Source organism: Tinamus guttatus, unplaced genomic scaffold (assembly GCF_059628265.1).
Source record: "Tinamus guttatus ecotype Peru unplaced genomic scaffold, ASM5962826v1 Tinamus_guttatus_pri_ptg000156l, whole genome shotgun sequence".
NCBI classification, from domain to species: Eukaryota; Metazoa; Chordata; class Aves; order Tinamiformes; family Tinamidae; genus Tinamus; species Tinamus guttatus.
The window spans coordinates 783,294-855,382 of NW_028288690.1; the positions used below are offsets into that span (position 1 = coordinate 783,294).

The 72,089-nt window shown below is 43.9% G+C and overlaps 1 protein-coding gene across 1 annotated transcript; it reads right to left on the reverse strand.

Moving 5' to 3' along the window:
- Positions 1 to 1,165: 1,165 nt before the first annotated feature.
- On the reverse strand, positions 1,166 to 26,263 carry ZBTB10 (zinc finger and BTB domain containing 10). The gene is made up of 5 exons (XM_088522736.1): positions 25,340 to 26,263; positions 18,181 to 19,078; positions 6,743 to 6,916; positions 4,423 to 4,598; positions 1,166 to 1,793 (listed from the first exon to the last, which is right to left on the reverse strand). The coding sequence occupies exons 1-5, from the start codon at positions 26,261 to 26,263 to the stop codon at positions 1,488 to 1,490; spliced, it is 2,478 nt and encodes an 825-aa protein (XP_088378862.1). The 3' UTR covers positions 1,166 to 1,487.
- Positions 26,264 to 72,089: the final 45,826 nt, after the last annotated feature.

A 72,089-nucleotide genomic window follows, 5' to 3' on the forward strand; every position in this document is an offset into this window, starting at 1 on the left:
CACTGGCCTAGCTATGTGTAATGCTGAATGCTCTGCACAGTTACTCATCAGGAGAACATCAGATGGAGCCTTCCACTGGACTTGGCTTGCCTTGAGCTAGTCAGAGCAGAGGAGCTGGACATACAGATGTCACGTCCTCCCCTCCCTGTGAGGGGGCCTCGAATCATCGGTACGATGTTGTAAGTTTAACAAAAAACAACAACGAAAAAAAAGAAAAACACAACAAAAAACACCTCTGTATGGCTACAAAAATTCAAGTTTCAATGCCTGCTGAAATTTGAAATGAAGAGCATAGGGAGCATTACCATTCTGAGAAGCAGACAACTCAAAGTATTATTTTGCTTTGGGTTTTTGATCCTTTTTTTAAAAAAGTTTCAGCAAAGTTAGATGTATTTTGTTTCCATTAAACACTAGCAACAATTCATTAAATACGAAAGAATAAAAAATATCTTGGGTTCATTTTAATGACAAACGATGGGCACAAGAGCCTAGTGTCCAATGCAGATCACATAAATTAGCCAAAAAGCAGACAAGAAAGAAATTATCAACCAAAAAGTTGTTTAATATGACACTTTCTCCATTCCTTGCATTTTGTTTTATTTTCCTTTTCTTGGGGACTGAGGTATACACCCGAGGAGTCAAAAGAGAGGGGAAGCTCTAGGACAGCCTGATGCCGCTTCGCACGACTGTCTCTCCTGAGCAAGCGTTAGGAGAGCGACTCATGCTCTGGCCAGGCTACTGCTTTCATTATTGGTCATTTCTTCTGCAAAATGATTTTGGAACTGATTAAACAATAACAACCTGCTTTAAAATTCAAAGTCGTGACGAAACAGACACTAAGTTAATGCCATTATTAACTTCTCCAGTGCTTATCACCTATACCACGTGCTGGCTTAGAGCCACAATTTTAAAACCCAGATTTCAGCATGGTGTTGATATCATCCATGATGCATCTTTAAACGATTGGCTTTCGCCTGTCAGAGGAAGGGAGAGGTAAGGTTTGTATGGCCAAGACATGCTTGTGGAAACAAGAGCCGCCAGCCCAAATTAGCTTCACTGGTTCACTGACAAACTATGAGTGGGTTTGGGGAAGCTGTCTTTGTACTTCCACACCACGTTGCAGTTTTCTTCATTCATGTTAACAGATACATGAATGTGTAACATAATAAGTACAGTTACTACTATGTCTGAATAGGACCCAAATAGCTATATCCTATAAATAATAAAAAATACATTTTTCTTTTGATAACTGACTGTAGATGTGAGGATTCTGTATAATTCAACCAAATGGTTGTATGCTGTACAGTCCTGTGCAAATATCATAAAAAATTAATAATCCTTTTTTGCTATAAGGCTTTGACCCTACATTTTTCACAGCAACATAACTACCATCCAGCCTGTACCATATTTTGCAAGCCTTCAGTCCAAAAATCCAACAGTCAATCCACACAGTGTCCACGCGCGGCAGGCCGGAGCCGCGCGCGCCGTCAGTCGTCCAGAGGCAGACAGACCTCCCCGGATTCATCCCACCGGGACTGCTCGTTCTGCTCCTCCACGTCGTCACCAAGCTCTTCATCGCCTTCGCCCACTTCGTTTTCCTCGTATTCCTCATCCCGAGGGAAATCTGTGTCCTGCACCTGGTCTACTCCCTCTTGCCCTCCAGGCTGAGATTTATCTGCACAGTCTACACAAACTCCGTAGCGTCGAGATCCATGTCTTATTCCCACACTGGCTGCTAGCATGAAGATCTTCTTGCACACCATGCATTTATACTTTTTATCCTTTTTATGCACCTAGGGAAGAGAAATATGAACAGTGGGAGTTGTGTGTATCTGATCACATTTGCATATAGTGAGAAGAGCATTGTAATAATTAGCAATACAAGCCTCTTTCTGTAGAGTTGTGCATGAAGATAGCCCCAGCGCTGCTCAAAGATCCATCTAGAGACTCATCCGTATCACAGGGCTACTGCTCACCCCTAGGTACCTTCTTTACTGTGCAGAGCAGCGCAGTGCCCTTTTCCTGCTACTCACTGCACACAGGAGGCTGCTGAGCACAGCATAGCACCCAAGTACATCAATGCCCTATATACGAAGTGATCTTTTTAATTCTAAGCATTTTCAACATTAACAACAAGCAAGAACTGCAAGATTCCTCTTCTGCAAAAGAAAACAAAAAACCCAAACCAAACCACACTCTCCTCCCTGAAACCCAACTCTTAAATCAGCCAAACCAAACCCCACGGCACCTTTCTACTTCAATTTGGTGAGCTTTACTTTGTCATGTACGTACAGTAAGCTTATGCATAAGATTAGAAGACTGCTGCTCACTAATGTGATTAACCACAAATGTTGTAACAATTACATCATTAAAGATAAAGAAGTTGCCAAGAGGTGCATTTTAAGAAGAGGCATAAAAGCTCTTGCTCTGACAAGAAATGCTATTTGCATGGAATATTACCATGCACACTGCTTGAACTGAGCTGAAATGCGAGTTCCAGTTACCCATCTTGGAAAAACTCTAAGCTGAACAAATTCTTGTACCTTGTGTCCCCCACAAGAAGGTACAGCAATGTGTTTAGCTCGCTTGGAGCTGTGTTGAAAAAGATGCCATTTTAGATAAGTGGAAATTGTTACCCAGAGAAGGAAAAAACAAGGTCAAGACACAGTCACTTCAATCTGCCTCTACAGACCACAGGCAACTGCGGATTCCCCTCCCACCTCGAGGCCTGGACTCGCAGTGCTCGTGCTGCACACAGAGGAGAAGCCTTGTGTGAGGGGCTGCTCAGAGGGGTTTACGTAAGAGAAGAGAAGCAACACGTGTTCGGAAGCCATGCAGCAAGAACAGGCTCCAGGGTAAGCCCTGAACTGGGCTGGGTTTCCCTCAGGAGTTGCTTTAACCTTGCTTTCACCTCCTTCTTGATCAGCTACTGCAGAATAGAAACCCCAAGCATCTTCCCTAGCGAGCCACAGAGGAAGGAGAGGAGCAGCAGCTCCACTGCGCTAGCAATACTGTGACAGGGACCTTACAAACTCTGCCCAGCCAGAGAATCTCCCTGTCCCATCCTACCCTGCCACCTCCTACATTTCCTGGAGGACAAAACGTGCTTCTGACTCACTAATACCAGGGGTCCTGTGTCCCTTTGGCATCTAGGCCTTCACCAGGTGGCAGGAGATCAGGGACAGCAGCAGCAGTTTCAGGAAGGAAGGATATATATTAAAGCTGACAGAAGTGCAGAGGGACACGCAAGAAAAATGCTGACTTAAAAAAAAAAAAGAAGAACACTTAAGAGCTATTAAAATAGGCAGCTCTTAACTGTAGGACAGCTTAAAGACTACTAAAAATAACTAGCACAGTCTAAGCAAGTATCTTCAAGAATGACATTCTGATATGACTCAGAAATCTCTCTTATCTTTTACTTTTTAAAGCATCACAGGGGTTAGAAAAAGTTACTCAGCTCTTTTCAGGAACCACATTAAAACTGGGATGTTCACTGCTACTTTCTATCCACTGGTGAACAAAGCAGCCAACTAAGCGAGGAGACCTGATGGGACATCTTCATGAGAAAGAAGGTGCTCCAGTGGACTCAGAGCAGAGGAAAGCTTCCCAAATCTCTCAAGTGCTGTTTACTTGTACTATTTCATGTACTAACTTATTCTGAATAGCTGCAAAGTATTTTGCAAAAAGGAGTTTAAGATCACAGCTTGAAACTTACTTTTATGCCTCCCCTAAAACAAACCTTTGATTTTCCATTATAAAAATCCTAATGAAGTCTCATCAATTTCCTTATCAACTAGATGGAAATCAGCTACAAAACACCCAGGACAGGATCCAGGACTTGTCTGGATCCTCAGAGAAGCCAAACTTTAATCAAATCTTCATTTACACAACATACACGGAACAGACCTAACTGTGGATTTTCATATTGATAGAATGGTAGCCAGAATGACACTTACACTCTCCATCTTGAATATTGTTCATCCTGAATCTGAAAGCAGATTTCATACTACAGCATCATTTGCCTATTAAGTATTTCAGAACAACCTTAACATATCGTACAGTCAGTAAACAGGGTGCCCACACTGAAAATGGTGGTGTAGCATTACAAACAAATGTGCTATTCTATTGGTACAATACTAAGCCACTAAGGTGCTTTGATTAACTACAGTATATTTACATATAATGCACTAAGTGATTTTCAAACCTTCTTGAAGTTAGCTTCATCAGAATTCTGTAATACTGTATTTTCTATAAAGCATCAAGAAGCACAGATACCACACAGACATGAATATTTATCTATTCTAGATTTGTTAACACAATGACAAATCAGAGAACAGCATTTGCCAACTACAAAAATACCTGAAAACACTAAAACAAAACTCCTATTTATGCACTCGCACACACATATTTGCTGTTACTTACCAAGGAATGTCTCTTCACATGCTCTCTTCGAGTAAACAGCTTCCCACAGATGTCACAACTGAAAGATCTCACGCCCGTGTGAATAAGCAAGTGTCTCTTTAGTGTTCTTCTGTATTTGGCTACGTAATTACAGTGTGGACACTTCAGCTTGTTCATGATTAAAGCAGAGGAATCACCTATGAAAAAAGACTTTAGTTTAAAAATGATGATAAAGAAATGAAGAGCTATTTGGATATGTCTTACCCGACACCCAGCAACACGCACGGGCCAGAACAAAGCACCACCCACATTACTTTTCATCCAGTTAATCAGAAAACACAAAAACTGGAGATCCAGCACTCACAATTTTACTAAAACATACTCATTAGTAAACATTTTAGTACAAAACACAGTAGTTATTGATCTATGAAATCAGACATCTCTTCAAATAAGTTAATTAAAACAGAAAGTGTTCTCTGATGCTCTGATTGATCTCATTCATAAACACTATTCCATTTTCTAGAGGCAACCTATATCGGCAAACACTTTAATCTGACACTTTTAGGAACCCTCCACATCTAGCACGTTTATCAGGTTATGATCTTCTCTCACAATGTTAGTATGAGTTACATGCAGGAGCTGCCTGCCAACATCTGAATCTGCATCAGTGGCGGGGGAAGTGTAATCAAGTAAGAAATGAGCTTGACAAAAGCAATAGGATGGTTAAGAGGTAGCATAATTCTGAAACTGCTATAAAAAGGAAGTTATTGGCTCAGATCTTAGCTATGTCCTTCTCAAAATCTAATTTGGTCTAACAGAATAAGAAATAATGAGGGCAGAAATAACTTGTGGAAGTAGCAATACACCAGTTCTTTCTTATGAGGAAAGAGAGCTATTTATATCTGCGGACCCAGGATGACACAGCTTGCTCAGAGGATATGTTTAAGATTGATACCACCACAGTGTATTACTGAATATAGAAAAAGGCACAGGTTACTGTGACAGTTATACAGAAGGCCACACAGGAATATGTGGATTATTCTGGATTATTCTGAGAATAAGGTATTGATCAATTTACTACAGTTACTTATGAACATAGCTGTAGCTGCCTACAAAAGAAAGCATCCAAAAAGCACTGGATAAGGCTACGTCAGTGTATGCACACGGGTTGCTGGAGTTCATGTTGGCAAGAGAAAGGCAAAAATAACTGTATGCACATGCAGGCCTGCATACCGCAGCCAAGATAGAACACCACTTTCCAGTCAAAAAGCTTCAAAAATCATTTTAACACAGAAATTAAATTCTGCTAGTATCCAGAACTTGCTTTGCCATTTCTGAGAACTCATGGAAACCAAGTGCCAAGACTCCTATGCAATAACATAATCACTTAAACAAAGGAAAAGCTAAGAAATTCAAAACAGATTTTGAATTGTAATCATGTATGCATCAGCACAAGTATGACCCAGCCATCAGGGCTATAGCAGTTACAGGAACCTAATGGTTCAAAAACAGAAGAACTGCAAAAGACTTGAGCTCTAATCCCTGGCCCACCAATGATTTTCACCTTCCTATGACTCAACTTCTCCCCTTGTAGAAACAAAAATATTAAAAATAAACATAAAGCATACCACAATCATATCTAAGCACTATAAAGAGGAGGTAGACATTGTTTTTACCCAATCCCATATGTTCTTATGGAATATAAAGCCTTCATAAAGGGTTTCTCTATGTTAAGAACCCAGCAATAACCATTTTAGATGTGATAGGGTTTTTTCCTCTGGTATGTTCAAGTGTTTTCAAACAGAAAAGAGATGCAATAATCCAAGTGAGCAGTTATCTAAGCAAGACACATAAACTGTAAGAAGCTAGACCATACCACACAAGTCTGAACACAACTTTAGATATGGCTGCACTGAATTCAAAACCCTTAATGCAGCAAATGCTTTTATTTGTGCATTGTTAAGTGTGCATGGAGATCCACTACACAAGTTTAAATATAATTTTTCAAGTATCAAACAAGTGCTCAATGTTAAAGCCCATTGTAATTACCTTACTGAAGGGAGGAAAAAAGCTATTAGATCATTAGATACTGAAGTACCTTCATATTCAGTCACAATACAAGGGCTGATTAAAAATTATGTTCCAGCTCTTCTAAAGATTTGAACTCCCTTTTCTCTCTCCCAGGAATTAGTATTTACATTACCCAGAAAGGCAAGCAGCATGAGAGGTTATTCTATAAACACCTAATCTTATAAATTTATGCATAAACTAATCAACTATTACCAGCAGTGACACAATGGTAAAGAGGCAGATAACCACCTCTTCTCTCAAATGTACTTGCCATTTTCCCAAGCATCCTTTGGCCACGATTCTGGCAGCAGTCCATACTTGAAGTCATTTGAAGTACCCGGCAGCAGTCCGTACTTGAAATCACTTGAAGTACCCGGGAGCAGGCCGTACTTGAAGTCACTTGAAGTACCCGGCATCAGTCCATACTTGAAGTCACTTGAAGTACCTATTACAGACAGAGTTACTTTGGTTTTCCTGCTTTTTAAACAGTCGAGCTGTATTTCAAAGATTTTTTTTTTTTGAGAAAACGAAGTTTAAAACCTTAACATAGTATCCATCATTAAAAAAAAAAAAAAAAAAAAAAAACACACCCACACACACACACTCTTCCACATTGAAATGAGGAGGAACAAAATATTCCTAATTTCAACAAAATTAAATCTCTGAAATATTTCTCATGTCACCTTTGCTCTTCCCCATTCTGGGGCGTCAAAGCTATTCCCATTCCACAGGACATTTCCATAAGTATTTTTACTACCTGGCTATCATTATGACAGGACTAAAAAAAATTTTCCACTGGTTTCTTTTGCTTTACATAGTGACATCATCTGCTCTACCACAGGCAGTGTAGCTGCTACCAAAGCACACATTTCTACAAGGTATGATTTTCTTTATTGCTTTAAACATCTCAGCTGTATATAAAGTGCTCTACATACCGTTTATATAAATAAAGTATCCTACAGCTATGTCTATATCCTTTTTTGAATGATCATCTCCATTACTGTATAACCACATCAATTTAAGAGACCATAATTACTTAAAATATACCAGCTTGTAACAGTAATTTGTGTTTTTACATATAGTCTTTAGATGAGCTCTTCATTTACTTTGCATGGTCCTTGTAGATTTTTTAAAGAAATACTCAAAATTGTGCAGTGCTTTAAAGAGAGCCACCTGCTTTAGTTCTACACTTCTGTTGCAAGCAGTAATTTGAACCAATGAATCCAGAATCGCTAATATATAGCACAAGGCAGGATGTATAGCACACCTCAGAGCTACACCAGCCATTTGACAGGATCATATTTGGGGGTCAAAGACTCTCTCACAAAAGGGCAAATTCCTCCTCCCTCCCCTGCAATCCTCAATACAGGAATTTGTTGAAAAAACAAGAGCCTGCAAATCTTCTACTCCCTACTCACACCCAGGGCTGTTAAATAAGCTGCATGGGAGCTAGGAGGTTTCCTTCCACGTGTCTGGGTGGTGGTTAGGTCCTCCACACACTGGATTCCCAATATTGCTGCTGTCAAAAATCTTGAGGATAGACTTAAATGGACACAATTTTACTTTCAAGCTCAAGCCTGTATTTATTAGTAACCCTAGTAAGTTTGGGCTTTCCCTTAAGATGCTCCTTCTAAGGATTTTCTGTGGAAGCAACTCTTACATATAAACTCCAGCTTCACAAAGCTGTAACAAATAGTTATAGCCATATCTTCATAGTTCTGTGAAGAGAGAAGTAGAGATTGTAAATCCTTCCAGCATGACGCACATGCATCAGATTCATCCTCCTGCTCAGCTCTTCTTAGGGTTGGCAGTACAAGCCACATCTACAGTGTGAGGCAACAGTTTCAAAGGAAAAATGAAGTAAATTAACTAAGCCCAAGAATTCTACCAAGACAAGCCCATTTGTAATGGCACTAGTCACTGTGACAGTTGTCTGGAGCTAAAAAAGCACAACTTAAATTCCACAAGGAACATTTATGCTCACAGGTAGTACTGAAGTCTGCAGCAAATCAGAAATTTGAATCCCTGGGAAGATCTAGATCTCAGCATAAGACTTGCAACACAGTGAGAGAGATTTAGGAGCTTTAGTAGAGTTAGTTTAGCAGAGAACAGCTACTAAACCTTTCTACCTTCAATTTGAAAAGACAGTCTGCTAGAACATGAAAGAACACCATCACAGACACCCGAGATATGAGCTTTCTATGGGCACTTGAGTCACTGCAGAACACAGGGCTTAGGTACATGGTCAACTTAATAGTTACTCTTTCTCAAAATGAATAACTGATCTAGAAAACCTACCTTCCCAGTTGTGCCCGTGTACAATGCATTCCCAACACCAAAGAGCACTCTCAATGCCCGACGGCTGCTCCACGCGTGGCCTGCAGAGGCGAGCCCCAGGCGCAGCCCTGGTAGATGCGCAGGGGGCCACGCGGCTGCAGCGGGCCAGGCAGGGAGCACAGGAACCCCAGCAGCGCCTCCTCCCCCAGGCAGGTCCTGCCCGCCACAAACCTGCTGCTAGGCTGCACTGCCTCTCCCGGGGCTGCGCGGGTATCACGAACCCCGGGATTTCCGCAGGACACGGGAAGCAAGGGCACAGGACGCGGCTCCGCGAGCGGATCTGAGAGAACACGGACGGTGGCGAGAGCTCCCAGGAGGGGCACTTAGAAGCAGCAATCTCTTAGGCCAGGCAGCACGCGGGCAGTTCACGTGATCTCAGCTTTCCTCTGATCAAAGGATACCCTTTTAGACTCAGTACTTCATTCCCAAAACAGGTGGAAGTTAATGATTCACAGGTCAGTTGGCTTGCAACATCTGCCCCATGCTTCTACCCTATGGAAGGGCTTTACGGGTAATTCAACCTTAAAAACACACCACACACACCACAAACCTGTCTCTTCACTCCCGAAATAAATCAAGAGACAAACTGATTAACTGCTGGAATTAAAACAGGATGTTAGCCTAAGAAAAGACACATTCAGTTCCAAATATCCTGAAGGAGTTACCTATGCTTTTACATAACCAACAAAGCTTCTATGGAAGGCTTTTATATTCTAATATGTTCCTTCTGAGGAAGGATAACCACAAATTAAATATTTGCAGGCTTGAAGGTTGTGGTGGTGATGCTGAGAGTAGCCAAGAAGAGACAGCAAGCAAAAGCGTGCTGGCAGCAACATCCTGACTTTGAGGGGTTTTGCTCTTTCTCTGTAACTAGGAACCTGTGGAACTTCCAGTAAGAAAAAGAAACATTACTGAAGAGGGAAAGGACAAGCAGTCTGAAAAAACAATAATAAAAGCAATTGAATAGGTAATTACCGAAAGGAATATAGAAGCAGGGCTGCACTGAAGAGGATACAAAACACAGTAGTAACAGGTGGCTGTCATGGACTTCAAACTCTTCGTACTAATTACCACTAAAAGCAGTGCCAAAGAAAGGAGGAATAGGAACACTGCTATTTTTCCCACCAACTTTTCTGACATTCGCTGCTCAGGTCAATTCAAAAGCAGATAAGTGATTAGGCCATGGTTATTAAGCACTGCAAAGAGAACAGTGCTAATCTACTGATACAGTCCACTGAAAGTAATCCAGAGAGCGGGATTTGTTGCTTATGTTAAGCAGCACGTGACAGAAAAACAGCGTTGCCACAGCTGACCTATAGGGAAGGTGAAGGAAAGAAAACAAAGAGTTTGCAGCAGGAGCACCACTCAGGAGCTTCACTGCATGAGCACACCTCATCTGAGCTGCCTCTTGCAACACAAGTTTCAGCCCAGCTAAGAGAGGCATTTTGGCAGCACAATCTTTCTGGTGCTCTGCAGGCCACTTCTGGGTGGCTCTCAAATTTTGCTGTTTCCCAAACATGAAGGAATGGTTTACTATCTTAATGATAAACACAGCAGCCCTGCCCAATGCCATCAGCTGTTGCCAAATACATAATCTACTGGCTTTTTCAAGTTGCTTATCACACAAAGAAGAAAAAGCTTCCTGAGAAAGGGATACATTCTGTCTTTTTTTAGAAAGCTATTTTACTGATCTCTTATTAAAGTCCACACCAGTGAAAGCTGAGACAGTAAGAACGTTTCTCATGCACATCGTGTGTGTGGGGGTAATTGCTCCCAGGGATCATCACAGACTCAGAGACGACCTTAGGTTTGAAAGGACCTCTGAGGGTCACCTAGTTCAACCTCCTACTCAAAGCAGGAGTAACTTCAAAGCCTGATTATATGTTGCTTTGGGCCTTGTCCAGTTTCAAATATCTTCAGGGAAAGAGATTCCTTACATCCTCTAAGAAAGATGTTCCAACATAACCACTCTCATGGTCAAGAGCAGTTTTCCTTATATCCAGCTGGAATTTCCCTTGCTGCAACCCATGACTACCAACTCTCATCCTTTCACGAACATCTCCAACAGGCATTTCATCTGCCCTGTGATCCTCGGCAGGAGATCACAGACGGCAGAAGACTGCATGCAGATCCCCCCTGGCCTTCTCCAGCTTGCTGAAGGAGAGGGTGATGATCGAGTTTCCACAGCGCATTCTCCAGCCTCCTCACCACCTTGGTGGCTCTCCTCTGGGCTCCCTCCAGCATACTGGCATCTTTCTTCCACAGGGCTACCTTAAACTCAGCGCACTTATTCCGAAGTGCTCTTGCCATTGCCAAGTAGAGGAGAAAATACCACTTCCCAGTCTGGCAGCACTGGTCCCACTAATGCAGCCTGGCACCCCGTTGGGGCTGGGATGCACCCTGACCCACGGACACCCGGCTCACTCCTGTGGAGCTGCTGCTCACCAGCCAGTGCCTCCCTCCCCATGCCAACACAGGTGCTGTTACTCCCAGGTGCAGGACTTGCCCCTTTCTTTCCCAAGCCTCATGAGGTTCCCTAGTGGCCAACTGACACCTTGTGGAGCTTCTTTTGACTCTCAGCCCAGCTCCTGCAGCCTATCAACCACCTCCCCACAGTTTCACGCTATCTGCAAACTTGTTGAGTGTTTTGTGTCCTTCTGCTCTGGTCACTGATGATGATAAGAGTCATGAAGCTTTTTTTTCCTGAAACAGCCCCTCTCGACTTCATCACGAAGATTCTTTCATTCATAAATTTTTGGACTATGTTGTGAGCTGAAGGGCTGTATCACAAATGCTGCAAGGAGGTTAAGGATTTGAAATTGAAGAACTTCACTTGAAAAAGTATTCAAGTTTCATTTTTCTAGATACTTTAAAGGCTTTCCACATCCCCTTTTCATCAAGTCTTTTTAAAACTTCATTTGAACTACAAATTTTGAGATGCACCTGAAAGGCTGCCTGAAACTCTCTATAAACCAGCTGGTATTTAGGCTTAAGATCCTTTAATGGGATAACAAACACCAGCCATCCCACAGACACAAGTAGCCAAGTTAAATGGCTACCAAATTAGCTTGGCATCATTACAATCTGCTATTTTCTTGCTACTTCTTTGGTTGGGAAAAAAAGCTGCTGTGGAACAAATCCAAGGAAACTGAAGTTGGCTTGTCCCCAGAGTTGCCATTTTCTTTCTAATAAGGCTTATTTAAAAAAAAAAAAAAAAAAAAAAAAAAAAAAAAGTGAGGGGATTTAAGGCTAAAATGGACAGAGGCCTAATACAAATGTTCTCTGCTCAGTAAAGCCTCAAGTCCCTTTCTGCAGATGCAGAATTGCTGATGACACTGTTTTTACCAGTTACCTCCAACGCTTGGCAGTGCCAGCACCATCCTGTAACACTGTCTTAAGCTAAATATGTTTCCTTAAGGAAAGGCAACTAAACAGCAGCTCTGACAGGAAAAGTAAGTATCACCATGCATGTCATGATCAGAGGCCATCAATGTCATTGCCCTGAAGTGCAACACACCAAAAACTAGCACGGGTCTTCGTTTGTGCTTATTCTTTAGTAACAACATAGCACAGATACCATCGTTATGGTCCATCCAGACTGTTTCAGTGAAAACAGCTTTTTATGCTGCACAGTTCAGTGGAAGCGTTCAGTGGAGCCTCATTCCATATTAACTTTCCTACACGCAGGCAACCTGAGCAGCCATGGTGTAAGCAACCAAAGCCCTCAGCATTAAACTAACACCCCAGTGTTATTCATTTCCACCAGACTCTGTCAAAGCCTGACTTTGCTCTGGGGTAGTGAGGGATTTCGTCTTTGTAGGAGACTTCATAAAAGGAGGATGACACAGGACAGGAAAGCAATTCTGTTAAAGTCCTTGCAACTAAAGACCTCTGGATACCTCTTCAGAAACTTGGAAAGAGATCTGGGGTTGGGGGGACAACACACGCTAAGTTTGCCACTCTTCTTAGAGAGCAACATGTAACAAAACACCCTAAAGAAAGGGCATCAGTTTAAGTCACAAGCAAGCAAACACAGAAACACTGCAACTTTCATGCAGCTCATACTTTTCATGCATACTGCCTGACTGTCAAAGTCAATTGCTGCTTGATACTTGCTTTTCTTCAGCTTTACAGAGTCATCTCTTCTCAGAAATCTACCCTGTAAACATGAAAAAAATGGCTAAAGTACCCCAACCAAGGCTAAAATATTGCTGTGAAAAGGCAAAACTGAACTTCTGCTTTATACAGTGAGCAATACATGACAAGGTAAAGCTTGTATGTGACAAAGCTACACTAGTGAAGGCTAGGGCTTAACATAAAGGGTCTGCTAAAGCTGTGGGGTTTTTTTGTTGTTTGTTTTCCCCCAACTCACCCCCAGAGGGACAGATACCACAAAAAAGTTTAAGGTAAAAGCATCATATAAACCTTCCACATTGTAGCACTCTACACAATGTAAACTCTCTAGGCCACAAACACATTTCTGGTGTGGATGCATTTACTGGCTGCTACTGGAGGCTAGCTCAAGAAAATGCCTGCCTCTCTCTCTCTCACTCAACAAATTGTTACACGCTTTGTACGTAACAAATCTATAATCAGCAAGTAAGCAGTAAGCTAGTAAGACAACAGCTCTGTAAGGAGAGACATGAAAACATGAAAAATGAACATGAAAATATAGTTGAGAGAATCATCTTTGAGGCAGACTACACGCAACTTTGAAGTTTTAAACTGCTGATAGTCCAGCTACCAACACTCCGAAACTAAGATTATATAGTTTGATACAGCATAGAAATGCCCACACAGGGAGGGAGGGAGGTGCAACTGTGATCAATAAGGCTACTGATGCAGCAAACCTACAGGTTAAATAAGAAGCTTTAATTTTTTATCTGTACCCTAGCCAGTGAAGGCAAATCATTACAAGGCTTTGACCTGCCTCCTCCAGCTTCATGAACACCCTCTCTGAGCAGTGAGGCACATGCAGACAAGCACACGTGAAATAAGGGGGCTCTAGGCAGAGAAGGAAACAGGACTTTCTAGAGTAATGATTATCTCCAGCAGGAAAAAAAGAATAGTAGTTGTATTTTAATCCTCATGATAGTGTATTAGTGTTTTTTCCTTCTTTTAATCTATCAAAAAACACCCCAAACCCCCTATTCTGAAAACCACCTACACTTCAAAAGGACCAGAAACCTCTCCCAGAGGGAGAACACTTTCCCTGATTAATGTGTGATAGAAATAATTACATTTGACTTGAGTCAGATTTGAGGTGCAAGAGTGAAGCTAACTGAAGAAATAACCCCAGCCACAGAAATTAGCTATGCTACATCCCCCTAATCAACTAAGGAAATATGCAGACCCTGATTTTACTTATAGTTGTTGCCATCAAAACCATTATTTCATGAATAGCTGAGTCAAAGGTGCATTTCAAATAAAGCACACACAAAACCCACCCACAACCTCAAGTAGAAGGTAAAAAGCAAAAAATCCAAATCAAACAGTCTGTGGTAATCAGAGGACATGGTAAAAGTGAGAATCTTCACCTGGGTCCAACCCTCTGTGGACACCCCAAACTTTTATATATAAAGAGACAGAAAACCTTTTAGTTGTGAGATTAGTGGTTATACATTCCACAGAAATGTGAGAATCTACTCATCTTTTGGACCATCTCCAAGAGAGATAAGTTTAATGGATGGGAAAGCGACTGACTCCTGGATAGCATGCTCTCTGGATGACTGGAAATCCTTGGAGCCCGCAATACCAGATTAAACAGGATACAGGGCAATTAAAGGGTAAAGATTCATTTAGCTTTTCAAGTCTTTCAATCACAACATCAATTAGAGGAGGATTTGATGAAAGTCACAATACCAAGAAAACAGCTAAATGAGTTTGTCCTTACCAAATATATACACACACACATCCAGACAAATTCTTCACTCTTCAAAGTCACCCACCTTTACTGCAAGGTCCTGACCAAGCTATGATATTGCCCTGCGCAACTTGTTGCTTTCACAGCAAACTGAATTCTAGGAGTCCTTAAAGAAGGATTTGAAGGTTATCCAGGAATCCTCTTGTTCCACAAAAGACTGCTTTAATCCTGCCCTTACTATCTGCTCCCTCTATGTCACATACTGCACTGGAAAGCAGCCTTATCTAGACTGAAAATCATAGTAACAAATCATCTCGTGTTAGCTTCATAAAGCTACGAGGACATTACATATAAGTCTCCATAAGAATCAATATGGTCAGGCCCAGAAGGTATAAATAACCCTTAACTGCTGTGTTCTGAAGCCAGAGTATAACATGTTTGTACTCCAAAAACAAGTTCGATTTTAAGAAGCTTTAAATTTTTATATATATATATATATATATATATATATATATATATAAAGAAACCATGAGTAGACAAAAAAGAATTAGAACCACTGGGTTTTAATAAACCAGAAAATGGCTCAAAGAAGCTAATGCATTAGGACTAAACTGCTGTAAGGACATTGTTTAAGAGCTTATTAACTAGAAAGAAAAACAGTGAGACAGATCGTAACATTCAATGGAAAAGAAAGTAACTATTTAACCAACATAGCTAAAACTGGAGAAGGCTTGAGAGCTTCAATAGGAAAAAAGTAAAAGAAGAAGCAAAAGCTAGCACATCCATGCAGATACTTGCAGGAAAGCTTATGTTCAACAAGAAGCAGTTTAACATGCTTGCTAAGACAAGGGACACAGAAGCAGATAATCAGTAATAAAAGTTTGCTGAAATATCTAATATTTTACCCAGAAGTGGAAAGCCCATTTTGCATAGAATTCAAGCCAGCAGCTTTGGGGTTTTTCTGGTTTTAGATTTTTGGAAGGAGGGGATTGTTTTAAATAGGCTTCCCTTCCACCACCTGTGATGCTTCTTCCACCTCACAAAAACCCCGGACAACCTAAAACCCTAATCAGGGGTACGACTCACTTTGCATGTAAGGGGACACTCAGCAACTCAGCTGGTGTCACAGTTCAGTCCCATCATTGCGGTGCCCCATCTAGTACTAGATGCTCATTCCTTCCTTTTAAGCCACAGCAACAAGGGAAAGTTGACTGCTTAGCAAAAATAATGTGTGTGATGAAAGCTTTTTCTTCTCAGAAGTCTTAAGCTTATTCCAGAAGATATATTCTCATTGACTTTAACCTCACTGCCTATTATTTTTGGCAGTTCGTCTCAGCTAAACATATAATTCACCACTAAAAAGTTATCATGTAACCTGCAGGTTACTCTATACCCATTTTTGTCATTCTTCCAGTTCTCCATTTCTTCTATCTCTTCCTTCTCCCTCTTGCATCTTTTCTCACGGGGTAGGATAAGAAAGAAAACCGAAAACAATTCAATTGAGAGAAACTGAAAACTGATTATGCGCTTTACAGAATAAATACATAATCTGCAGCATCTACTTGCAGAACTGAGATAGAGAAGAACAGCAGCTGAAGAGCACTGACTGCTGAAGCTCTGGTTACAGCTGAGTGCAAGCTATGCCAAGTTCTGCTTTCAAGACCTCACAGTGTTTCAAACAATATGAACATACATGAAAACTTGCTAGAAGTAAGAAATAATAGGTATGGTTTTAAAAAGCAGTCCCTGAACTGATCAAAAATATAATTACTTAGAATCACAATCACAATCAGATTGTTAGTTGAAACTATACTTTATTAATAACAAACTTCCTTTACAATCTCAGAGCTTTCAACATTTTTGGACAGACACCATAGCTAAAATTTAGTATGCCTCTGGTTCAGTCCCTTTTCCTCAAGATGCTGCTTGGATATATTTCTGTAATTCATTAGCATAATTAACAACTGAAAGCCTTGGTGTCTGTCTAAAACTCAGCAAACATTTAACTAATTTAATCATAACTAGATTGCACATGCTCTCTATTTTTGGAAGAAAACTCTCCAGGATACATTCAAATTCTGCATAAGGCAAACATACTTATTTCTGTTACTGCACACATCGTTCAATAGGCACTTGCTATGCTTGCTCTGCGGCATTTCCAACAGTAAAAGGGTTAACTGTTTACCCCAAGCAAACCAGAAGTAGGAAAGAACAGCCAAAAGGAGTCAGAAGCTTGATGTCTGTGCAACTCGCACCAACCTGGGCCCCCCACTCCTGCTCCAGACTCTGCTGCTCTTTTTCACATTGCTGTGGCTAAGTGCTTGCTAGCAGGTAGCACAGCCCATCCCAGGCAGATGGGTAGAGGCGGTGCTGAGAACTCAACATCCCCACTACCCACGAAACTACCCATATTTAAAGATTTTAGTTAAGACTAGATCTGACCTAGGCCTGTTACACGAGGCTCATACCAGGCACGACACAAACACAGCTTCCAGTTTTGGAAGCAACCCTGGGCAGCCCAAGGCTGCCTCACAACATAGACAGCCACCAAGTTCAGAGACAAAGCCTGAAGCTGCAGCAAAGTCCCTGACGCACTTGCTGAATGAACACTAGCTCCTCAGCGCAGCTCCCTCCTGCGCAGGGCTGCTTCTATTGCACCACACCAATGCTAGCAACACGCTTGGACCTCCCCCCACTGCCACCCACTCACATTTATAGCTCAAGCACACACAGCTCTGCAGTCACACGGAGCTGCGGCACACAGGGCATGGACCCTGGCACAGCAGGGCAGCCACGTGCCCTCTCCCGGGCTACGAGGCACCTATTCCATTCCAGCTGGAGCAGGGTGTCTAAGACTGCAGCTGGGAGGAGCTCAGGGCCCTGGCAGAACTGGTCTGCCCAGGCCAATGCTCCAAGGATACATTCTGGCTTCAATTTTCAGCAAGAATGAGCACACAAGAAAAACTATCTGTCCTTACTCCACAAGGAAGAAAGGTCCCTAGGCTCCCCCAAGAATTCGGTTGGGAAATTTACATTAACACATAATCTTTATGAGAAGAAAAAAAAAAAAAACACATCGACTATGATTTAAATCATCTCTTAATTGATTTGTTTAAAAAACAGTTAAACAAAAAGATTTTCCCTCCATTATATGCCACTGCAGCATTGTTTCTCAACCTGTTCAATTAGCCGAGTACTCAATTTGCTAGCTTCCCAAATATCCCTATCCAATAAGCTGTAGAATAAACTTTCTTGTTGACATCCAGGCCAGGGAGAGGGCCACAAAAATCTGGCATAGGGAAAGTAATTAAAGAGGCCTTTCCTGTCTGGGCAGTCAGCTACCATCATTTACTACTCCTTCATTGTGTATCTAATTGTGGTCACGCAGTAAAAATAGCTGTAAGGATTCTAGCTTATACCTTTTTTTTTTTTTTTTTTTAAATAAAATTGCGTTGTTGTGTACTTAATAGTTTAGTTCTCAAATGATATGATTAACATAAAATATTTACCTGCTTCTTCCTTAATAAATTGCAAATCTTCTTCTGGATATGAGACTGATGGTTGTAATGCTGAGCAGTCTTCTGAGTTTTCTTCGTTATTAGGTGGTATATTATAAACAAATCTCTTTGTTGTTTGGTTTTTCCTTCTTGCTTTTCCGGGTTCTTGAACTGATTGTCCCTGTGAGCCCATGTCATTCCAGACAAAAACTTTTCCCTCACCTTGGGACTCATTTTCAGCCATTTCAGGTGAGCTGTCCTGGACCCAACTGCAGTCATTCATTTGGTAGTTTTCCATTTGGCCCTCATCGACAGAGTAACCATCGTTTTCAGTCTGTATGCTGCTTGCCAAATTGGTAAGGTTTCGTGTTGCCCAGAAGCTGGCAACTTTCTGATCCCGTGGAGACATTCCATCCCTGCTAACAGATCTTCTGTTATAATCCACTACAACAGCCTCCGGAGCTTCCGATTTTATACTTATGTTTAAGGCATCTTTAATGAAGTTGCGGCAGGACTGGACCACCTCGGTCATCTGAAGGTAGCTGGCCACTGACATCACCTCAATGGCATTTTGGCTCGTAAGCACAAGGTTACCAGAGTATAAGAAGTCCAAGATGACAGAAAAACCTTGAACAGCAACAACGTCTAAGTAGGTAACAGTGGTTTGGTTCCGGCTTTCTTTATTTGTAAAGCAATACAGAGTCTTAAAGAAGCGGCTGCCTGCAACCAGGATGTTCTTGTGAGCTCTGAAGACCCTCCCACTCACCACAATATTGACATCACACAGAATGCCCTTCTTCCTCTGCTCATTCAGCTCCTGCAGCAGCTGATAGCAGTAAGAGTTCTCATTTGGCCGGCTGTTATAATCACAGTATCCTTCATTATTCAGTTCTGATGGTAATTCTGACTCCTGTGATTAGGAAAAAAAAAAAAAGAAGAAAAAAAAAACACACACATAATTAGCTCTTCACTTCTCTCCAATACTTTTAGCAGTATATGAAAATAAGCTTAAGAACAACACATTATACAAACTAATTTCTTTTCTTATATTCTTAAAGGAATATGTAATAGAATAAAATATTTTTGAAAATTAAGAATTGGGAACTCCTCTCCCCCTCCGCCCAAGTTTGGAACAAAAACAGAACTAGCAGGATTCCCATAAGGATAAAGAAAATGATGTTTGGGCCAAAAATAAAGATTTAAGATGAGTGTGAAGTATGTGTTTCTGTTAACCCACATTCATTAAAGATTCAGCAGTCTCTCTTCCTTAAGCTTTAACTAGGTGGTTCTCACACATCCCTTCTCTATTCTTCCACAGAAATCTCCAGGTAAACAGAACTGCAACAACTGATTCAATATTTTCTCATGCTGAGAGATGAATGTGGAAAAAACTATCTCCCAATTCATGTCTATATGCAGATCATATCTGATAACTTTATATGTTCTAAAGAAAACAAAGCAGTGAGAGACAGGCATATTTTTATATAGCTTTACAACTTAGGCATTTAAGTTTATTTTCTGTTTGCGTTCAGCATGGCATTAAATATCAGTATCAGAAGATAAGTGGACAGAATACTGAAAGCAATAGCATCAAGTAGCAAAACACAGAAATTAAGTTTTGGTTATATTATTTAACAAAGAGTATCCTGAATTAAAAAAATCTCGAACTTCACAGCAGCAGCTTTAACTGGCACATCCTGATTACACAGGCAATAAGTACTTATGTGCCTTTAAAAAGCCTTCTCAGAGTGATCTCAAAGGTGGCTTGAAAATTTTACTAACAAAGAATAACACGGGGCAATCCAAAACAAGACAACAAGTTATTAAATGTAATTACTTAGAATATATTAATATATTGCTATTAAATTAACAATTTGTAATTCAAGATTAGCTCAGACAGTAGGATACTGGTAAGTAAAACAGACCTGAGGGAGACATTAGAGGTCAGATACACGTAGATTAATCCTACCACAGGCCTACAATGTACCCTGGGGCTAAAATACATCTTGCAGAAACGCACTGTCCTTATTCTGCGGACAAAAGGAGGTGGCTATGGCAGAAACCAATTACATGAAATGGTCATTTTCCACCAAGAAGGAATGAGTGCACTAAATCACTATTAACCCAAGTTATAATCCCAATGCAGATCACTGGGATGACAACCGAGGTTGTAACTACATCTTGTAAAATGAGGCATTACATCTATAAGCAGTGACTAATGCTCCAATTAACTCAAAGAAAAACTGTACCATACTGAATTCTACTGCAGAGAAATTTCAGTTTGATGTCACATTCAAGTTGCTTCTGAATCTCTACCCTCGTCATAAGGGAACTCTCTTCTCAACACATCCACCCACCACAATGCTGCACGTTCATGCAAAAACAAGCGTCAATCTCTACACACCCTTGCCTTATTTCTGTGTGCTCTCCGACATATCCAAGTACTCCCAGCTTAGAGCTCTGAAACAGCTCCTGTTTCAGACAACCACATTTATGACTAAAAAAGTCTGATATTTTGTAAGTTCTCAGAAGACTTCAGACTTTTACAATTTCTCTGGCACTCCAGCAACACTGTACAGTTTCAAAACATTGATTACTGACACTGTATCAGATTAAAACAAAAATTTCTGAACCCTGGTGTTGTAATCAGTCAACTCACAAAGTTAATCATCCAGAACTTAAACAAGAAATGTTTAGTTACTATATGTGATAGAAGCTCCGTTATATGACAATGTGTTTAATAACATATTTACTATAAACTGCAATAGGTTTTTTCTCTATATATGGATGCCCGATTGCACCAGGATGACAATAGAGTAAACTGAGGATTCTTACATATCCAGTCAAATTGGTAGAGAGGAAAATAAGACTTACAATATGCCTTTTCCTAAGGGAAACTACAAACCAACAGGGTAAAAATGATTGGCAGTTATAAGTTACAGAAACAAGACAAACTGAACACACATTCAGTATGAAAAGAGCAGAAGGCTGAATGAAAACAAGGAGCAGCAAGCAACAAACATCCAAATACTTTGGCGATGGGTGTTGGAGAAAGACCATGAGTTGTTAGAGACATTGCACCATTTCCATGCTGGTTCTTTACGCTAAGCATCACATTGCACACACCACGTAACTGCTGCCTGCTGGGATCAGCTCACCTTTGTGCTGCACCTCAAGCAAAAGAAACCTGCCATGTCTGAAGAGTTAACCTAAGGCCTACCCAAATAAAATGACAAGCAGAACTAATATTTACAGCAGAAAAAAAAAATAAACAAAACAAAAATAGGAGCCCCTTTGAAGAGTTTTTAGTATCTCCTGTTGTGCAGAAAAAGGACAGCAGAATTCACTAGGAAGTGAAAGTCAGAAAATATTTACAGAAAATCCAGCAGAGTATTTTCAAGCTTGTATTACTCATGTCATGCTCATGACAATCACCAAAATATTTGCTTAGATTTTTTGCTATTGTATTTTAAGAACACAGGCCAAATATTCCCCTAGTTTAAGTTATTTCAATACCAAACAAGCTTTTTCTTTGAGGAAAAAAAGAGACTCTTGGATAAAATCAGGAACTCTTCCAGTCTTGTTTATGCAATCTATAGAACATGTTTAAAAAGCATCTCATGCTATCTTTGTAGTTGAGGTTAAAAGGTGAACTACCAAAACATGGACTGCTTAGGGAAGCAAATTAGGCTTATTTTCAATCAACTAGACTCATCTGAACACAGCTGAAGGTAAATGACTACTTAGTATGTAAAATTCACTGAATAAACATGCCTAATATAATACCAGTAGACTATAGAGAAGATATAGATAATCTAGAAGAGTTACTAGAAAGCTGCTTTTCTTTCCCTCCTGTGTCATGAGATATTGACTCCTCAAAACAAGAACACAAGAAGTCCAAGAGTAGATTCTATCCTAGACATAGATATATTGAAAAATAGTTATCACATATTTGCAATCCCTTTCCTGTTACCACACTTTTTAAAACATGCCTTATAACATACATGTAACACACATCACCCAAAATTCAGCCAATATAAAATTGGCTGTCCAACTGGATGTCCAACTTCCAAGGAAGTGTTTCTAGGTCTTGTATGAATACTACGTAAATTACAGTAAATAACAGTTCTTGCTTTGAAAATCTGACTTCCTCTTCATTTTTCCCCTCTGTTAAGGGTAATCGAAGAAGTTAACTTAGAAAATTAACACAGTTTCTATATCTGAAGCACAACTCCTATTCATCACTGCTCACACAAAGCAAACAATTACCATTCACATGGAAAAAATAATATCACATCAAAGGCCTTCCTACTTTTGGAGAGCTGCTGCTTTAAACCAACATGTCTGTTAGGCTGGTGAAAGCTTTTCTGGCTGTATTTCCAAAACATAGTTTCAAACTATGAGAGAGAGAATGTTTTAAGAAACAGCTTTAAGGGGATAAATCTGAATCTCATGGATCGAACTTCATCACAGAACTAAAAATCTATTGCAGTGATTTCCTAGCATGTGGTCTAAGATTTTTTTCCCCTGTCTCTCAAAGAAATGGACTTTTATATTAACACACAGAAGGCAGTTTCATGATAAAGTACATCTTTCCTTATACTTTAACAGAGGCAGATTTTAAAATCTGCAACAGAAAGAAATGATTCAAGATTTGTGCCTCAGAAAGGAGCACCAACCGGCAGTTCTGTACCTTTGAATTACAGCAGCTGCAACCACTTGTAATGTATTTTGGCATCACAAATTAAACATATCCCACAATTATACTGAAATCATCACTCATATCCTCATGAGCATGGTATCCAACAGACCTATACAGATTTCCACACCTCCAGTTTCCTTTCCACACTTGAACAGTGGCATGGTGCCATATGTTTATTAGCAGCTGCTAAACATGTCCTGCAGTTGCAGCTTCTCAAGACAGGAATACACCCATGCTGTCTTTAAGACAAAAGGCTGAAAGCCTCCCCCGTAAGTTTCATTAAATCTAAAAGGCTTTGACACCTCATTATGTATGTTGAAAACAGGCTGCAAATCACCTCTTTTTGTTCATAGTATCTGATACGATGGCATTAAAAAATAAATAAATAAGGGCTATTGTCTTCCGTACTAGATTAAGTGTAAGGATCAGTGAAAACAGACATACTACCAAAAACATGAAAGCATGTATAAAAGTAGAAAAAAAGGCAATTCTTAATCTTATTTGCTTTATGGCATGTGTAACCCAAAACTGCACTACAAAGTAAAACTACACTGACTCTTGAAAAGACTGCCATTCCTTCCTTTGCAAGGAATTTTTACCCAAAATGTAACAGCATGGCAATGCAGACAGCACTGTTTTCTACTTGAAACCATGCTCTCTAAGGCTCCTTTACAGAAGCTGCTTTGTTCAAGCCTTATCACTGATACAGTACAAAAGAGCCACTGATATTGCTTATTGTTTAACTTATTACAATTATTTAAAGATTCCACATTTTTTTTCCCTAAGCTATCAGCTATAAGAACCCTGGTACATTTTTATAAAGTTTCCCTCAGCAACAAATGTCTGATCTTTAAGTACTAACAATTCCCTTATGAGCTTTTAGGCTGCTGCGACATGCAAGCCAAAACGCTCCTGACTATCTAATAGCCTTTTATTAGGAAAAAGCAGTAGTTTTAGTTGAAAATAATTGTTCAAAACAAGTTGGTTTTTGCAGGGTTCACAGTGAGAGAAACTTTCAACTGCCATGAAGTAGCAGTATCTGGTGACACTGAGACTAAACAGTGACAGGACATACATTTATATGGTAACTATTCACAACTCAAAGTTATAAACTAAGCAAGAAGGTTGTTTAATGTTATAGCAGTATATTTTCCAAATTGGAACACTTTTTTTCAGAACATAAAGAGATAAAAGAATTAAAAATGAGAGTTTCAAAATAGAAGCTGAAGTCACTTTAAGACAAGCCAGGCCAGAATGCTCGGTGTGAATAGCAAACCTCAGATTGCAGGAAATTGATAAAGTGACCTACTGCCACAAAATGTCTGAAACAATAGCTGCCTTGGAACTCCACTGCTCAGATACACTTACTAAAAAGGTATCATTGTTTGTCTTAAAGACAAACACCATAATTCCTGAGTCTGAAATATTGTTTTGGATAACTGAGACTGCTCCATGCATCATGGCAGGCTTGCCATGCAATCCTGCATAAATTTGGCATAAAACTCATATTCTTCTTACAGCCGGCTGTGAGAAAACCTGCGTTAGCTCGACATTTTATCCGTCATCCTGCCCAAATGTTGGAATAGCAGCTCTTGTCCAAGGTACCCTTAGCTCCTGAAAGCGCTAGCAGTGATAAGCTCAAATTAAGCCCTGCGCTCCAGCTCTGACTCCCAGTGCATCTAAATAACGGAGAGCGGCTCTAATCAAAACGCTGACGAAAGCAGCGGAAACAGAGTGATCGGGATTTCTAATTCAAGTCAGCAGCTCGAGTTCGACCTAGTAAACTCCTCTGAAGCGCTTCAGCTAGTGCGTGCTGGCACGTTAACTCTGAGCTTAACTTTTGCAGTGCAGACACTTTCAGGAGGGAAGGCTACAGAAACACTAGCGACTCAACAAGAGTAAGTTAAATCTTAAGTATTAAGAGATTTTTGTAGACATATGGCCTAAAGATAACCCTGCCTCGCACGAGGCGCAGGAAAACGATAACTTGGCGCTCGGCAGGGAAGGGAGGGCAGCTTCAGGAGCTCTGGCGCAGTGGAGCTGACACACTGACTTTCAGGAAACCGCATGTTTATCTCCAACACGCACCACGCGATTTCGGAGCTTTCGCGAAGTCACGGAGTCTAAAACAATGTATCCAGGAGGAAGAAAAAGGAAAAGAAAAACAAAACAAAAACCGCAAGGGATCAAGGGCTCGGCGCGGGGACGCCGGGGGCAGCGCTGCCCGCGGCCGCCCGCCCCCCGCCGCGGGCCCCTTTGCAAATCAGCGCGGCGGGGCCGCCGCTCGGGCGCCGCTCCTCGCTCCGCTCCGCGCACGGCGCGGGGAAGCAGCCGCTCCGCGCTGCCCCCGGGTGTCCGCTGGGCCCGGGCGAGCGCAGGAAGGGGCCGTGTAACGCGGCACGTGGGCGCACGAGGAGAGGAGAGGAGAGGGGGGACGCGGCAGGGACGGGGGCTGCTCCGCGGCCCTACCTGCTCGGCGCTCACGGGCTCGTTGAGGCGGTGCTCGGCGGAGAGGTGGTGCCGCAGCAGCAGGGCGCGCTTGTAGTTGCGGGTGCCCTTGCAGAGCTCGTCGTGACCCGCGGGGGCGGCCGCTGGCTCGGCGGGGGCGGCGTTGGAGGCGCCGGCGGCGGGGCCGCACCAGGCGCACGACATGAGGCCGCTCTCCTGGCAGTAGCGCAGCCACGGGAACTCCTTGAGCCAGGCGCCCTGGAAGGCGACGTGCAGCTTCTGCAGCAGCGACTTGGGCCTGGCGAGCGGGAAGTGCTTCACGCTCTCGCCCTCGCCCGCGCCCACGCTGCTGCCCTCCGCCTCGTCGCCCGCGTCGCCGCCCGAGCGCCGGCTGCTGCTGCAGCTGCCGCCCTCGGCGCCGCTGCCCTCGCCCAGGCTGCCGCCCTCGCCGTCCTCCTCGTCGTCGCTGCTGTCGCTCAGCGAGCCGCCGTCCTGCTCCTTGCCCTCCAGCAGCGCCTCGGGCTCCAGGCCCTCGGCGCCCTCCAGCTCCATCTCGTCGTCGGCGCCGCGCCCGTTGAGGGGCTTGCGCGGCCAGGCGGGCGCCTCGCAGCCGCTGCCGGCGGCCGGGAGCCCCGCTCCGCCGCCGCGGAACGCCAGCGTGCGGCGGTTCCTCTCGGCGAACATGGGCCCGCTGGCGGGCGGGGGCGACGCGGCGTCCCGCGGCGGCAGCAGCTCCTTCTCCTCGGCCGCCTCCAGCTCCTCGGCCTCGAGCCCCTCCAGCTCCGCTTCCTCGTCCGCGCCGCGCCCGTTCAGCTGCTCCGCGTCCGGCCGCTCCCAGGCCTCGCCCGCGGCGCCCGCGGGGCCGCCCGCCTGCGCGGCCGCCGCCGCCGTGACGAGGCCGCCGCCGCGGAACGCCAGCGTCCGGCGGTTCATCTCGGCGAACATGGCGCCCCCCGCCCGCCTCGCGCCCCGCGCCCGCCCGGCGGCGGCGCAAACAGCGGCGGCGGCTCTGCCCGCGGGGAGGGAGGCGGAGGGCGAGGGCGGGCGGATGGCGGAGCGCGGCCGCTCCCGGCTCCGGGCCTAGCTGCGCGCCGCGGGCTCCCACAATGGACCCGCCTCGGCGGCGCTTCCGTCCCGACAGGCCCCGGATCGGGTCGAATGGCAAATGAACAACGGACGGGTCCCACAATGCACCGGGCGCCCGCCGCAGGGGAGGGGGAGCGCGCGAGGGGGGCGGCGGGGCGACAGCTGCGCCGCGTCACGCCCCGCCCCGCCCCGCGCGCGACCCCCGCCTCCCCCGCCCGCCGGGCCGCGCACGCGCAGGGGCCGCCGCGGCTGGGGGCGGGGGGCTGCGGCCGTTAACGGTCGCCGCGGCGGTTTAACGGGCGGGCCGTGCACGTGCCGTCCGCCGCAGGCGCTGCCCCCCAGCGCCGCCCACAGGGCGCTGGGCAGCGGCGGGGCCTTGGCGGGCGGACCCATCGAGCTCGCTCCGTCCTCTCCGCTCGGCGCGGACCTTAGAAGGGCTCTAGGCCCGGCCGTGTGGAGCGTCTGGACGGCCCTCGAGGGGGGCTTCGCCAAATGAATGGAGAAAGGAGAAAACAGAGTAGCGACCCTCCGTTAAATGTGCCTGATAACTCCCACGTGTGAAGCTGTGCTCAGAAGTAGGAGTGTAAGGGAATAATTGTCAGTTGTGTAAGTGCGTTATCACTGGATGGAGCCCTCTGTTTGCTGGCTGAGAGCTGGAGGTGTTGTGTCTTTTTAGCACCACAAGTTCTTCGATCGTAGTGCAGAAAAGGAACCATGCAACGTGGTGTTGCGTGTTCAGGGAATAGCTGAGACCATCTGAGACCAGGCAGACATGGAGAGGAGCAACAAGAGATCAACAGGGAGCAGAAGGTGTCAGGGAGGACCATGGAGTCTTCCAAGTGAAGAAATGCCTTATTACACCTGTGATTTAGTGCAGATATGCGTATTCTGTAATGAAAACGTATATAAAGTGTTCTTTGTATGTTGCCCTGGAAATATGCAGGGAGGCTTAGACAGCCGGCCTTTTCCAGCATCCTGAAAGACATTTAGGAGAGAACTTCCATAAAAAAAAACTTTTTGGAAGGAGTTACAGGGTTATCATATTCCTTGTTTCAAAGAGTTGCTTAGGGAAAGAGAGGCAGAAACAGTAACTTCCACTGACTTAGATGAAAAGCATCTTTTTAACATTTTAGGGGGAGACTGGGAGGAGGTTTGGTCCTGGAGAAACTTTGAAACTAAAGAAGACAGTACCGAATTTGCAGAAGAAGCACAAACATGATGTGAACGTGGGTAAGGAGGTAAGAGTGGGGGAAAATATAGAATTGAAATTTGTTGTGCCTCGGTGGGGCACAGGGTGGAGATAGTGGTCCAAACTTGGGTCCATCAAAGCAGAGCATTCCCAGAATACAGACCCTACAAAGCGCAGACCAGTATTTCAGAAAGTTTTGGGCTTTGTGATTAATCAGTGTTTGCGTGTTCATGTGAAACTTGACCCTTGCCTGTCAGCTGTCAGCGTTCCTTAATTGACTCAGCATTTATCCGCATTAGTATTTCTCCGCTGTTTAGAAATGATACTGTTTTTAAAGTGTTTAGTGTTGTAAAATCCTTCTTGCAAAGTGTTTGATCTGATACAGATTGCAGCAAGTATATGCAGAAAGATCACATTAAGAATCCCCGCTGTGGTTCATGTTTATGAACGAGATCTGTTGTGGTGTGGGAACATAACCTACATCCAAGACGCTTAATACCGACTTGGCTGAGGTCTAAATAAGGAGTTAGGTTAGGATATACAGGGACTACGAGATAATGAGCTACCTTCTCTCTCTCTTTTGAGATGGAAAGAAATGTAACTGGAGTACAGCAGGTAATACAGAATACTCACAAATTAATAAGTATATCACATATCATAAAATAATTTAGATTAGAAGAAACTTCTGGAGCTGATTCTGTTTAAAGCAGGGCCACTTTTGGCGTTGCATTATCTTGCTCAGGGCCAGCACCTCAGACTCCTGGACTGCTTTTTCCAAAGACCTTTGGTAATAGCTCCCCCAAGACAAATCTCTTCCCATTCTGGCTTTGCTGCTTGCTACAATGGGTTCCTCCTTTATTCAGTTCACTCAGTGCAGGGAACCTGATTGAATCTTTTGTGGATAATTTAATTGGCATGTAATAGCTCTGTGACACCAGAATTGAGCTCGTATTGGTGTGATGGATAATTCTCTTTTACTGAATATCTTCATGGGCACAAACATCACCAAGTGATGCAAGTAATTTGAAAAACTTTTCAGATGATATATTTCCATTGATTTTTTTTTTCTTTAAGAATGTTTTGTTGCAAATGAAGTTTTATATTGTATTCCCGATGGAACTAAATATTTCAACAAGCAAACTTACACACATGCTCGATGCAGCTCTTATTTTGTAGTGACATGACTTTGCTGTTTCTTTATCAACTCTTCTTTAGTTCCGCTATAAAGCTGTGTGCTGCTAAGGTTCATAGTTGAAAGTGAGCCCTGATATATAGCTTGCTAGCTCATGGTAATCTTAAAAAATGCCTTTTATCCCCCATATTCTCTTGAGAGATGAGGTTGTGCTTACTCCCAAAGTTCAGAATAACAACTAAAATTTCTTTTCCCTTCCTTTCCTTGAAGGTATAGTATAAGAATTTTTTTTTTTAGCAGTGAACTGTCCTAGTTTTATAGGTAACAAATGCTATTTTGTTCGATGTCGAATCTCTTTCTCCAGACACAATGTACAGCTTCCATACTTCTCTGATATAATCTCTCAGTTCTTTCCAACTTTTTTTTTTTTCCCCATCTTTTCTCTCTCCTGTCTTTCAGAAACATATGAAAATCCCCCCTGGTTAACTGGGCAAAAAAATCACCTTAACTTACTTAGCTTTCTGTAGATGCAAAGCTAATGCCTCACAGGTGAGAGTGCCATTATATAAAATGCAGAGTAGTGTTTTTACACCAAGCAGCCCAAGTCTAAACTAATGCCATCGTCCATCACTGGTATTACTTTGTGTGGCTTCCCTATGGAAGCGTCAGTCATTTTACTCTTGGAAACTTCTGTTTTATAAAGTCCAGTCTTTAACTACAGTGGTTGTGATGCTGTGAAGGAGTGAGCATCACATACAAGTCTTTTAATCACTCTAGCTGTACATACAGTGGTCGAATATCATCAATCCCAATCTATTCCATATTTAATAGTGATTAAAGTATTTAATAGTATTTAAAGTCCATTTCACCAAAACACTTAAACATGTGTTTTTGTTTTCTGATGAATTAGGCTTTCTGCAAACAAATTGCAAGCTCTTGCATATCGAATAGGCTCTTTGCTTTTAGCTGATAAACCCCATTGTGCATGCTGAGGATTAAATTCTTGTGTGGTCCCTGATGCAGAATATCCTCTTAATTAGGGACAATATGTTAATTCTTAGAAGCAGTGAGCTTTTTGCCCACATCCAGTATTCCCTTTTGTCACAGTTGAGGAGTGTATTTCAGGTCTTTTGTAGAAATCAGTGGGAAACTGATATGCCATCAGAGCTATGATACAATTTGGCAATAGACTGATCATATTTTTCTGTAAATGGTGCTGATACTAGTAGCATGTTATATATGGAAAATGTACTGTGTGTCCCTGAATTCTTGCTATGATCTAACCAATGTTTGCATGATGGATTTGACTCTTCCAAGGTAGCTTGTAAAACTGATGTGATGTCCTATTTCTGGAGTGTATCTCAGCAGTTCATACCATAAAGCAGGTGAATCATAAAAGAGGAATTGGGAATTGGGTTTTTTTTTTTTAAGGTGAAGTTCCAGTAACATTCTTTGTATAATCTTGAAAATATACATTTTTAGAGCTGTGGAAGTTGCAGTTCAGATGTGCCTCCACATAGAGGGATTTTTGAAGCTAGAAATTCACTAGTGGGAGAGGGGCTTTTTGCCTCCCTAGGAAAAGTTTACCCTACAGAGGAGGGTTCTTCGCTGTGGGCAGCCATTAAAGTCAGTGTGTGGGAACTGGAGCCTCGCTGCTGTGCCAGAAGCAAATGCGCATTTGTCATGATATACTCAGAATGGAAAAATAGGCTATGACAGGGAATAAATAGTATAAACAGCCACTTTATAGTATAAGCAGAGCTACTCCACAAAGAACTACAAGGAAGGGAAAACAGTGGCTGACGCTCCCAAAGACTGGGAAACTTCAGTCCTGATGCTAGCCCGAGGTTATGTCTATGCTGTCTTCCCAGGTGTAGCTGAAGAAGACCTGCCCAAGCTGGTGGTTTGGACTCAGTTGCCTGGAGAGCACCGAGTGTTCTGGGAAGGACTGTGCGCTGAGCTTTCATTGCTGTCCAAGCTAACACAGACGCATCTGTTCATGTTACAATCCTTGCTTCCAAATTACAGCTAGGGAAAACTTCTGGAAGTGTAATTCCCAATAATAGGAACTCACAGGTGTGTTACTGTCAGGAGAAATCAGTAATAATTGGTAGCAGTTATTGTAGTATATTGAATCAGTTTGAGTTTGTACAGATATTTCTTTTAAAATGACTTATAGCTGATATTTGGAAAGATTAATCATAACCTTTATGAGGATGTGCAGTGAGTCACTTAATTACACAATCCCACCTTTTGACCTTAGACATGATACAAAGGTGTCATGAATTAAAACTTAGCATCGTTATCTGATAACTGTTCCCTGGCACATTCTTAGCACGCAGCAAGTATGAGATAATGTCACTTAACCCAGTACAGTGAAAGAATCTGAGCCTAACTGCATTGCTCTGCATTTGCTGCAGAATAAAATATACACATGGACAGGTACTGTGGTATATAAGATGCTATAGGTTGTGCCGACCTGTAAAGCTATGGAGGGACATTGTGTTCCTGAGGCAAGTGTGACATTTGAAGGTTTTGCTATTTTGCAGTAACATGCCAGCTCTGATGCTGCGGTTACTACTGCCACAGCTTTGCTTTGTTTGGGAGCTTGTTAGTTTGCCTCAGGCAAAATGAGCAAGGTTAGTTTAAACCCCCTTGGTTGACTAATCCATCTGACTTGTAGGGATGGCTCACATAATTCCTTTTGCCAACAGAGCTGTGGGGGTGGAAACTCTCAGCAGAGGAGTGGTAAGAAGCAACTGGAAGAACGATAATGTCACCAATTGGCACACCTGTCTGCAGAGTGAATGCCAGTGCGTGATGTAGCCCTACACGTGCTGTGGAGATGGTTCTTTTCCAAACATGTCCGTACTTTCAGTGTTGTATATTCCTGGCTTAATTGTCTTTACACTAAGCACTTTTACAGAGCTCTGGCAATATAAAACAACTTGAAAGTATTAAAAGTTTTAGACTGCAACCCTTCTACGGTCTTCTTATTCTTCAGAATGACGTAGAAAGGGACTAACAAGTGAGTACCAACAACTATAGTCCTTTGGAATCAATTTTCTCATCGCTAGGCCAGCATCTCAGCTGTTCTATTAAAGGATTCCAGATGCACTATAAGCCCTGACTTCAGTGCGATGCTGTGGCCCCTCGGATGAGTGCAAATTCATTCCAGAGCTTTGTGTCACACTGATTTCTATTACTGGAGACATCTTTGCATTGCAGAGTATGGGCTCATGTTTATTTGCATATATTCTCATGGTTGCTATGTACATGACTTCTATTACTCTTAAAGCTAGAGAGACCCAGTTGCACAAAGGTCTCTAGAAAGAGTTTATCTGCCTGGCTGTGAACAGCTGTCCTCCTCACTATCATTCCAGGTTTGTCCTTCCCATCATAGAGCCTTCTCCTCTGGCTGCAGCATTGCCATGTCTGAAGGAGCCACAGGACCTGTAGCAGCTTCAGTCAGCTCTTGGACCCTCCATGCTATCTTTGGTGAACAGTTGCTGTTTGACAGATCCATCATTTAATCCATTTTCTACTCTTTTTTTCCTTCCCAATTTAGGCTCTTATTCATCTCTCCAAACAGTGCTATAGAAACAGGGCTTCTAGATCTCCTTACCAGCAGATTGTACTTGGTTAAAGCTGCTTTGTTCTTGTTGCTGTTCTTACTGATTAGCTGTATTGAGCTTTTGAAGAAGTCGTTCTTTTTTTCTGGTTATTCAGATCTTTTCCCCCTTTTATTCTACACATGGACACCATTGTTAGTTGTTTGGGCAATCACCTGAAGCCTAAATGAGGAAGCACTTTTTTTTTCCTCCAGCAAAGTACTTGAGCACCTGCTTACCTTTAGTAGTGTGTGTTGCTGTTTGTTTATTTATTTTTCTAAAGTAGGACTGTAAAAGCTGTTCTAAAGCATGCTGTAGGAAGTGGAAATCTTCTCATTCTTTGGGCTAGGTGTTTTTTTTTTTTAGGGGGCTATTTGTTTTTGTTATTGTTTTATTTTTTTTCCCTATATTCCTATGGTTGTGGTTATAGCCAAATGAGCCTTAGCAGATGCAAAGCATTTCCTGTTTGTTCTAATCATCTTCTGAAGTGAAATATCTTGGTTTTACTGAACGTTTGTGAGCAGTTCTCATTAGTGGTGTTTTTTTTTTTTTTTTTTTTTTTTTTTTTCCTCCCCTCCTGTTCCTTTTTGACCATCTTTGCCCCTGCTCTGAACGTAGATCAACTCCTAAAGTCATCAGATCTCAACTTTTGCCTAACTGAAAAAAATATTGTCGTTTTGGTATTCTATGTTTTTTGTTTCTTTGGTTGTTCCCCTTAGCATTCCTGTGTTTATCAGCCTACAGCTAGGACAGATGTGCTTTATCAGGGAGTGAATGAGCTGTGAAAGATGTCCTGTAATCAAGAAGAGAATGAGGCTCCTTTTCTGGGTACTGTAAAGACTGCAGTTTCTCAGGGACTTTGATCAGTGCTTGCTCTGTTGGATACTGCCTCCTACATGTTTGCTGCCTTCCCGTGGGTAATCAAATTTAGTCATTTCTGCTATAACAGCTACTTCCCATCTCTTGTTTTTCTTAATAACATCATCATTTATTGATTATTTTTAAGTCTGCTAGCTGGTTGCATTGTACCCTTCCTCTTTTGTCTTGAATTACCAAAATTCATTTTAAAATGCCTATCCCCATTAGCTTTCCTGATGCTAATTAGTGAGCTGTTACTGGAGTTACTGTGGACTGCAGAATCTCAACTGGATGCAGCAGTGAGTAGGACCGAAACTTGGAAACTCTGCGTATTGAAACGTCCTGCTTGTAGGGCAATGTTTGTGAATCTCTGCCACTAGAGGAGCTAATAAAACAATACCATCACTGTTTTAAAACAACAACATTGTTTTAAAATCAAATTTAATCAAGTTTCTTACAGTTGAGTGGAATCCCTATGAAAAATGCTAATGCCAAATGAGTAAGGAGCAGGTTATTACAAGTTACTAGAGATGTACTCCTTATGGGATATTGTAGTCTACAGCATTACCAGCATGTTGGTGGCCAGTCACAGTCATTACAGACCTCTCAACCTTTTGCAGGCAGTGCACAGATGTGGCTCCTTTGCATGTGCGTTATAGCTCAGGCAGAGACCAACAGCAAGAGTGTCAGCCTAGCAGCAGCTCCCAAGGGACAGAGCAGCAGCCCTGGCCAAGGCCTCCGGCAGAGCTTCCAGAGGAGCTTCCCGAGGTCACCAGCTGCACTATCTCCAAGCTGGCGCCAAGCTCAGCAGCCATCCCTCAGGAGGGTGTGATGGGCTCAGGGCTCTAACACTCTTTCCTTCTTATTTAATTCCCCTGCCCGCTTTCCCAGCCAGTCGCTGACCTTGCACTCTTTTTTTCTCCTTCTCTCCTCAAAGCAGGCTAGTGTAAGCAAGAGAGGAGTCGACAGCAAAACTGGCTCTCTTCTCTGCCCTCTCCGCACACCACCCTTCTACCTAATGTACCTTTTCCCAAATTACCAAATTATTCAGCACTACCAAGATATTCCTCTCTGCATGGTGTACTGTGTGAGTCCCCAAAACTCGGTATTGAGGAGCCTATGCCTACTGTGTTGCTTTTGTTCATGTTACAAAACTTGGGGTCTTCTTGGAATAATTCCTTAGTAGCTGGGGAAGTGCTGCCTAAATATTGGTGACTGACCCTTCACTGTAGCACGGGCTTGGAGTTGTCCCAGAAGCATTGGTGTGTCCACCTCAGATAATAATTGTATGTTGCTGTGGGGCATGTCACTGCTTTCAGATGGACGTTGCAGTAACTCACGTCTACTCTCTTGAAGGACAAAAAAAATAAGATTACTAAAATTTAATGCTTTGTAAAATCCTGATTAAATCAAGAAGCTTTAGGTTTATCTTAGTGTAATTGTTCAAAGTTTTCTAGAAGGTATAAACAGGAAAAACATAACTTGTTTTCTGCATGTGAGAATGAATAGAATTATAGTACTATTGACATTCAATCGAAGTATCTACTTGACTTTCTGTAAGTGTAAGCTGTTAGCATTCCTGATGATTAGGGATGTACCATATTAATTATGTTAAGAGTAAACAAAAAATCCCTAGAGACACATATACGTATGAATTTTAAGATTGCAGGCGGCATCTTAGTAACCTTTTGATTTAATCTATGGAGGCTACATTTTCAAAACTGGGTGCTAATGCTAGAGTCATCCACTCAACGATATTGCCATACTCATTTATGCAGTCCTCAGTTCTTGGATCAAAAACCTTAGCAATACAGTGTTTACACTGTGTTTACTCTTGTAGAAGATTTACACTAATAAGTTTTTGCTTCTTTGTTTTTAAGATTTTTTCATGTTATTGCAGTTACCTTTGCGTGAATGCCCAAACCCATGGTTGGTGCATGCAAGCCCCAACCTGGCAGAAATTCTGCATTTCCTGTTGTTTGCAGAAGAGGAGTTCCTAAAGCCAGCAAAGCTTTGGTCTTCTCTGTTTGATTAAGAGGCTCCTGTGTTGGCAGATCTGTCTTGCCATATTCTCATATGGCTTGCCACTTCTTGCTTAGATTACAGACACACAATGTATCTGCATGAAATTGTTAGCACCAGAGAAATCTGTGTAGTTAGGGAAAGTTGTAGCAACTCTTATCAGTGGTGGTTATTTTAAATACCTTTGACAACTACTTTCTTTTCTGCCTTGATTCACAGAATACTGATCCAAGCTCAAGGTCTTAGTCTTTGTTGTTTGGATACACAATCGTCTGGGAACTGTGATCTGGGAGATGGGTTAAAGCCTGAGACAAAAAAAGAAAGTCAAAAATCAAGGGAAAAAAATACTTACTCTTTGGCTCCAGGACATTAAAGACTGTCAAGGTCTGGTTCAGACTTATGGAATTAATTCCCTGAGGAGCTGAAGACTATCACAGACATCATCACCAAATGCAAATGAGATTTCTTTAACCTGCCTCTGTGACATAAATACATTACAACATATACATTAAAGAAAAGCACTCAAATTATCAAAGCAAATCATTCTCAAACCTTTCCCCTGGGGCAGAGGAAGAGAGAACAAACAACATGTTGCTTAATGCACCACTGGAAAGTGATTGCACATTGCTGCAATGAGTGCACTGTAGAAACACGAATAGGCTAAGAGGTAATAGAAGACTGCATTTGTTAATGTTTCTGCTCAAAAGGAAATATTTACTCCAATGTGAATTAAAGATTTATTTCAGATTGACAGGTAGTACACGTTCATTTTCTATTCAGGTAGTCCTTGCTTAGGATTTGCCTGTTGTTTTCTTGTTTCTACCATGGGATCCTGGCCATGGAAAGTACAAATTACCGCAAATCATTGACTCTAAGTGTGTCTGGCTATAAAATAGGGTAATTTATTGAAAATTTATTGAGTTCACTTAAAGGGCTTTTTTTTTTTTTGGGGGGGGGGGGTCATATTTCATTAAAGCTGGATTGCTTCATTGACACAGCTCTAAATATAGCCCAACATGAAAAATACTTCCTACCAAAATTGGTTCAAAGACATATTCCGAGTCAAAAATGCTGTTTTTGGCTGCAAGATGCAGGATGGGACCTGCTGTCCTTGTGGGAGCAAGGCTGCTGTTTTACTTGAAGGGTGAAGCTTATTTCCTCATTGATACCTGGTGAGCTCCCTTAGTCCTTGTGTGAGTTGGGCTGAACATGAAGTCAAGACTTTATCTGGCACTATCTCCTTTTTCCCAAGGAAAGAGACCTCTTTCTTTGGGGGCATTGACGCTGCGCATTCCTTCTTAAGTTATAGGGATTCACTACAAGGGGAAAATCAAGTTTAATATTGAGATAACAGAAACAAAGTTTTCTTAGTATTACTTCTGCATGGTTCTCTACCATGAGGTTTTCTCAAGCAGGACCTTTGGGGAAAGACATAGCAGTGCTCGCCTATGAGAACGAATTGGTCACTTGAAGGGTTTATTATGCTAGTGCTTGGAATAGGAGGTGTTTGGGGCAACATATGAGCAAAATGGGGAATTCTTATGTACTCGAGGCTTTTCAGAGTAATCTGTTCCAAGGGGTGCAAAGGTCTGTTCTTACTAACACTGAGCAACTTCTAGGGCTTGACTGAATGATGTAAGGGCTGTTGCTTGCTTTGAATGTAGGAGCTGTAAGCACTGGTGAAAAATATGAACAACTTATTTGGACAGTGTTACAATAAATAAAACTGCAGTGGAATTTACTTCTATTGCTAAAGTCTGATTTTTTTTTTGGTAATGGCTAGTTCTGGTTTTACGTAGGAAATGTTGAAATGTCAGGTTTCTTTGGGATGATAAAACAGGATGAAAACTGATACTGACATTTCCTAATTTCCTCTGGGATGTGGATTCTGAATTCCGCTCGTTACAAAACAAGATCTTCCATGATAAATTTTCCATGTGAACCTAATGCTTAACTTTTTTGCAGGTGCTAAATGCTCTCATGCTAAAGCTGATGAGAGAATGAAGGGAGCGTTTTTGTCACATTTTCACAATATTTTGAGTAATTGCTCAATAAGTAAATCAGCAACCTGCCTCTTGTCCAGTCTTTCATAAGTAATGGATGTTTTGCATCAAAGCCAAAACGTTAGATCTACAACAGGCACAGAAAGAAGTCACAACGAAATGCGATTGTGAGGGGAAAACATTAATTCTGTTAGTGTGATCTACTTAAATCTTGAATGCATTAATCTTTGTTTCTGAATAACTGTTAACTTTGAAAGTAAATGGATATTAAACTGATGGAGAATAGACTGAAATATTTATGAATAAAATGAGTATGACAATCAACTTCTAGATATGTGTCTAGAAATTAGTTCAATATAATTGAAAGTTTCCGTATTGCTCAAGGGTTTGTTTTGGAAACAACTTTTCTTTAAAAAAAAAAAAAAAAAAAGAAGAAGAAAGAAGATCTTGGCCATGACATCACTTTTAGCCCTCTTTAGGTCTTAATTAACAAATGCAGTTCATGAATTTTTCGATTAGTTTGATTGAATTAATTAAGTCATCCTAGTGCAGTGCTTTTGGAGGCAGAACTACATAATACCAGCTGCGGTAAATCGTGATTGTTCCTGAAAATCTAATCAAAGCTACATTTGGCATAGTTAATCTGTAAATGACAATCACTAGTAGTGGCAATTTCACTACAGACCTCCGAAAAAAAGAATTGTTGCTGAATGTGCCTGCAAATTTAATATAATTTTGTTTCTACATGATCTTTAAAACACCATATTGTCAAGCTACATAGGAAATTAAAATCATATGTTTCCTTACTCTTTTTCCCTTACCTACCAGCAAAGGTGGTGTCCCTCATGTTACCAGAAGGCTTTTGCCCAGTGATGGAACCCAAAAAGTTCAGCTGCAGCCTCAGTCCTTGGAGGTGAGGCTGAACGCAGCTGCTGTGTGCACTGGAGTCACAGAAATGTTCTGCTCTCATATCTTAGATCACATGGAGCTAATGGGAGAGAAGGTGTCTACAGACCCCATAGTGGGTCCCTGCTTCCTTTCTCCTCCAGATTTCTCTCTCCCAGGAGAGATAATGATAATTGTTATTATTGGTTTCTTTCTTTCTTTTTTTTTTTTTTTTTAAAGATCTCATTTTTATAGATCTACTGTCGGGTCAAGAGAAATAAAATTGTAGATTAGAGCGTCCTGTTCCAGTTGTACAATTAGTGGCTTGAAGTAGAGGCAGTTGTTGGAGTTACTGCAAACAAGAAAGTGGCAATTGCTCAGCTGCACATGGCTCGCTGTGTGCATCTTCTTGCTCTGCAGTGAGTGAGGTATTTAGTCATTTAGTGTGTGGAATTGCGTATTTACTCCACGCTATGCACCAAAATACCCCAGCTGGCTTGCGCACACGGAGCCCGTTAGCCGCAGAGCCGTGTCTCTCTGGGCTAGCAAGCTTCCAGGCAGCAGCAGCAAACAGGGCTCAGTTGTGACGGAGTCCTCACAGCCTCTTCTCCGACTGGCTGATTGCGTTACACGCTTCACCTCTAAGTTTTAGAATCGCAACTAGCTCTCTGCAAGCTTGCAGGGCAGGGAGCTCGGGTTTTTTGAGGATTATGACCCTGCATCTATATCGGGAATTAGCATGGACAAAGATCTCACAACCTGCATCAGCTGTCTTCAGTCCGTCACCTCCCCAGCCAGCCTCCATGACTGCAGCAGCAAAGCCTGCCTTCAGTGGTCGTGTGGCATTGCTGGGATGTACTCCTCAGGGCCCTGCATGTCTAATTTAAAGCCTTGTGAACTAATGTGATGTCCAAATGCAGCATGCCATGGATCTGCAGCGCATGTCAAGCAGTTGTGGCGGACAGAGAGCCTTTCTGGCCTGGGTGAGCAAAGGCAGACAAGCTCTCTCACAGCACACAACGTAAAGGAGTTCAATCTTGGTGAGCATGAATATTGCCTCCAGAAAGCCCGGGAGATACTGTCACTGAAGGCAGGCACTGGCTGTTCTGTGGTTTAGTGAGATTAAATGCTTGCAAAACTGACCAGATAAACCCTACACAGAGGAGGCTCCCATGGTCACATCTTTGTTAGAGTGTGGAAAAGAATAAATAAATATGTGTAGGAAACAGGCAGGAGCTAAGGAGCAGGAAAGAAATCTCTCCCTTATCTCTTCCTTTTTTTAGTATGGCCTTTTGCCAAATCCCTTATGAGAAATGGTAAAATGTTTTAACTCAGCACTCAGCTCACGGTCTGCAGTAGGGGTACGTGACTGTCAGGGCCACAGGCAAAGCGCCACATTTCTTCAGGATGTTAAAAGATTTGACCACTGAATTAAATACATTTGGTTTAGCTCTTTTTTAAGTGACACCACGCCACACGCTGGAAAAACTTCCACGTGAAATATTCAATCAGCCTGGTTGTCGGATCATTTCCTGTAAACAACGTGGTGATCTGAGGTAGGGAGTGTTTCTGCTGAGTTGACTGCAGACTTTTCTGTGTGTTACTTCTGTAAATCTTAAGTCTTTGCTCTTCTAGCTTCACGTTCTGGCATCTGTGACACTCCCCTGCATTGATTGGTTTCTGCTTTTCATCTTGCTCACACCTTTGGCTGTTGAGCTGGAGAAAGTCCAGGCTTCTCTGTAGCGCCTAATTCTTCAAATCAAATCCATCTTTGCAGGTTTGGTTTGGGCTTTTATTTTTGGCCGAAGGGTATAGCAACACCAGCCTTGTTGATGGTGCTACCACTTATCTTTGTGCAAACTTTTCTTTCTGCCTTCCTTTCACTATTCCCCAAGGTCATGCTTTGTTTTACTCTCCTGTCGTACAGATGCCTTTTGCTGTATTTTTAGCTGTTACTCATCCTTCACTGTCTTCACTGTCCCTGTCTTCTTCTTTTTTTTTTTTAATTGATTGTCTACCTCAGCCCCATATTCATTCTTATACTGTGAATAATCATAAAACGCTACTATTGCCTAAGAAATTCTTCAAATACACTTGTTCAGCAGGCAGTGAATGTAACAGTGCCTGTAAGAGTCTGTCCCTTGCAAGGGGTGCTGGCACAAGGACTGCTGTGCGGAAGCGGTTCCTATGGCTCAGTTGCTAGGACAGCTGACAGGCTCCCTGGTATCTTCTGTTTTTTGTGGTGAGCTCAAGTCAGATACAAAGATGAACTTGGCCTTGTGTTCTTTTTTCTGGTTTTTCTGGTTTTTCTTCTCCATAGACAACAAATGTCCTTATACCTTTCTCCCTTTTTTTTTTTTCCTCCATTTTTTAAATCTTTTAAGCTTTTAAAAATTATTTTATACTTTTTTATGTGTGCATCTGAATGTTTGCTGCCCTGTCTTTATCTTCCTCATGCAATCAAATCACAAGCTCTTCCATTCTCCAAAGATCTTTCCTATACTGAGCAACCACTGCCTAATCTTCCTTCCCCAATCTTCCATCCTTCCGTCCTTTTCAGATTTGGGGCTTAGTCACTTAGTCTTTCCTCATATGATAGATGCTCCAGTCCCTTAATCATCTTCGTGGCCCTACGCTGGACCTTCTAGAAGCTCCACGTCCCTCTTGTACTGTGGGGCCCAGAACTGCACCCAATACTCCAGGTGCGGCCGCACCAGAGCTGAGTAGAGGGGCAGGATCCCCTCCCTCAACCTGCTGGCAACGCTCCTCCTGATGCAGGTCAGGATCTCATTGGCCTTCTTGGTCACGAGGGCACATTGCTGACTCATGGTTAACTTGTCAACCAGGACTCCCAAATCCCTATCCACGGAGCTGCTTTCCATCAGGTCAACCCCTAGTCTGTACTGGTGCCTGGGGTTATTCCTCCCCAGGTGCAGGACCCTGCACTTGTCCTTGTTGAACCTCATGAGGTTCCTCTCTGCCCAACTCTCCATCCTGTCTAGGTCCCTCTGAATGGCAGCACAGCCCTCTGGTCTATCAGCCTGTCCTCCCAGTTCTGTATTGTCACTGTTGCCGCTGAAATGCTGGAATATACTTTGCAGCTTTAGCTTATACCATGTGGCAGGGGTGGCTATTGCCTACCTTGTCCTCAGCTGGACAGTCTTCCCTTTTGCCAAAGGTCCCATCTTACATTTATAACTAGTCTTCTAAATAGCCTGCACAAGCAAAATTTTGTCTGTGTGGTCATGTTCTCTCTCTTTTCCTCCCTTCACGCACATTCCTTTGGTCTAACTCACTCCAGATTTCTCTTGGGCTATTTTATAGGCTGCTTGCACTTGAATATTCCAGTATTTCCCATCATCTTTTTTTTTTTTAAATCTTTTTGGCCATTTTTCATTAAACGTCTGGCTTCCCTAATAATCTGCATACTCTAGACAATTAATTGTTTTAACACCACTACCTACAAGACATTTGTACTCTGAATATCCTGTGCTTGAAGGAAAATGATAGGTTTGCAAAGGCCTTGATTTTTGAACTCAAGGCAACCAAGCTGTGGTCCAACCACTGCCAATATCAAGGTACTGTTTCTGGCAAATGCCTTGAGTACAACATGGATTATGTTTATCCTCTAATATTATTTCTGGGCAGAAAATCCAGAAGATTGGAGACTGCATGTAGCTTCCTTTTCCTCATCAATGAACAAATCTGCATTGACCCTAATCATGGATCCAAATGGATCCAAAAACTTTTTTTTTTTTTTTAGTACATTAGTGTACTCTACGCACCATTGGATTCTGGCATTTGAATTAGTCTTTTCAAGTCACACTTAGCAGTATCAAATTCTATCAGTTTGGTATTTGTCTGCTTGTATTTTTTCCTTATTCTGTTATTTTATTTTATTTTATTTTATTTTATTTTATTTTATTTTATTTTATTTTATTTTTTATTTCATTTTACTTTGTTTTCCCTTCACAGACTCGTGTCCTGAGTGCTCTGCTACTGAGACCCAGAGCTCCGAATGAGTTTTGTGGACACAAGTGGCTGGCATTTGCGATATCTGCACACCCTCCTGGTGTGCAGGGCCTGCGGCCCGTGCTGTTCTGCAACAGCTGAGGGGACAAACAGGCCTCTCTAGGAGAGCTCAAGGGCACTAAGTGCCTTTCTTCAGGCAACTGAAATGACTCCCTATTACAAAGATGACATTTTTCAACCCCTTGTTTGAAATGACTGCAAACAATTTTTTTTTCTCCAGAATAACTTTTCCCCCCTCATTCTAAGAGGTGAATGTTATGTGCCTGTATTCAGCAGGCTTACATTTTCTTTGCAAAGCCTGGGCTGCAACTGTAGATCCCACATCAGCCTGTCTGAAGGTTTTAGCAGAAAATAATCTGGTCTTGCAAATATAGCAGCTGGTTGGAATTGGGTGCTCCTGAGCTCACTTTTCCAGGTTGCAGGCAAGATTTTAGTCTACTTCTAGCAAAATACTTCTGGCAAAAATATAAATAAATAAATAAATATATTTTTTTGTCTTTCGAAGCCTCTTCCTTATAGCTTACACTTTTGCTATATATGTCTATGTACACTTCAATCTGCATTTTGCTATTTTAAACCACTGTTTGTTTTTTCTTCTTTTTTTCCCTTCAGAACTTGCTATCTGGTCTTTGGATAGTCTACAGAACAGACATGGCTATTTTAAGGGGAAAGAAAAACAACTACAAAATAAATGTAAATCAGGAACCTTATCTTGATTCTCTCATCCCTATAGATCATCTGAGATTGCTTACCTCAAAGATATTAAGTGTGTTATAAATGCCAAAAAGGGATAACTTTCCCTTTTTTATTTTCTTTTATATTTATTTTTCATATATTTAAATATAATGTTTTCTTCCCAAGCTGCTTCTTTTAGGAGTGAAGTACATTTAAGGGTGTGTTGTGTAAAGATTCCCCTCCCTTCCTCCTTTCAACTCTGCTCCTGTGGCCTGGTCTCCTTGTTCCTCAATACCTGACAGGAGTTGGATCCCTCTGGTCTAAATTTTTGCTTTTCCCACCTCATTCTATGAAATGAATGTAATATGAAGGCAAACTTCTTACTCAACCTAGGAAATGCAAACCAGCCAAGGCACAGCAAGAAGTGAGCTGTTATTTCTATGTATTTCAAGTTTCAGTCATGGAGAAGAGCCCTGTTTCAAGAGCGACAAGGTGGAGTATATGGGAAGTTGCAGTAGGAGTTTGCTGGGAAGACAGTTCAGCATGGAAACATTCTGCAGCACTGAGTAGAAGTGCTTCAGTAGGAATCAGTTAGCACGAGGCTGGGGCTAAAGCACGGCTTTTGGCATAAATCAGCTCATCCAGACACGTACTTGTGTCAGAAGGGCTCGTGCAGCCAAAAAGAAAAAAAAAAAAAACCCTGCATGACCAGTTCCTCTTCTGGAAATAGGAGAGGTCATTACTTTTATAATTAGAACCGAATACAGGACATACGTTGGCATAGGCAAAGCGGTATGTCTGAGGGGAATCATATATATTTAGATTAAATCCCTTTTATGAGGGAGCAGTTTAGGTCACAGACCTTACAGCATTTTTTTTTGAATGAACGATAACAGATTGATAGAGCAGAAGTATTTCTTTGCCACCAGCCGTTGAATGCTTTTGTGTCCAAAACAGGTGTTTCCTAGTGTTTCTCTCAGTAAGGGAGGAAGGAGTTTCCCCATCTCATTCACTGAAAAGGCACAGTGGTAAAGCCCTCAAGCTTGATTTTTCCTTCAAGTCACCGTCATTCCACAAAATGGGAGGAAAGGAGAAGAGATCCAATCGGCTTCGCAGGCCGCGCTGTGACACCGCTGGAATAGAAATCGCATGTGATCAGCTTCCAGTGGTGCCTGCAGCCCTTCTGCTGCTTTGTGGCTTCAGTGAGTTAGAGGTCCGTGTGTCACTCCTGTGGTTACGCTGCCTCTCTCCTACTACGAAATACGTAATGAGTTGATGCTGAGGATCAAATGCTGGTCCTTTATATTACTGCAGATTTGAATGGAGAAAGATGTGACCTGCACTGGCTGAAATTACAGGGTAATATTCAATTATAATCGCTCAAGCAAACTGTACAGCTTTACTACCTTCATTGCCCACCACAGATGATTGCTACAAGGACGATACGAATGGTCGGTATATTGTAAAATTAATGCAGGCTGTCAGTATTACTGGAAATTTGAGAGTGTTCCTTATTTACAAAGACCCTTGACCAACAATTGCCTCAGAAGAAATGGCCATGACAAGTGTCTCAAAGGGTGAGAAAGCCTCCCTACCCTGCCCTCCTTTGCAGCTTGCTCATCAGGATATTGTCGTTTGTGCCTTTGCCAGGCTTAGTGCAGCCTCATTCCTCGTGAAGCTAAGAGCTGGGAGAGAAGCAAAAGTGAGGATTAGGATTTGATGAAGAGAAGATGCAGAGCTGTGTATTATGGCTTTGCTCCTAAGGTGACAGCAGAGCCTGGAACGTTTCAGTTTCCGCTTGTGTATACAGTGCATGGGTGCCCAGCGAGGAGATAAAATGGACTTTATAAGGCAAGAGTAGCCGTGCACCCCAGCAGAGAGCACGGCACTAACTGCAGTAAGCAGTGCCCTTCTGCGGCGCGGCCGCGCTCACTCGCGCGGCGGCTCCAAGTGAAACGGGGTGGTGGAGGCCGGGGCAGCAGGGCTGAGAGGGGCTGCAGCGGGAGGCCTCACGTGCGCGCTGCAGCGGGGGAGCCGAGGGCGAGCTCACACACTCACAGAATGGCTGAGGCTGGAAGGGACCTCTAGAGATCGTTTAGTCCAGCCCCTCTAGAGCACGTGGCACGGGGCGGCATCCAGGTGGGTTTTGAAGATTTCCAGAGAGGAGACTCCACAAATTCTCTGGGCAGCCTGTTCAGAGCTCCTGCATGACAGCACCCTGCAGGGCAGAAGGGGCAAAGGCTGGAATGTAGCTGGGAGGAAAGGGGGAACCTAAATTATTTGCAATAGTAGAGGCTGAATAAAATACCAGTGGTGGTCTCTGCATTGCGGGGAAGCCAGAAACCCCACTGCATGGGGAGTGATGCTTCGCTGCAGTACTGGCTTGCTGTCCCTTGCCGTAAGCCCTAGCTATGTTTACTCATGTAACAGGGAGCCAGTTTTGTCACTGGCGGACTTGAACTGGTCTCAGTGACAGCTCCCTCCTGAGTTTTGGACAATCCAGAGCAATGAACTACCTGGATTCTTCCTAGAAAATAATGGTAGGCACTTCTGAACACTCTTAAAAAGGACACCCACCTTCTCCCAAAGCAAAGACGTTTTAATTGAATTTCAGGTTGGGTGGGAAACTTGTAAAAGAAGCATAGAAATATATAGAAATCCAATTAGAATATTTCCTATATTTTGTGAGATGACAGGCACACATAAAAACTATTGAGCACCCATATGCTGAAAAGAAAAGCCATGTATAGGAAGAGATTTACTTATTTTACGTTACCTGCATTTCAGTTCCCTGAAGCAATATAATTCAGCTGCAGCTAAATCTGCACTTTCAAGTTTTCTTCTCATTGAGCGAGAGGTTGAAGGCCTAAGAATGGATTCTGTCAGGCTACTTTGTACTTCCTAAAGGGAGCTTTGAAGATACAACGTGCAACAGAACTGCTAGACTTAAGACAGTGAGGTTATGTGAGTAGGAAAGATAGCAGCGATGGCATTCTTCGTCTTTCGGGTAGTCTCTGTTTGATGTACTCACCATTACCTTGCAGCAGTTGAGTAAAATAGATACTCTACAGATTAATGGCAGAACTTAATCGTGTGGGATATTCCTGCTTGGTGGAGGTTTTGGAAGCTTCCTGACACAAAGTATGTACACGAGTACGTAAAGATCAGTGCCTTAATTGCTCTCTGAGATGAGAAAATCAAACTGTTGACTTGTGAAACAGATCAGATTTAGATATGTCAGATCTGTGGGGATTCTGAAGGAGTAAAAACTTCAAACAGAGGTGCATTTTTTTGTCCCAGGTTATGATGATAGAAAATGGCTCAGGAATGCTCAGCTCCTTGTGAGTGGGTCTGGGGTGTTTCATTGTTGGGCAGTTCTCATTCTGGTTTTGTTATAAACTTCAAGAGAGTCCTATTCTCACGGACACAGACACATGGGAATCATTTTTGCAACTCCAGAAACTAATGAGGTACTTCTGAACAAATGTATTTATGTGAGTTTACTCTGAGGAGCTAAGACTCATTTGGACAAGCCCAATATTTCCTAATTGTCATCTGTACCTCATTACACCCAAAGGCAATTAGTGTTGCCATTTTGCACTTAAGGAGAGGGAGATTAAGAGATTCAATGACCTGACAAAGGTAACTGTTGAGTTGTCCAGTTGTTGGAAGTCCTCTGGAAATAAGAGCTTGGTTCTCTTGACTTCTGAGTCATTTGCACATACAAACACTATATTGTATATGAGGAGCATGACTCCGCTCTCACTAGCACCGTGGGTTCCTACCCACCACAAGCCTAATAGGGATCAGATGTGAATTTGCAATTCTATTTGTCCTGCATTTTCCAGAACAGCAACGTTTATGCTGTCTGGAGGAGAGCACATTAGGCCTGATCAGCAAAAAGTCTTTTCAAATAAACAAGCAAACAAAAAAAAATGCCGCTTCAGGCTTATTTTGAACAAGTTTGAGTGGGCAGAAAGATTCTGCACCACTTCCACAGCTATAACCAGGTGGTTGTGATGGGTTAGAGGCCTGGCTGCAGGAGTCCTGCCAGTGGAATAGCCATTGATGTGTGTGGTGCGCCTGAAAGCAAGGTGCAATCACAAGCTAAGCCTTTCTAATGGTGTTTTCCATCCTTTTCTCTCAGATACAGCTTGCTATGGTTTGTGTGGACACTTGCATGCACTTGCATGCACTCAGCCTGATGGCTGAGTTCAGCAGATAGCACATGCCTGAAAAAACGCTCTTCAGGAAAGGTACACCGTGAACTGTGTTAAGATTTTATCTAAACAAGTCAGCCAAACAAGATAGAAAAGTCCTCAGGAACTTCACTAATTGCATTACAAATTGAATCACTTGGAGAAGTGGGATGAGCACTGCAATGAACAGTAAGTGCTTGAAAAACATTTGTTTGTTGTAAAAATCTTTCTGACTTTCCACTTTTTTAATCTGTAACGTCCCACAAAATCATGAGGTAGGAAGGTGTTTAAAATAGCCAGTTTTACTTAATTGTAAGCCAAACCTGTTAGCCTATTTACTGAGGAAAATAAGTACTCCGGAGTCTCTGTACTGAGAAAAGTTACTTGTTGTCAACTGAATATGTTTGATTTATTTATGTAGGGAAGAAAAAAAAAAGTGAAACAAAAATGTATTTTGAAGCAAAAAGAAAATGAAGATTGAGAGATATTTTGGGTTACTTCCTTCACATGCCCCACATGCTCCTATCTAAGAGTTTTTGCAGGGATAATATGATGCTGGAGACACCGCTGTCCCATATCCCTAGTGCCTAGTCTGCCAGTAGCTCGGCGGCAGCAGCACAGGCAGCTGAAGTTGTCACCTCTGTCACCTCTCTGTAGCTTTGAGAATACAGCTTTCCTTCTTGCTAGTTGGTGTTAATCCTAAAAGCAATTACTGTTCTTGTGCTGCAGTATTCAAGGTTCAGAGCTCCATATTCTGCTGGTCTGTCAACGGGGAGCGTTCCTCTGGCAGAGGAGGGCGGGATAGAGAGAAGGAAGAAGGAAGGGAGAAGGGAAGGTTGGTTTACTGTTATTTAGGTTGCAAACAGAAGTGCTTTGAAGAAGAAATACTTTACTGCTTGTTTCTCCATAAATCTTTCTGCTTCATGCGTGCTTATGACAGTGCTGATATTAATGTCAGACCGTAATTAAAGTAAGCATTTCACGTGCTGGGCTGAACAGGCTGGGCTGCATGGGATGAATGAAAAAGAGAACAAATTGAGGTTGCGCAGCCCTCGTGCTTCCTGCCTTCTGAATGCCCAGACTCACAATTCAAAGAACACCTTGGATCTTACTGAGTCACTGTAGCTTATAAAGCCCTTCGATCAGAAAAAGGCAGATGTATAATGCTAGGAAGCTTCATAGCCCCAAAGTGACAGCTAGAGGTAGGAGTCTGAGGCTGCTTTGAGTGTTTAGAAAATCGGGTTATAAGAACAGGACATTGTGTTGGTGGAAGAAGAGAAACAAGTTGTGGTCTATTTATTTATTTAATTCCTGTAGAAGTCTAATGTAGAAAGCAGGGTCTGAACATCAGTTCTGCCCTACTATAAACAAAAGTGACTTATCCACCAGGTTATGGTGAGTATCCCTCCTACCTGGCTCCTCAGTTTTACATTGCTGGCTGGCTTCCAAAGGTGAGCAAAGAGCGTGCTCACCCTTGTGAGTATCCTTACAAGTCCTAGCTAAAGCACTCTTCTGACGGGGGATTTAGAGTCTGACATACAGGGATACTTCAGAGTGCAGCCTCTGATGCCTCCGTGGGGCCTCAAGGGGTGACTCTGAACATGGTGTGAGATCCAGTGATGCCCTTTCAGACACCCATCCTCCAAAGAGTCTCTGTGGACCTGATGCCAAGAGACGAGAAGGAACTAACTTTTCTCATAACTTTTCCATATGTTGCTAGTAAAAGAAGTAAACAAGAAGCTCAAGCAGAGTGACTTGCTGGTGGAGATCCGCACAGTGCCTGTGGTGTGTTGCCAGAGGAGAGGGGGAAGTGTCTGAACATGGTTTCTCGCCAGTGATTGCACGGAGCATGTGAGCAATATGATATATGGATTGCATTTCTTGCCAGGGCCAAGTGCTTAAAGCATGATAAAGTGGCATCTATAATCCGCCCCTTGTTTTCCCTTCCCACAGAACCCCTCGTAGAGGATTTGCCAAAAGGAAGGCAGTTTCCTCTCCTGAAGAAGCTTTGTTAAAACAGTATATTCTTATTCACGATATCTCTCTTGAGATTTGATCCTGCAAGGTGCTTTGCAAGGATAGTGCTGCTGTCCCATCAAGTGCTAAAATGCATGCTGGAGTTAGGGGCAGCACTTAGAAAATCACCACATTCTCAAAAGGAAACAAATCTTGAGAATAGAAGACTCAAGGAGTATCTTAGTAATGTGCATAAACGCTTGATGGGAGGGTATAACAAACAAAAAGTCAGATTTTTCTCAGTAGTATCCAGTGAAAAGATCAGAGGAAATGGGCACAAAAAAATCCATTTAAACATCAGAAACTTTTTTTACCATAAGGGTGATTGAACAGGTTTCCCAGAGAGGTTGTGGAGTCTCTGTTCTTGTAGGTATTCAAAACTTCAAAGGCCCTGGCCATGAGCAACTCTAGCTGATCGTACTTTGAGCAGAGGTGTTGGACCAGATGATCCCCAAAGCTCCCTTCCTATCCTGACTGTGCTGTGAATCTGTGATTTAAGTAATGCAATTCAGACTTCAATTGTGTTTTCAGCATGATTTCAACTGCATCAGACATATGAGTAGTCTTCTAGTCTGAAAAAGATATGTTTCCTCTAGAATCTAAAATATGGACTGCAATGTAAAGGGGGCAAGGAAGAAAGAAGCTGAGACTCAAACACCTACGACCAGATGATCACCAGAGGTCCTTGCCAGCCTCAGCAATTCTGTGATTCTATGAAATCTGTTGCCAAAGTGGATTAAATGGGGCAGCAGAATAACAGTAGATTTTTTTTAAGATATTGCTGAGGAATATTGTGCTTAAATATTATTTGTATATTATCCAAATGTCTTCTTGGCTACAGCTCGATAAAAAGTCTGCAGTGCCTCAATATCTGCAGCTTATGCAAAAACATCATTATTTAAGGCAATTTTGAGGTCATTTAAGTACTTTACTGAATATCATTTTAATGGAGCACAAATGTATGCATAAATGTGTTGCACACTGCTTGTTTTTCACACCGTATATTCCCAGGCCAAAGATGTCCTTTCTGTTATTACTCGTGCGGGTTCACATTCCTTTCTGTGTGGTGTCTCACCGCTGTGTCATTCCATAGGTACCAGATCATCCTATGGAATCTGGCTCTGTTGGGGAATCCTTTGACCAGGTGTGTGTGTCCTGAAGGGACAGGCAGGGCAGCTGCAAAGGCTGGGAGGGCCAAGGATGAAGTGTGGGGGGACAGGAAGAGACAGAGCACTTCAGGATTTTGCTCTGCTTCCACCCACTTTTTGAATGAGAAGCACCAATAATTCTTACATTTAAAGCCTTAACTTTTGCATGATTTTGTAGCTTAACCTTTGAAATTGCCAAAAGCCCACTTCTTATCCCTAGATAGCAATTTGTGAACATTAATAACAACATGCTTGTTTATAATAGAAAGCCTCTGTCTGACAGCACACTGCTTTATGTTAAACTTCTTAAGGACTCCCTTCTGAATACATTTACCTCAGTCTTTCCATTACTCCTGGATGATAATCTAGCCTAATTGTCAGAGATTAATCATAATATTAAAATAGATTACTAAGACAAAGCTTATTACAAATAACGAGTGTGTGATCTTAAGGAAGATAAACTCCCGCTGGAGGCATTTGGGGGTGGGAGGCTCTCCTCACGGAGCAGTGGCCCTTCCGCTGTGGCGCGAATGGTTACAGGCCGTTCGGGGTTACTTTGTGCTAGGGGAGCCTATTTCTGTTCTCCTATCAGGGCTAATTTGGAAGCCCTTCAGAGCTATAAACAGCAACGGCCCTGGGACGCCCGCGTGAGCTCAGAGCTGTCGTCAGCGCCGCTGTTAAGGCACTGGCCGGGGATTTGGAAAGTCAGAGATCAGTTTCCTGCTCCAACACAGATTTCCTGTCTGAATTCAGGGATGTCCATGGACAGTGAGATCCAAAGAAACAATTAGATGTAACCAACATGGAAATTTGGTTGCTTAAATCCCAGTGACGACAAACTGGCTTTGTCCTGCAGCATCTACCTGTGCTTGGGCACCTGTGTTTTTACCTGTAAGGCTGTGGAGATGCCAGTGACTTAGTTCCCCAGCCACATGCCTAGGGCTCCTTTTGGTGCTGTTTTAAATCCAACTTTGAGTCCATGAACTGGGCATCGCTGCCCTTTGAAAGGACTAGTCTGAGGAGTGAGTATGTCTACGGCAGACTGATAGCTTGAGTTCAGCAGAAAATGCAGGCATTTATGTTAAAACGTGCCCTTACATAGAGTTGTCGGTGCCAATAGTGCCTCCTTTTTATAAAACACCTTTGTGTGCAACTAATCCTCTCCCAGTCAGGTAGAGGACTGTAAGCATAGAATCATAGAATCATAGAATCATAGAATGCTTAGGGTTGGAAGGGACCTCTAGAGATCATCTAGTCCAACCCCCCTGCATACGCAGGGACACCTAGAGCACGTGGCACAGGACTGCATCCAAGCGGGTTTTGAAGATCTCCAGAGAAGGAGACTCTACAACCTCTCTGGGCAGCCTGTTCCAGTGCTCTGTCATCCTCACTGTTAAGAAATTTTTCCTTAAGTTCCTATGGAATTTTTGATGTTTCAGTTTCCGGCCATTTCCTCTAGTCCTCTCAGTGGCCACCACTGAAAAGAGACCATCCCCGTCCTCTGCACTCCCTCCCTTGAGGTATTTATATACACTGATTAGATCCCCTCTCAGCCTTCTCTTCTCCAGGCTGAACAGGCCCAGCTCCCTCAGCCTCTCCTCATAGGGCAGATGTTCCAGGCCCCTGATCATCCTCATAGCCCTGCGCTGGACTCTCTCCAGCAGCTCCACATCCCTCTTGTACTGTGGAGCCCAGAACTGGACACAGTACTCCAGATGCGGCCTCACCAGGGCTGAGTAGAGGGGCAGGATCACCTCCCAAGCAGGGAGCTGTGGCCGTGGCTCCTCCTGATGCGATGTGGTGGAAACAAGCGTCCCACTTGCGCAAAGCCTCGAGCCCCGGGAGGCCTGGCCGGCTTCGCCTCACGGCTCCTGCGCGTCGCTCAGGCTACCAGGGCCTGCGCTGGGCAGACAGGCGACGGAGACACTGCTTGTCTGGACGCAGCTCTGCAGGGCCGTGGGGGCACCGTGCACCGGGGAGACCTGCCTGCGCACGGCAGTTCCCTGTGGGGGCAGCTGCCCCTTGCCAATAAGAAAGAAGAAAAATAACCCCCTCAAGGCGCCCCAGTGACAGCCCTGATGGCTGCTGAAAGCGCTTGGCTGCGGACGCCTGTGCTGGGGCTCTGAGGAACATCGCTGTCAGGCGGCTTCAGCGCTTGCAGAAAGAGAAAGCCTGGAGGAGGATGTGCCACTTCAAGTGCATACACTTACATTTGTTTTCTAATTTGCTAAGGTTTCAGATTATGCAGATAGTGGAGCAGTTTAGCCTGGAGTTAAGAAGGCTATGGAGGGTGTGTATCCATAAAAGGGTGTGTTGTTTTGGCTTCTTTGTTTAGGTTTTTATAATGCTGAAAGACGAGCGGCAGGAAGGACGGGCGCTACCACAGCTTCCGAGCCCTGCCACAAACACATCAGGAAGGACACACTTTGGAAATAGGACTAATAAACTTCAACTTCTTTCAACAACAACAACACAAAAATTATTTATTAACTGCAAATGCTCATGAACGTTTAAACATTTGAAGTAGTTTTTTGGACATTTCCTGAAGTTTTCCTGAAGATCAGGTAAGCCAAGAGCAGACTGGGGATTGTGGAACGTATTATAGAGATACTCTATAATAACCAGTTAAATTCCCACCCTAAAAAGCCTATATTTCATGACCAATCTTACAGCCTTCCTCAGTGACAGATTTTCAGCCTTTGCAGGAGAAGTTACTCCTGCATCCCAAGCTCAGCAGAGCCGGGAGGTTGTGAACTCCACCCACTGGTGACCTACATTCTGGCTCTTCAGTCAACCTCCTCCTCGCAAGAACTACTCACCACAAGATGCCACTAGCAAAGTCCTGAGCGAGCATCCAGCACTCCTAACCACACACGGAACAGCGCAGCTCAGGAGAGTCTTGCCAAAATAAGCACGTCCTCACCCACATTGGACTGTCTGCCTGAAAGAGGCTGAGGCAGTTAAATATTTCTCTGCAAGATGGTTTTTGTTGCTGGAAAGTAAAAGTTCCTTGTTTCCCTGTTGATGTACTTCCAAACTCAGTCAGTCTCCTTTATGGAGAAATTCTTGCTCTGCAATACACATTGAAAAGCCTGGCCTTTGGATCGGTTTTCTTTCTTTTTCTTTCCTTATTCAGAACTAGGTGGAGTGAAGGCCTCTTAGAAAGGACACGACTTGTGGAAAACTAAGTTCAGCAAGTCTAAATTGAGACAAAACAAAGCCCAAGGCACTCCCTGCTTGGCCTTTGGTGTCCCATACCTGCCCCTACCATCTTCGGCCTTTACTCTCACCTTATGGCTTCATCTTCCCTAAGGAAGTGTCAGTTTTTAGAGTTAAGGTGACCAGAGCAGCTCAGTTTGACACACTGTTTCAGCTATCTGCCGAGGCAGCTTGGCATCAGGTATCTGGCTGCCAAGTTCCCCATGTGGCAATTCATGTTCATTTGCAAATGAACCAGCAGGCCTATTTGCAAATAATTTTTATGAACATATGCTTCAGCTTGTACATCTTGTCAGAGCCATGGTAGACAACTGGATGCCCAAAGCTGCAGCATTTGGGCCAGCAGAAGGTGAAAGGATTTCTGCTGGGAGTTCTCATTGAAGGATGGGTTCATGGTTCATGGGGGTGTGTGAGCTGGTGCAAATCTGGATTTTCAGTGCTTGCTGTCTGAGGCCTGGGTGAGGATTTGTAGGTGCTGGCAGGAGAAGTGGGTGGATGAAAGCCCTGGTGCTGCTAGTGCCTGGATGATTGGACAGGTGGAGGGCAGAATCCTTACTGCAAGAAAGCTCATCCTACTGATGAGTTGGGTGGGAGGGAAGGACTATAGCCAGATTGCTCTGGCACAAAGATACAGAGTCAATGTGGAATTATTTTAGGAGAACATGAGGTCTGAAGTAGCAAGATTCTGAAGGAGTCACACTGACGAGAGGGGGAGAAGATCTCCAGTTCAGGCTAGGCTCCTTTCTTTGGGAACACCACCTTTCCCTCAAGTTGACTCCTCAAGATGTGGTAGGGAGGAGGCTGGAGGATCCTGCTTCCTTGCGTGCTCAGTGTTGTGCAGCCTTCAAGATTTCCTCAAGATAAGGCTGGTATAGTAGGGGAGAAGCCCGTTCCAACTTACACGGGTCATGTTTTCATGCTTCTGTCCACAAGACAAGTGAAAGAGGAACAAGGAAACTGTTGAGGAAAACAATTATAAAGAAAGAAAGGGGGAGGATCACAACAATACCAATAAGAATCATTTCAGCCTTGAAAGACCCCAAAGTGCTTAATTAACCTCATACAAGAAACGGAATTTCTGTTCCATGTGAAAACTTGACATGCTCATTTTTTCCAGACTGAACTAGGCTTGCAACAGAGACAGTAGTGCAAGTGACAGTATTTTATTCCTCAAGGACTTCTTTTTTTGAAGGGAGGATTGCTGGTTCTTTTCAACAGTATTGAAACCTTTATTTGCAAAGCAACAAAACAATTTGTTTCAAATTTTCTATCACAGCAGAAAAGTTAATTAAAATATAATGTAAGGGTTCAGTGAAGTTAATCAAAATGATACCAATGATGTTTCAGATTTTTCCACTGAAAAAAAAAGTCACAGAAATAGCTGTGTTCTGCACCATTCATCCATGTGGTGGATCACATTTCTTTTCAAAGGAAAAAGTTCTGACCAAATATTTCTGAGCAGCTCAACGTTTGAAGAACTGAAAGAAGCAGGTTGTAGTTTCACACTACATTTTTTGGTCAGCAGTGCAGCCCTGCACATGTTTTGGATTGGTTTCTGCAGGAGGTTTTTTAGCCAAGGTCAGTTCACTGCTGTAACACGGCAGCCTTGCAAATGGTCAAACTCACACAACTGAGAGCAGCATGATACAGTGTGGAGGTGGGAATAGACGCTTCTGCACAGGCCCGCGTGCCCTGGGTTTTTTATATGTAAGTCTTATAATGTAGAATTAAATATAATGTCTAATTGACAGCAATCAATAACGTTGTCCAAAAGCCAGCTGACAACATTCAGTAGCAAAGAGCAAAAGCAAAGGAGGAGAGGATGAATCACACTAATCCTGAAGGAAGAGTCTCAAGTCCGTTATCTAAGTACGTTACGGTTCAGTTGTTGGTGCTGGGTCTGCACGTGCAAATACTCCCACCAGACCACAGTTTGCTCTCCAGGGTAACCAGCACCCTCAGCTCAGGATAGCAGTGACTAACAGACCTCAGTATTCCATGACATTATGGGCGCTCACTTTTGAACTGCCTTAAATCTGTAATCACACTCATATGAGAGATGTTGATCAGAAACAATGTTCCTCTATTTGCAGTAGCTTCTATCCAAATGCGTCAAGTCAAGTGGCTGCAATGATTTGTTCTGGTGACTGTCGATATAGTAGACAACTGTGGATTAATGTTGAGCAGCCACATTTTGACTAGCTAGGAGAACAGGTTTTTTGCACGCATCGGTTAATAAAGGATAAGTCATAAAGGTAACTGAGCATGAATTATTTTAAGCCAAAGTTCCTGCAGCCTGAATCACCCTTACAAGCAGGAATGAAAAAAGCCCTTGTGCATTGCAGAACCCACAGTGAGACAAGGACTGGAGCACCGTCTGACAGGAGATAGGGCAGCTGGCGCTGGCCAAGGCATGAGGACACCCCAGTTGTGTCTCTGCATGCTGATGTGGATGCAGAGGCTGCACTTAAGCTGCAGGATGCAGGTGTGCTTGCCCTCTCCCACAACATATACACGCCCTGGCCACGTCCCTTGGGCAGGACAGAGACGCACAGGCTACGTGTGAGTTGCAGTGTGTGTTTCCGTGGCTGCTACGGCTGTGTCCCTGAGGAACCACGACCCGTGGATGTGCTGTAACATGGCCACAGTTCAGCCGAACCACCACCAGATTAGGCACAGCCTGCAGCCTCCAGAAACCACCCGTGTCCTCTGCTAGCTGGCGTTTCTTCTGAACATCTGCGTTCCTTACAGGTTCACTTATTGTGCTCGTAAATCCTCAGGTAGCAGAAATGACCTCTAGAGAAGAAAAGGATCTGGTTAAAGCAGTCACATGCAGATGTTTTAAAAGCCACCTGAGTCCCTAGGATTCCAGAGAAGTCTTATCAAAAGAAACATCAAGATCAAGGGCACAAGGGAGAGCAAGTCAGTGGTGATCGGCTGCGTGGGTGATGCTAAGAACTATTTGTAAGGAGGTTTAGAGAAACGAACATAAAAAAGATTGCCATGATCATGGTTGGAACTTACCCCCCAGAATTAGAAGAATTTACAAAAATATTCTGCATACATGCATTTAAGCTGTGATATAAATTTACTTAGAGATTGATCCTCTTTTATTTTTGATAAAAATTATTATTACATAAAAATGGCCAATATTTGCAAAGAGGCCTGAAAACAGCGAAGAAGTAGCTCCATCCTTAAAAGAGTATTACCAGAAAGTGTAACTGCACAAATCTGCAGTAGAAACCCGATTCTGAGAAGAAGCTGAAGATCACTGGATGGCATGTGACCTGAATTCAAGCATTTCGTCACAAATTTGTAACAACAGAACATTTCTCATCAATCGATGACTTGAAGAAGTAGCTAATGAATGAATTCAGGAGAATTCAGAGCATAATAAATACGCAAAACCTTATTATGTTAATTTTTGCTCTAAAAGGTTGATTCTAACAAACAGCTTTATTTTTTATAGAAGATAAACGGCGTGCAACTAGTTTTGAACAGGCAAATAAAAGGAAAACAACAAATTCAAGATGTGAAACAGTTCAAATATTCAGAGTGATTTTATTTCTTGAAAAGCTTAAAGGAATAGAGGTGGACCTATGCAGATCTCTTATTGTACATTCAGAGTTTATTGATATTGAATCAGAAACTGCAAAGAGAAGGAGCTTGAAAATCTAATGTAAGAAAATAAAAGCTGCCATGCCAACAGTAATTAAGTAACCCCCCCCCCCAGCATTACAGTAAGATGGACAATATGTATGCAAATATTAAAAAATCTATCATTTGCAGTTTAGTGAATACTATGGGGATTTTTTTTGTGCATATACATATTTTATATATATATATATATTTACTTACGTGTGTGTATTTGCATGTGTATGTTAGCATGTGAATAAATACCTGAACACACGTGTTTGCAAGAAGGAGAGAGTAGGTGTGATGGAAGCCGTTTAAAAGGGAGAGGCTGTCCCGGTGCTGAGGGTTTGCCGTGACAGCGCGGCCCGAGGACTGAGCTGCCCTCGCGCCTGGCTCCGAGCCTGGCCGCGGGGAAGGCCCTGCTCCTGGCTGGCGGCAAACTGCACGTGGAGCTCCGAGCGCAGGAAAGAGGGAAAATTAAAGCTCAGAGGAGATGCAACAATTCGTTTTTCTGTCAAGATTTACTTAAAAACAAAACAAGCAAAGTGCCTTTTCTCCTGGAGGGACAGGGAGTGCTTCCTCTCCAGACAAGGCTGTTCATGGTCCGGGCTTCCCTCCTGCTGGGCTCGGCAAGGAGGAGAAGGAGCCTCCCTCCCTCCTCCCACGCAGCAGTGGCTATCTCCGCTCCTTCCCTGCCCCAAGCTGCATTCCAGGGCTCCTGCCCACGCGCTGCCGCAGCGAGCAAGCTGGACGGCTTCTTTAAAAGAAAAAAGAAAAGGAAAAAAGGCCACGCAGCGAAGAAGCGAAACAGAGTAAACCCAGTGCGATTTACCCACCCAGCTTCCACCCTGAGAGTGCTCTCCTGCTTGAGGAGCATGCGGGATGCGAACATTTCTGAGGACAGTCTAGCTAAGAGAGGCTTCACTCCCTTCTGCATCAGAAGGTTTCGCTTTTTGCAGTTTCTTGGCGTTTTGCTTAGGTAAGTTGTATGTTAGTTGGACTAGAGATCTGTGTTGTTAAGGGATGACCCCTGAGAAAAACAAGATTTCTCTTGTTCCCCAGCGTTTTCTGTTGTTAAAAACAAAAAGAATAGTTTTGAAAAACACTAAGAGAATTAAAATACGAATGTGAGAAAGCAATACAGAGGATTACTGGTCATGTCACAAAGGCAAAGTAACTTCATCTCTACCTTAATTCCCTCAGTTTAATGGCAAGCTCCGAATCACAAAGTTGTCATATTTGTATCCTGCTTTTACACTTTGTTGCTTATTTTAAGGCCGTTGTACATGGGCATAGCTTGGAGGACACTCCGAACCAACCTACATGCCCGCTTCAACTGGGTCATGTCACTGGAGAGCAAGACCTGGCGTCTCCTGGCTGTCAGGATGGTTTCTGAGCAGTTGAAATGGGAAAAGGCAACCTAGAAATTCAGCGAGATGTAGGGAGAGGCCCAGGGGCTCCTATCGACTCCTGACAGTCTTCCAGACAGAAGGATATACAGACTTCAAGAGATTGCTTGGTATTTTCCTGAGACACCAGCTCATCTGATGGCCATCATGGGCCTATTTTGGAGTGAATCAGGTTCATTCAGTGAAGGAAACAGTTGGAGCCCGGCCTAGTTTGCTGAAGCGGTGCGAAGGGGCATGGCTGAGGCAGGAAACCCTGGGCCCTGCAGTGCAGAGCCGCGCTCTGTCCTTGGCTCCATTGCACGAATCTTGTTCAAGGCATAAAGTCAGACTTTCCAAAAGCTGCTACTGCTAGACAGTATTTCTCGCTTTCACACTATCTGCTTCAGAGCCGGTTGCTTGATTTATGGAAACGCTGTGGACATTGCTGGCCGTGTCTCAGCTGTGAAATGAGATATTCACAGCAATTCTCTTCTTCCCAGAGAGCCACTGAGAGAAATAAATTAATTTGTGTTTGTGGTGTGATTAGATAATGCGATAGCACTTCTACAGAGCAGCCTGAGGTGAAATTAGTAATTCTGCCTCTGGATCAGGGTTTCAGTAGTGTGTAGGAGATGAAGGAAGGGCTTTGGAAAGTGAAGAAACCAAACGCTCATGGGCTGTGTCTTGCCATCCAGTTCTGCATTAGACAGGGATTCCACCAAAATATTCTCGTGTGACTAAAAACCACACTGTGAGGGAAATGCACACTCTTATTTCCATCATCTTAATCCTGGCTTCTGCTACTTGTGGCTATTTGGCTTTGTAGCTTTTACTGTTCTTTTCAGCTACATTAAACCACTTCCAATGCACCAAAACAGAATGAGCCTCCCATTTCATTAAGGAAATGGCAATACTATCAGTATGAGTATCATCAGGAAATGAAAACACGAGGAAATGAGATGAAAGAGGTATGAAAATTTATTTTCTCCTCCCAGTTGCTATTACTTTTACCTCTAAGTCTCCTACAAATGAATTCAATTTCCTTTTCACTTAGGTATTTGGACTGCGGGCTCCTGACTCCATGGGCAATCCTCAGCCAGTATAGAGCGGCCCAGACAAGGAAGAAGTGAGAGAGGGTGGTATAGCTAACAGCATTTTATAGTTGTAACTTATTAACAAAAGACTTGGCCTCCAGTGAGCAGGACAACATTAATGTTCATTTTGCCCTTGACATTTTCCTTACTTCAGTACAGGCTTAAGGTAATGCATACTGTGAATTTCTCCATAAACCCAGTTCTGATCTTTTTTATTTTTTTTTCCTGTTGTGAAGCAAGGTGTCTAGTAATCCAGTAAGTGGCAGCAAATGGCTTAAAGATTCATCACCAGTAAATTATTATCCAGTGAATGAATGAAAGTAACTAATTTCTTTATATGACTGTGGGCAAGAGTGAACAGAAGAGGTACGTACACTTACTGGTATTGATAAAGAATTTACCTAAGTAGAGTTCTAGCAAAAATTGTATCTGTGTTCATTTTGCAGAAATCTCTGGGAGTCTAAGCCAAAAGCTGCTCTGTTGGGCTTTTTGCTGATGCCTCATCCACATCTTGTATGGATGGTGAGGTAGCATAAAACTGAAAAATAAGCAAATCCTATGCAAACAACTGCCTTACCTCTGTTTTGTTAAATACTTAGGAAGGTATGTAAATGGGAGGAATGCGGTATTAAGGAAAAAAAAACAGTCATAAAGAAATGCACTTCAAGGTCACCAGGGGCCTTAATTCCCTTTCTTTTGTAAAAAGTAAGCTGGATTACAAACCAACGTTAGGATTTATAAAATAAAAGGAAATGAAAACAAGTATTTGGCCGCGAACTGTTGCTGCAATGGTAGTTACATTTCCAAAAAAGAAAAGTGAGAAAGGGATATGTAGGAAACCATTTCTATGAATGTTTTATGAGAGAAAAAAAAAATGAAGAAAAAAATAGTATGTTAATAAAGTAATTGGAACAATTGGAACAAACAAGTTTTTTTCTTCTACTTCTAATGCAGACTATTTTTCAGAGTGAAAATCTGCCAAATCCATTCTGCCTCTGGTATGGAGAACCTCAAAAGCGGCAGGCTACCTAAGGCATTACTAAGCCATTCTCAGGCTGGAGACCACCCTCGAAACAGATCCCAGCTCATGGTTCTGCTGAGTCCCTCATGACTCTGTGTAGCAGCCCAGTGGGTCAAGGGACTGCAGCTGTCTCCTGCAAGGTGAACTTCGCTGTGCTCAGCCCTGATTTACTTCTCTACAGGGTGTCTCCAGCTCTGAGCTGTTGCCGAAGTTTCCCTTCCCACCTATGATAAGACATCCCAAGATGACTGCATAATGTGGGGGCTTGGATCTCTCCTCTGGTGGAGCAATTCAGGAGGTTGGTAATGATCTTTAAAGCACTAGGTGAATAATGAGCTGATTGTTATCGAGATTGTTAAAAGGTTCAGAGAAGTATCTAGACATCAAAATAAAATAAAATAAAAAGAAACCTATGCCCAAAGGCAAGGCTGAGGTTTTGTTGGTGTTTTGTTTTATTCATAACAATTGGATAACTGGAGGCAGCGCCTCCTAAACGGAAGGCTTCGTTTTTCCCGTGGTAAAATCCCAGATCACAAATCTGAGGCCATTAAGAGCAAGCAAGAAGCAAAAAAGAAACATGCAAATGGAAGGGACTGCTTACATCACCAGGTCTAATCCCCCTTTATCATGGGCATCACATACTCTTTCACAAAGTTATGATAATCTTGAGATTAAATCTGATATTTGCTTTGATATTTGCACTGGAATTCTCCCCCCAGATTAGGAGTGGACATCCTTTACTTGAATCTCTTTCTTATGCCCGTGCAATGGCACACGCAGCATCACCCGGGTTTGTAGCACTGCCAAGCGCCCCCCTTGGCCCCAGAGCAGGTCTGCTAACTCCCCTGCTCCCTGAAGCTCATTTCCCAACCAGTCTCTTTGTGGCTGCAGCTCAGTTTGTAGTGTGAGCGCTTCCTTTCCTGGGGGGGGAAGAGCCCTAGATGGGGTGGGAGGTGAAGATCAGCCCCCTTCTGCGGGAGATGGCCCTGGTGGGGGGTGGGAAGAGAAGAGACAGGAGAGGGCAGGGCGGGAATGAACAAGAACACGAGCAAAAAGAGTAGGGGAAAAAAAAAAAAGAGAGAGAGAAAAGGCTGGGGGGACCTCCCCTAGCCAGGCTGCACAAATTGCAGTTTAAGGACTTATTCTGCCTGCAAGCTGGGGTTCCCACTGCCGTGCCTGAGGAGTTATGGTAGTTCCTTTCTTTCTGTGGTCTAGTTTGAAATGGTAAATTGTGTTAGGTACTGGTGAAATGAGTCATACGCAAGATTTCAGAGGATCTAAACAAGGTCTTGTGGAATTAGATTTGTATTCCCCTTTCCTCCTGATCATTGTTTTGCCTTTTTTTTTTTTTTCACGGCTGTAAAACAGGGATGACTGAAATGTAGTAGCCTCTACCATGGGACTGGATTGTGGCCAGAGCGCTCTTCTCCATTCGATGTGGTCAGGAAAGCCTTTAGATTTTGCTGATGCCATGGGACAGGCTCTGAGGCTTCTTGCTCGGGCCATGCTACTTGATTTAAATGTCCTGGTTCTTCCATGATAGCCAGGGCATACAAAGCTGTGATTCTTCCAGCAGGCAACTTCAGACAGACATTTAACCACGTGAAATAGGATGCATAAAGTACACAGAAATCAGAGTACCAGCAACCCTTTCTCAGGTATAGATAAAAATAATTCATTAAATCTAAAGAAGGTTTATGTCCTTTTGGAACTGTGATCGAATCTGGAGCCAGGCAAAATCCTCTGCAGTAGGGTAAATGCAATATAGCAGCCTGACAAATCCAGGCCACTTTCCCCCTTTTATATCTATCCTATTAGTGACCCTGCCTGAGCCAATAAACAAGACACCGTATGGTGAAACCACCACACGGTTACAGTCTTTTAATGTCTTCTGTTGAACGCTGGTCTTGGGTGCACTTTGCTGTAGCTCCTGTGGGTTTGGCACGTAAACCTCAGCGCCTGCCCCGAGGTATGAGCTGAAACACGGTTAGCGTCAAGCCCCCAGCGGAGGCTGAGGGTTGTCACGGCTTCAAGGGGCTCCTGCCCTCCCACAGCACAGGGACATGGAGCCCTTCTGAATGCCCGTGATGGAGCATTCCAGTGTGGGGCCAGCCCTGCTGGGATTGCCTGGAAAACAAGGAGGAATGGTGTTAACGGTTTCCACTGTTTCTGAAATGCTGCACTTGGCAGGTTGTTGAGCAGGAAAATTTGCACTATGTCTAATTCCACAGCTCCAGGTAGCGGACGGTGCTCTAGGCAAAGCCTGGTTGCTTTTCCTGCCTTCCAGAAGAAGATGGATCCTGTGATTTTGTTCCCCCTCTACCTGCCACTTCTCCCCTTTTCTTCCCAGGCATTTCGAATCACATTCAACCCCATCGCCAAGCAAGATATGCAAAAAGATGAAGCTCCCTAGGAGTTTTCCATGAGACAGTTACTCCATGGGAGAGGGAGAGACCCAAAGTCACCTCCCTCCCCAGGAGGAAGATGCTGCCAGCTCAGCCTGTGGTCCCGGCCTGGGCCACCTGAGCAGGAGTCCAGGGAGCCGGGTGGGAGACGTGCAGGGAGCTGGGAGCAAGGGTGGGGGCATCATGGGAGCCTGCCTGGGATGAGAAGTCTGGCATTCCGGATGCAAATCCACAGGAAAAGCAGGATTCGTTAGCTTACTGCTTACAGAAAACTTTCTGACATCTGTTCTCACAGGATTTTATAATCTCCAATGGAGACTAAACTTTGTTAGGAAAAAAAATAGTTAACACATTAAAGAGACCTGAGAATCAAAAATGTATCTGTTCCTAGCCATAACCAAGACTTTCTACATAGCCCTTAGCACTTAATTTTTCACTGTCTCAGTTTCCTCATTTTAAAATGGGGATAAAGATACCTACTATCATTAACTCCCTTTGGTAGCCACAAATAAAATTTGCTTAATGAGTGCTAAGTATATGGTATCCAAAAAGCTTTTGATTGCACCTTTTTCCCAGACTTGCAGTCAGATTGGTACTTTTCGAAAATAACCTGCCTTTATGCAGAAGCATTTAAGAGAAGGACAGGTAACATTGCTATGATTGGGATAATGGCACTGGAGAAGGCAGGGAAAAATAAAGAAACAAACAGTCACCAAGTAGAGAAAGATTAGTTCAGACCACATGATCAAAGCGAAGTCCTCTTTTTCATTCAGTAGACAATCCACTCCCTGCTGAGACCTTGATAATGCCCTCATCCAGGGGAACATGAGAGAGCAGCCTTTGATTGCCAGCCCAGTTCCCTGGCTGAACTTCGCCTGTGGGGAGAAGGGATTTACCTAAGGGCTCCTCAGGGCTGACCCAGCCTCTTCTGGGCAGCCCATGCACCCTGAGTGTCTCCAGCTGAGCACGGGAGGCAGCTCCCACCGCCCTGGACTCTCCTTTTCTCTCTTCCCGGGCCAGTGCTCTCTCTGCAGGACTTTTCTTCACTGCCGTTACTGTTCTTTGGAAAAGGAAACGTGGAGAATAAGGTACCTACTGGTGTCTGGAGAGCGCCTGGCCCTGCAGCCCGTTTGCCGCAGTGCCTGTGGACAGAGATATGGCCTTAAGCTGGTGGCTTCAGGACCTCTTTGACTTCATGTTCACTATACCCCAGGTGGCAACCAGCTCTCCGCTCCTTTTTTCTGGGTGACACCTAAGGCAACATCATTACAGAATCACAGAATCACAGAAAGGCTGAGGTGGGAAGGAACCTCTAGAGATCATCTAGTCCAACTCCCCTGCTCCAGTTGGGACACCTAGAGATTGTGGCACAGGGTGGCAGCCAGGCGGGTTTGGAAGATCCAGAGAAGGAGGCTCCACAACCTCTCGGGGCAGCCGGTTCCAGGGCTCTGTCACCCTCACAGGAAAAAAGTTCTTCCTCACATGGAGGTGGAACTTCCTGTGTTTCAGCTTAAACCCATTACCCCTTGTGCTGTCACCGGCCACCACGGAGAAGAGCCTGGCTCCATCCTCCCCACAATCACCCCTCAGGTACTTGAACATGTTGATCAAATCTCCTCTCAGGCTTCTTTTCTCCAGACTAAACAGGCCCATCTTGCTTAGTCTTTCTTCATACAACAAATATTCCAGTTCCTTAAATCATCTTCGTGGCTCTCTGCTGGACCCTCTCTAGAAGTTCAATGTCCTTCCTGTGCTGGGGAGCCCAGAACAATTACTGTCTTCCCATGTTGCATACAGGGAAACCCTGTCTTGGATTATTTTTTCCCTGTGGTTTGAGCAAGGCGCGTGGGTTGCTGTGCAGGGTGGCAGGGGGTCCCTTGCCTAGGCAGCCAAGGGAGGTGGTCATTTCCCCAGTGAGGGTGACGCTCTTCACCCACCTTGCAAGCCCCACAGGCCGCATGCGCAGGGTGTCCGGCGGCGGCAGCGCAGGCTGCTGAGCACTCAGGTTAGGCCGCATTTCTGGCAGAGCTGGGCTTGGGTCTCAGCAGCGAGGCTGCCCAGCAGCGCCCCAGGGCGCAGGCTGTGCTGCCACCGCGCCGCCTCTGCCCCACAGTGACCGGTGCTCCCGCTAGAGCGCTGTGGGGAGGAGCGAGCGAGCGAGCGCCTTGGGCTTTGCAAAGGAATCCGCATGAATATTCCTACTAACCTAAGGAAGAGGGAATGTGTCTCCCTCATCTCCCTCGGGGCCTGTGTCAGCCTCTCCTCTCCTACTGGCTGTTACTGCACTTGTGAAGCAGCGGCTTGGGTGCACGGAGCCCAGGTCCTGTGGATCTCAGTGGAGACAGCATTGCCTTTCCTGCGGAGAGTGGCCAAATATCGCTGTGATCCCACCGCTGTGCCCTGGGTAACCTCAGGACATGCAAACGTGGCTTGGATTTGGCGGTCGTGCTCGCAGGATAAGGACTGAATCGCAGCGCTAAGCTTCTCAGCGCTCAAGGAACACTAAGCTCACTATAACTTGCATGGGGAAATGTTGTTTATGCAGAGGATTAACAGATCCCCCAGATAAATGCGTTTGTTTTGATCGCTTATCTGCACTGGGGAGGGCAGAGGAGCAACCCTCATGCTTTGACATCCAACTGTAACCGGCTTTTCGAAGATAACGTAGGTAGCCATATCTGGAGTCAAATAATCTCCAGTTTCTGTTGAATCCACATATATCACATGATGTTTTCCTAAGCTTGTATTTTTTCCCAAATCTAAAATATGATTTGGGGCTTGGTTTCATTTACTACTTTTCGGAAAAACTGCACCAGAAGCTACCTACCCGCATGTTCCAGGCCTATGATTTTAGCCAACCTTTTAGTGATGGGAGAGGAAATAACTTATTCTAGGAGTCAATTCATTTTTTTTTTTTTTTCCCCAGCATTACACACAAAACCGAGTATTGCTGTTCTTATTTCTGAATGAGGGGTCGGGCTATGTTTGCCAAAGATGTGGCTTTCAGAAATACTGGCATGGGCAAAAGGGAGGCCATAGTCCCTAGCTCTCTGCACATGCTGATTTCGCCTGTGTTTGGAGCTAAAACTGCTTAATGCAAGCCTGATTCATCTAGCTTCTCACTGCTCCTGTGGTGCTGGGGTCTTTGAGAGTTTATCCCGAGCTATTTTAGCACCAAGCAGAGCAGCCGCTCTACAGCACCATGAAGTTTCTGACCTTTCTCCGGCAGCCCAAGAGTGTTATGTCTTGCCCTCTAACATCTTTCTCTGACAGCCAGAGCTCTTGGTGCTGGCCACATATATATTCATGATAAAAGAGAAAATATGAGAAGTTTGGGGGGATGAAGGCACCCTTTGGTATTATACACAAGTGCCGGAAAGCACTGCTGCGGAATTGCCTACCCAAACAGCTACAGGTCTGTGGCTTCTTGGGGCGTCTGGGCAATGATGAACAGTTTTTTGAGGCAGTTGTGACACTGTCTTGCTGCTGGGTCATCAGTGTCTGGGAAGCTTTATTTTAATCTCTCAAGAACGTGACCTATCCTGTGCCAGCAGTGTATGGTTCATGCTGTTAAAACTGGAATGTAAAACACATGAATATGTTATTGGCACCAGCTCTTTGTCTAACCATGCTTTGCTAAATCTGACAAGAATTGCACTGTTATTTTAAACTCGGAGAGACTTTAAAGGGCTGAGGCTGCCTTCATACCATGCTTTTTATCCGCAGCAGTGCTGCATGCGCTGGCAAGCAGCGGGCACCGCAACAGTGTTTGCTTTAATGCTCATCAGAGGCTGCCGGTGACTTTCTGAGGTTCAAGCACCCAGGCAAGCTGACGGTTTACCTTGTGTCCGTGGTCGCTTTTCTGCAGCTAGAGGGACGGCAGTAGCTACTGGTTTGTGCTATCCCCGCGTGCGGGGCCGCGATGCTGAGTGCCGCAGCGGAGCTGCCAGCCCGCGGCCTAGCAGTGCTGCTCGTATCCAACAGAGGGTAGTGGCACCCTCAGCAGCTCCTCAGCAGCTCCTGAGGGCACTTAGCGTGAAGAGAAAATTCCTCTGACCTATTTTGCTCTGTAGCTACCAGAGCTCCTGATGGAGAGGCTGCCCGCCCGTGTGCACTCATGAAAGGCACAGGGTATGTGTGCTGCAGCTGGCACAACACAGCCTCCCTTTCTTAATATCTGCTCTGCTTTTGGGCTTTTTTTTTTCCTATTCTTTTTTTAAGTGATCTCAAAGACACGACTGAAAAAAAAAAACACATAAGCAGCAATGTGTGTTTGTATATATATATATAATATATGTTGTGGCAAGTGCTGCAGCTGCCAAGCTCTCAGCCGTGGGCTCCGCGCTGGCGCCGTCACGGGTGCTCAGGGCTTGTGCAGCGAGTGGGCAAGTGGGGCTGCTCCTCCAGCATGACAGTTTCCCTCAAGGGAGGGGGGACAGCGGGTGTAAAGGAGCTGCCACCTTCTCGCCTACCCAAGGCTGCAAGTAGCTTTTCTGCAGGTGAGAGCTGCCCAGTGTGCCAAGCTGTGCCATTCCCTGCCATTCTCTGCCTTTCCCCACAGCCACAGCCCCAGTTTTGTGGGTTTTCACATTTGCAGACAATAATGAGCAAGACCAGATGCCTACTTCTCTTCCCCCGATTTCCTTCCCCACTTATTAGCAGAGGTGAACCAGTGTGGGAGGTTGTAGCTGTTCTCACTTTCATCCTTTTTTTTTTTTTTTTTTCTTTTTCCTTCATTGTTTCTACAAATGAAGGGGCTGGTTGCCTTTCCGCTTGCAGGATTCCCCCGCTCCGGGCAGACAGGCAGAAATACAGCAGCTCGCCCTGCTCTCCGCTTGGCTCTCGCTCCAGCCAGGAGAGCTGGTTCCCTCCGCACTTGGGGCTCTTTCTGCACCATCCAGATGACAAACTCCAGCAGCTTGTCAGGAGGAGAGGCTTGGTGCTCTGCCACGATGAGCTCCGTTAGTGCTGCACACTTTCTGCTGTGCGTTGGTCGTACTTATGAACACCTGCACCCTCTTCAGGCCTGGACAGCAATAACTGAGGCCCGTGTTGCATTTGAGACACTTGAGCTAATTTCCAGATTAAAGTATCGAACCCAGGAGTGGGCAGGTAGCTTCACCTATAGCACAGAATATAACTGGATGTATCAGACTAACTACCCATATGGGTGTAAATGCATCGCCTGGGGCATGGTGACAGAGCACTCGCATCTTATTATTGGATGCCTTTCCTCCAAGCTCAAGATCGGTGCATCCTTGTGAGTAAGCAGTCAGACAAGGGGGCAGAAAGCCTGTGTGGATGAACAAGGAGCTCCTGGCAAAACTCAAACAGAAGAAGAGAGCATACAGAATGTGGAAAAAAGGACAGGCCCCTTGCAAGGAATATAGGAATGTTGTCAGGGAATGCAGGGATGTGACAAGGAAGGCTAAGGTACATTTGGAATTAAATCTGGCAAGGGATGTTAAAGACAAGAAGAGCTTCTTCAAATATATCAATGACAAAAGGAAGACTAGGGAAAATGTGGGTCCGCTGGTGAACGGAGTGGGTGCCCTGGTTACTACACAGAAAAAGCAGAGCTACTGAATGCAGCCTTTGCTTCAGTGTTCACCAAGGGCAGCCTTTTAGAGTCCCAGGCCCTAAGGACAAGAGAAGAAACCTGGAGAGAGAAAGGCTTGTCCTGGGGAGAGGAAGACTGGGTCAGAGAACACTTAGGGAAACTTGATACCCACAGATCCATGGGCCCTGATGGGATGCACCCGAGAGTACTGCGGGAGCTGGCAGATGTTATTGCTAGGCTACTCTCCATCATCTTCGAAAGGTCCTGGAGAATGGGGGAGGTGCCAAAAGACCGGAGGAAAGCCAATGCCACGCCAGTCTTTAAAAATGGCAAGGAGGACCCAGCCGACTACAGGCCAGTCAGCCTCACCTCAGTCCATGTGATGAAGGCACACAGTGCTCCCTCAGCAAGTTTGCTGATGATACCAAACTGGGAGGAGTAGCTGATACCCCAGAGGGCTGCGCTGCCATCCAGAGGGACCTGGACAGACTGGACAACTGGGCGGTGAAAAACCTCATGCAATTCAACAAGGCCAAGTGCAAGGTCCTGCACCTGGGGAGGAATAACCCCAGACACCAGTACAGGCTGGGGACTGACCTTCTGGAGGGCAGCTCTGCAGAGAAAGACCTGGGCGTCATGGTGGACAACAAGCTGACCATGAGGCAGCAGTGTGCTCTTGTGACCAAGAAGGCCAATGGGATCCTGGGGTGCATTAAGAAGAGCATCTCCAGCAGGTTAAGGGAGGTGATCCTGCCCCTCTACTCAGCCCCGGTGAGGCCGCATCTGGAGTATTGTGTCCAGTTCTGGGCTCCACAGTACAAGAGGGATGTGGAGCTGCTGGAGAGAGTCCAGCGCAGGGCCACAAGGATGATCAGGGGCCTGGAACATCTGCCCTACGAGGAGAGGCTGAGGGAGCTGGGCCTGCTCAGCCTGGAGAAGAGAAGGCTGAGATCTAATCAGTGTCTATAAGTACCTCAAGGGAGGCAGTGAAGAGGATGGTGCTGGCCTCTTTTCAGTGGTGGCTACCGACAGAACTAGATGTATTGGCCACAAACTGAAGCACCAAAAGTTCCACAGGAACTTGAGGGAAAATTTCTTAACAGTGAGGGTGACAGAGCCCTGGAACAGGCTGCCCAGAGAGGTTGTGGAGTCTCCTTCTCTGGAGATCTTCAAAACCCGCCTGCATGCCACCCTGTGCCACGTGCTCTAGGTGACCCTGTGTGTGCAGGGTGGTTGGACTAGATGATCTCTAGAGGTCCCTTCCAACCTTAACCATTCTGTGATTCTGTGATCCCAAGTGTGAACTCAAGGTTTTGGTGTAGGCATAAAAGCCACCTAGCTACCAGAGGCTCAGTTATATGGAGCAGGAGGTAATGATGATCAGATATGAATGTGAGGCACATTGGTCTCCTGCTGGCTGTTGCTTCTTGAATCTGCTGGCCTGTTGCTTTGGGATCCCCAGTCTGCTTTTTATCCTACATATTTGGGCAGTTCTTCTTTTGGAAAAATCCATGGCTGCAGAGTACCAGCTGCTCTATGTATAAACCCTGATGCAGTTTAATTCCTCGGCTCTTATGTGCTTTAGAAACTTCTGCCACGCATGTAATATAACTTATCAGTTTAAGTATATTAGTCAACAGGTCCTGGCGCAGTAAATGCAGCTGATAACAAAAGAAAAAAAAAACAGCACAGGTATAAGATGATTTTGTTTTGAGGGTTGTGGTAATCCAGCAGAACTGCCTTCTATAGGCACAAACCCTATCTATAAAGGGACTCTTTGCCTGCAAACCCTCTTCAGAGCAGACTAGGTCTCAGACTGGCTACTCTTAGGGGCCTGAATTGTGTCTCCTTTCAGCCCTAGCACAATAGAGCCCTATCAAGGCTGTGGTTAGAAGAGTCTTCAATCTGATTAGTCAGACCACAACTTGGGTTTCTTCCATGTGAGCACTTAATTAGATTGAACTCTGCTAATTTAAGAGATAACAAGATAAGCTTAGCCCAGTTAAGTGTACGTGGTAGTTTTGTCTTTTATCAGCCGTAGGCTTCTCTTGCCTTTTTTTTTTCTGTTGCAAGTGTTTAACCTCAGAGGGTTTTATCATCACCCGCCCGGGATAAAAGGCATTGGGAGCTCCCAATGTGCATGGAAGGGGCAGGCCTGGAGAGAAGGCCCTACAGAATGGGCCAGAAAAGCAGCACTTTGCAGCCCTTTGCAGGGCAACAATGGCCATTGTTTAAAGCCAGGCGGGGGCTCATTGCTGTGCAAATTGTGTTTACAGCCCGCCACACACACACAGAGCCCATAGCACCCAACTGCAAGATTAAGATGAAGCCTGTTCCGTTCTTAAATGATCATTCAAGGACAGTTTATCAGAAGTAACCTTCCAGGAATAATAATAATAAAAAAAACCTCTGTATACATGCGTATGTGCAATTATATGTAAGCACATATATCTGTACATAGCCTCGAGGCTGATGTGCTTCACCTGAAGGTGCTCTTTGTACAAATTTCCCCATAATTACAGCTGCTTGACTTGTTTGACTTGGAAGTTTTGTTGGTTTCATAATTTCTAACCTCAAACACCCCCAAATAATGAATCAGACCTCGAAATTGTTATTTGGGCTCTTAAACATGCAAAGAACTTTGGGGCTTATTTGTCCTCACTCCTCTGAGCCTTTGTTGTCGTATTGCAAACTCTTTCAGTGGAGATGAAAAAAAAAAAAGATTTAATGAAAGTTGGGATTCCCATCTAATTGGTTGTTTCCAGGAACGAGAGACTTAAGATAATTACACAATAAAGCGAAATCATGTTATAAAATTGCTGGCTGGAGGCACAGGAGTTGTGTATTCCGCATTTCCCAGGGAGGAGCAGTTCCACAGGCTTGTGTCTCACTTCGGAGCAGCCCCCTGCTCCGACTCCTGCTTTGGGAGCACCGTGCCAGGATGCCGCAGCGCAGCCTGGGGCCTCTCGGCCTCTGCTCTGCTGACCGGGCGGCTGCTCTGCTCAGCCAGGGGCGCTGGCTCCACACAGCTGTCATTTGCACCTGAATCAGCCTCAAAGGAGCAACCAAAGTTTCCTCTAGAAGCTGGAGACGCTACCTGATGGCCAGGATTGCTCTGACGCTACCTGATGGCCAGGATTGCTCTGACGTTGAAATGGCAGAGGCAGCCCTCAAGAAATCAGGGCAAACAAGTGTTTGAGTCTACTGGTTATGGCCCCATTGCATTTGAGGACTGGTAGCAGAGCTGCAGTTGGAAGACGAGCATCTCTCTGCAGGAATGGGGTTCAACCTGTGTGCTGGTTTTGCAGCCGGAGGAGAGGGTAGGGATATGTAGCTCACACAGGGCTGTTCCTGTGTCTTGTTCAGTGCAACACAGAAGGGAAGAATCAGCAGAAAGGAGGCAAAAGCTGTCCTTGTTCGGTTGTCCCTACTGTTATTATTATCATTGTCGAAGTTGTCATCAGCATCACCGGGCTGAGAAACCAAAGGTCCCTCTGTTTCATGTGCCTGAAATAATACCTGGGAATGGCTGCTTCTGATCCAAGTATAAAGAGAAAGCTATCCAGGGAAAACTTTTTGCTGTTGGTTGTGC

What these genes read in the sequence shown, in the direction of transcription:
- ZBTB10 (XM_088522736.1), bottom strand. Translation starts at nt 26,263, where the DNA reads ATGTTCGCCGAGATGAACCGCCGGACGCTGGCGTTCCGCGGCGGCGGC. An exon ending in AGCCCGTGAGCGCCGAGCAG is followed by an intron (nt 19,079 to 25,339) that starts GTAGGGCCGCGG and finishes TCCTAATCACAG; the next exon opens with GAGTCAGAATTACCATCAGA. An exon ending in ATGTGAAGAGACATTCCTTG is followed by an intron (nt 1,794 to 4,422) that starts GTAAGTAACAGC and finishes TCTCTTCCCTAG; the next exon opens with GTGCATAAAAAGGATAAAAA.